This window comes from Alosa sapidissima, chromosome 11, assembly GCF_018492685.1.
Source record: "Alosa sapidissima isolate fAloSap1 chromosome 11, fAloSap1.pri, whole genome shotgun sequence".
NCBI lineage: Eukaryota > Metazoa > Chordata > Actinopteri > Clupeiformes > Clupeidae > Alosa > Alosa sapidissima.
Window position 1 is genome coordinate 23,530,626 of NC_055967.1, and position 72,089 is coordinate 23,602,714.

Here is a 72,089-nt window from a genome sequence, read left to right on the forward strand (position 1 = left end):
AGAATAGTGTTATGAAACCACTATAGATGAAATATGTTGTCTCATAAATTGAAAACATATCCAAGTTGCTCTGCTGGTTGAACTAGTTCCGTGGCAGGTTCAGATAAGCCAAAGACGTCACACCTGTCACCTGGGTCTCCTTTATTTACGCTTGCACAAAAAACACCGAAAAATTACTGGAAAGACTCATTCCTGACCTTCAAAGTCTCGGTGAAAGAATAATTTAAGTTGGCAAAAAAGGCGGACACTCACCTGAAACTCAGCGTCGATATGTACAGTCTCGACAGAGTATCAATCTAGGGAAACATGAGGGAACTCTTAACAGCGTTGGAATCGATTAAATGTAGACTAAAGCCAATTTATTCATATGTAATCTTCTGCAACAACATTCCATGCTAATTCTTTTTTAAAAATGGCAATTTGCCATTTGATTTAGCACACTAAGGACAATGTAAACAAAAGGCCTCTCTCTCCATGTGCCGGCTGAAATTAATATTCGCTGCCATACCTGCCACTTTTGTAGTCGGCTGAAGTTAATATTTGCTGCCATACCTGCCACTTTTGTAGTCCTGCTGTAGCGTTCATTGTCATAGCTTAACCAAACCGCTGCAAATCACCACGGTAGTGCTCTGCTCTCCGGTGCTACGGTGACTGAGACACCCTGTGCATCGTCTGCGCGCTTCAGCGACGCTGGTGTTTTATTAACGCACAGCCCGCCCGCCTCACTAGCACCGTCTGGAAGTTGGACCTAGATTGGATCACGTGTTGACTTGAGTCGCTGGTAGGCAGCAGACATGTCCTCTGCACCTGTCCCCTCCCTAAGTGTGTGTGTGTGTGTGTGTGTGTGTGTGTGTGTGTGTGAATTTGGGCTCCGGGCATATTTCCCCCATTGCGTCACACGGACCGAATCGACGATGGGCAGACATGGACAATGCATGTCCTGTAATGCTGTGAATTTGGCATTATTCAGCTTACCGTCAAATGTTTTTTTTTTTATTATTAGAAATCACAAACATGAGTTTTACAGTTTTTTTTCTGAATGCTTAAACACAACTGTGATTCTTATAGCACAATTTCTAAAACTATTAATACTTAGGCCTATAGCAAAACCACTCACTGAGTTAGCTATAAAAGCACAAACACTGCTTTGCACTCAGTTTGCAATTTTGGAACACACACTTTGCACAACTGTAGGCACAATTCACTGCTTTTTTTTGCGGAACTGTAAACACAACTCATGCTTTACACTCAATTTCCAAATGATCAACACACTCCTACCAAATCTATACACATGTATGGCTATTATTTTCTCTATTTTGCCAACTCTCTGGCACACTTTCTCATGTGAAAAATGTTTTAGATAATTAGTTCACTTTGCAATCAGCCTAAGCACTATAAATAAGCCACAGGTAATGGGTACAATAGAGGGAGCAGGAAGAGTGAGAAAAGTAAGAATGAGAGGAGGCTGAAGAACATGGAGGTGAAGAAGTAGGAGGAAGAAGAGGAGGAAGAGGATGCAGAGGTGAATAAGTGAGAAGGAGAGAATCACAAGGACAAGGAGGTGAAGTTAGAGGAAGAGGACAAGGAGGAGCAAGAGGAGGATGGGGAGGGGGAAGAGGAAGGGTAAGAAGAGAAAAAAAATAGCCTTTTACAGGCAAAAAAATCAGTCTACATGTGGGGATATTGTCATGTCAGGCCTGGATACGGCATTCCAGAATATATTTTCCCCGGTGCCTTGTAGACGGAATTTTGAGAGAGACGACCTGATGTAGACTGATTTGTTTTGTCTCAGTGAAATGCTATTTTGTGTTTTGACTTGGAAAAACACACTTGTGTTTGTTTTGATGTGTGTAAATAAACACTAATACTTGAAGTTTGGATCCCTGTATGTTTACAGAACTATGACAAAAGTATGACCTCAAACTGACATAGTCTACCTTGTGCACAGAGAAAGCAAAAGCCAGATGTGTTTTACCATCAGTGTGTAGTTGGCACATTGTGTGCTTACTATTGTGATGGCTTGTGTTTACTGTTTGATACAAAAACACCATTTTTACGAAAGTGTGAAGAGTTAAGCAAGGTGTGTTAGCTTTTTTTTTTGTTAGCCTGTTGTGTTCACTTGTTTACATTGAATCTGAAGATGAAGCACTCTTGATAGAAAGAGCAACTCCCCTCAACCCCCACATACACACACACACACACACACACTCTCTTTCTCTCTCTCTCTCTCTCTCTCTCTCTCTCACACACACACACACACACACACACACACACACACACACACACACACACACACACACACAGAACTGAGAATGGCTGTAGCCCAATGCATTTACTCGTGTGTAGCATGGCATGTGGCAACAGCAGATTAATCCTAAATGGGGAGGTGATAAGGTGCATGATTTCTCGCATCCTGGGTAGATGCATCTTAGTCAGTGGTTCTGAAACTTTTTTCTGTCATTTCCCCCTTTAAAAGTGGGGAATTTTCAAGCCCCAGCTGACCCCAACAACCCAGCAAAATGGTAATGTTAAAATACTTTTTTCACATATTGGTTTCAATTTTAATTCATATGTTGGTCTGTTTATGACTGTTTGTGTGTGGTTATTTTGTTTTGATTCTATGATCTTCCTTGTCAAAAAGGAAAGGCATTATTAAAGAACACCTTTCCTCCTGTTCCTCGCGCCCCACCTGTCACGCCCCACCGTGCAATGATGGTTTAAAACTCATCATTGCACACTTTACCAGAATGTGGGTTGGTCTTCCTTGTCAGATAGGAGGGATAGACATTGCCTTCTTTTTATTTATAAGGCATTAGCAGGGAAACTACCCGCTTACCTGAGCTCCCTGTTGAAATTTAAGTCTATGTGTCACAATACCATGGGCACAGAGTCTCATCTCCCTTGAAACCCCACTAGTGAAATCTGACTTTGGGAAATCTGCTTTTAACTTTTTTGCAGAATATACGTGGAACAAACTGCAAGAAAGTCTGAAACTAAGCTTATTTGTATCAGTTGATAATTTTAACTGTTTTCTTCATGATATGGCTACGGTAAAGTGCTCCTGTTTTTAACAAACTCGTTTTTATTTGTTTTATGTTTTTTATTTATTTATTTCATTTTTTCTATTCATTACTATTACATTTTTTCTATTCTATTTCCCCTGGGGATCAATAAAGTATCTATCTATCTATCTATCTATCTATTTATCTATTTGTTCTTAGGCCTACATTTGTATTGTATTCTTCTTCGATTCAATTTGATATTTTTGTACTCTGTTTTCTTAGGAACTGTTTGTCATCAGGGCTTTGCTGTAAAAAAGCTCTCTGGGCTCATTGAAATTTCCCTGAATAAATAAATTACATATAAAATGACATATATGTCTCTATTCCCCACTAGTGGGGCCCGCCCCACACTTTGAGAACCACTGGGTTAGGAGCCTACTGGTAAAATGGGATTCTTGTAAATCTGCCAGATTCCCGCCACCTGCTGGTGAAAATACAAACTTTGTCATTTCCAAAGGGCGCTCTATAAATTATTTTAGTCATAGTGCAGGGCGATATGTAGCAAAAAAAAGGTGTTTGGAACATTTCATATAGATTTTTGCTAATTATGTTTTTTCACTTCTTCAGACCCTATAGTTAGCAAAACTACCTGTTTCCAATTTTTCCCGGACTGCACAGGTCCAAAATCCAAGATGGCGGATATATCACCAAAAATTGCAAATAATCGCCTTTTTAAACATTTTAAATGGATATATGTTAGGTATTATCATTATAGATAGATACATAGATAGATAGATAGATAGATACTTTATTGATCCCCAAGGGGAAATTCAAGAAATATATATTTATATACATACATTTTCTAATAAAATTGAATGACTTAGGTAATAAATATGACCATGGGTGACATGAGATGTCATGATTATCAATCAGTGATGGATGTAACCACCATTATGCTATATATTGGCATACCCGGAAAAACACATTGACTGATTTAAAAGTTTCCTTCACATAACCTAATAATCATTTGAATTAAAGTAATGTTCTGCACTCACCCCAATAGATTAGATTAGAGTAGATTAGATTCAACTTGTCATTGCAGAGTACAAGTATGAAGACAACGAAATGTGGTTTGCGTCTGACCAGAAGTGCAAAAAAGGAGAAAAGTGCAATGTGATATACAAAGTATAGACAGGTGGTGCATAGACAGGTCAAGAAATATAGTGCAGTGTAGACAGTAGTATACAGTTGATTTATATAAAGTAGAGAGGTTTAGAGTAATATAAATATGTGCAGTGTATTAGCAGTTACCTTATAAGAGCAGAATAAATAAAATGTGAACAATGTATGAACAACATACATTCGGAGGGGGGGGGGCGGGGGTTGTCCCTGTCAAGGTTGCCATGGTCGTGGACACCTCAACAGGCACAGGCAAGGAGGCATTGGACGTGGGTGGGGGGGGGCTTAGTTGGTTGGTTGTCACTGGGATGGAGAGCTAGACTTCAGCTGCAGGAAAGAAGCTTCCTCTGAACCTGCTGTGCGCTTTATGCAAGCATCGCTTGCCCTGGATGGCCTCAATGGAGGGGAGTGAGGAATGCGTTGGGGAGTTTTCACCACCCTCTGCAGTGCTTTTCGGTTGTGGGCAGAGCAGTTGCCATACCAAACTGTGACACAGTTGGTAAGGATACGCTTGATGGTGCAGGGGTAGAAGTTCACCAGGATCTGAGGAGGCCGGTGGACCTTCTTTAGCCTCCTCAGATAGAAGAGATGCTGGTAAGCCTTCTTGATCAGGGTAGAGGTGTTGAGGGTCCAAGAGAGGTCCAAGAGATGTGGACACCCAGAAATCTGAAGCTGGTGATACACTCCACTTCAGTCCCATTGATGAGAATGGGTGTGTGTGCTAGCCAGAGGTGGGACCAAGTCACTGTTTGGCAAGTCACAAGTAAGTCCCAAGTCTTAGCAGTCAAGTCCAAGTCAAGTCCCAAGTAAATACAGAGAAGGGCAAGTCGAGTCCAAGTCCAAGTCACATCAAAGCCAAGTCGAGTCCAAGTCCAAGTCCCAATCTTTTTCAAGTCCTGAACAAGTCATCAGGTACTCTTCACTTAATAATGCCATTATTAGACTATGGATCATAATTTTAGCACTTCCATCTAATCCACAGTATTTTTTGTTTATAAATACAGATTAAAATATGTTCAATGTTTCTGTCTTGTAATCTTTTACGACATATGCATGCGCATACCTGTGTAATCTGTAAACGGATAGCTACATAACACTCAGCACAGCTGCAAATATATATATTGTTTTTCCAAATTGCGGAGCCCACTGTAAGGATGAGTAATACTTTGACTGATGGCAGTTCACTGCGCTAGGCCACAGATTTGCCTGCAAACAATTTATTAGGCTGTCTGGCAGTGGCGACTCATAAGGGAAGCCAAGGTCAACACTTGTATATTATTTAAAAGATAATAATGACAGTAATTTTGTTTTAAAGTATTCATTTCTTAAGAAATACTACACATTTGATGCTGTTTATCTCATTTGTAAATGGTGCACTGTCACTTTAAGCCCATTGTGTCACACGTTCTCATAATGATCCTTTTTTTACCAGCTCCGTTCAAATATAGCCTATGGCTAGTCCACAAACTCAAACATTGTTTGTGCCACATGTATAGCACAATATTAACAACGATAAGCATGATATTAAGTTGGCACAAACAGCTTTCATTCCCTTGGAAAGAGAAGCATGTATGACATGATGCTTTACATTTTCTGTTTGCAATTAAAAGTGAATTATGAGCCTGGTAGCCAGTAGCCACCTAGCTACAGTAGCTGAGTGAAATGTATTTCAATCGGCATATCATGTGCTTCATGTAAATAAATTATTGAATACTTCAAGACTATTAAGACCAGTTCCATTACACAAGGCAAAGACAACTCTTCATAATATTCTTGTCCACTTTCCAAATCACAGTGAGTGCAGCTATGTCATAGTGACCTGGATCTCATAGTTTATAACAGTACAGTAGGCTAGTGAGAACCGGATAATTCACAATCTCCTCTAATCTCGTATTTGTTGCCTTCACGATTTCCTTTTATATGTTTCTTATATTTAAAAGAAGATATCAATCATCATCAACAATGACAAGCCAGCTGGAACCTACTCATTTTCTCTCCCTCTCGTGCGTGCTTGGATGCGTTCTCAATTAAATGCAGTAGGCTAGCATAAGTTCAAGTTGGATCTTAATGGAGAGGACTCGAAAAGTATCAACTTTATGTAACATGCTGTTGGTGCTTTTTGACATTAAACGTTCTCTAACAAGAGTGCAAATCAGTTTGCAGTAAAGCTACTAGTGATTGGCTAAATGTTGGTCCTTCCTCTGTCTCTTTGTGCCCTACACACAGTGCGTAACGCGTGTGGGGGTAGCGGCAGTACTGTACTGTGCTCTGGCCGCTTGTCTCCGCTATTTTTTTTTTTTTTTTTTAGTCGCGGGAAAGCGTCTGTGGGGTAACTGGTCCACGATCAGGAAATTTAGTTTTTGATTCAAGACATGTCAAGTCATCACAAGTCAAAGAGGCAAAGTCCGAGTCAAGTCTCAAGTGAATAGTATTCAAGTCCAAGTCGAGTCGCAAGTCATGCCGAATTTTATCAAGTCAAGTCTGAAGTCATTAAAATCATGACTCGAGTCTGACTCGAGTCCAAGTCATGTGACTCGAGTCCACATGTCTGGTGCTAGCTTTAGACTTCCTGAAGTCCACAATGAGCTCTTTGGTCTTCAATAATTCTGTTAAAAGGACTTGCAGGAAATTGTGGGAACATATGAATTTGATGATTATATGCAAGCCAGCTAATGCTGCCCACTACAGCTAAGTCTGCCTTCATCCATGAATTGTGACTGGTTTCAGAAACAGCATCCTCTGAACAATCTACAGAGAGTAGCTCAGTGCAATTAACACACACATTGGATAGCATCTTAATAGATCAAAGTCAAAGTCAAAGTCAAAGTCAGCTTTATTGTCAATTTCTTCACGTCAAGACATACAAAGAGATCGAAATTGCGTTTCCTACTATCCCACGGTGGAGACAAGACATATTTTATCAATTAGGTCCACAGACAAACATAACATTCAAGTAAACAATATAAAAAGTAAAAATAAGAAGGCACATACAATGAAGAAATAAGAGCAGCAAAATTTGGTAGAAATTGTGCAATTGTGCATACAGTAGACAGTCAATATAATAGTGCAAAAGTCAGGCCAATAAATGGCTGAGGTAGTTTTGTTTGACCTAAGTATGCAAGTGGCATAGTGGTGCAAGTTATGTAAGAGCAGCAGAAGTGTGTTCAGAAGTGTTCAGGACAACAGGACAACAACAACAAGTTGCAAGTGTGCAAGTGTACAAGTGGAGTAGTGCAAGTGGAGTAGTGCAAGGCAGCCATTTTGGGTCTAAAAGTCCAGGATGTTATGTAGCTGAGGGTGGAGGGGGGAGAGGGGGGAGAGATAGATGGCATGGCTGTTGTGCAGGAGATGGTTGTCAGGAAAAGTGACATAAACTGTTGCCAAGATCTGGCAGAATGCTTCTTTGAAAATGTTGAAAGTAAGGCACGAGGCTACAATGACATATACTTATTATTTAACAACTATACCATCACAAACTCCATGAAAGACAGGACGAGACAGGTCCATACAATGGGAAAAGCACATGATAAGGAATACAAAATACAAGACTCTACACCAATCAAAGACTTTAAAGCTTTCCTGGGATCGAAGGAAACCAAAGCCATCCTCATCCTCTACCTTGGTCATAAAGCTGTTGAACTATGTAAACTACCAGTCACAGTTCACACACACAAAGGTGGCAGTAGCAGTAAGTCATTTTGACAAAACCCCATATATCTACATGTCACACAGATGTCTTGGTGCTTGCCCTTCACAGGGTACCAGACATCAACAAAGACAGCCTCATTATCATGGGCACTGGAGAACGTTGACAAAAGATACAGCCTAGAAATCTTGACGCACCCTAGCGGCAGCAAATGTAATTTGCAGTCAGGGTAGTCTAGCAACTCTCTGTTGGCTTGTGAGGTGGAAAAACCAAACTTCGCTCAGGGCAATCACATTGTGTATAGAGTCGGTGGACCTATCGGGTATCCTATTGTATCCTATCCTATCAGGAAATTGAAAGTCAACCGTTTGTCCCGCCATTTACCGTTTATCCCGTGGGAAAGGAGGTTTCTGTTTTAAGTCAATCAAGTCATGATGGTGTCATTAACACACAGGCTTGTAGTAGGTCCTCATCCATCTCCAGACGTGTTAGCTGGATGTGAGAAATTTGTGTGTCAGCTCCTCAAAACATGGTTTTCAAACAGCTAAAGCCCTTTGGTGGAACATGTTTAAAACTCTAAAACCCAACCAGGGAGTGGAAAAACTCGGGAACTAGGGAAATCCCATCCCTATGATTGCCCTACCATCGCCTATTGCTGTCCCCATGCTCGGATTTCTGCCCGCGCAGCCTAGCGACCCACTATTTGCCCGATGACAACTTCTAATTCCTATGGACAATTCATCCCCTACACTGGACTATTTGAACTTAACACTAAATAGGATTCATGCATTATCATACTGGTTATGTAACCAACCACTTTGTAACATATACCTCAGGTGGCTCTAAATACCATGTTCTATTCTCTGTATAGACCTTACTGTCCTGTAACTGACCCCAGGCAGATGGGTCAGGCCCTTGAGTCGTGGATCTGCTTGAGGTTTCATCAAAGATCCTTGATTACTAGCACCATTTTTTCTCCAAATGTTTTGGCAAATGATGCAAAACATGTTTTGAAAATAGTCTGTATCTCACTTGTCTACCTTATTAGGTGTATATTTATCAAAAAGTTGAGCACTTTAAGCCTTTATATTATTTTTCCGCATATATTGTCCGCCATCTTGAATTTTGGCACTGAAAATTGGAAACAGGTTGTTTTGTATTCAATGGGGTCCTAGCAAGTAAAAAAACACCAGTTGCAAAAATCTATATGAATCGTCCCTAAAATAACACAATACCCCGTACTATCAGTCCATTTGAAATTAAATTGTTCTTATATTATTCAACCCAGTCTTGCATTTCCTAATATTAAGCATGTCTAAGACAGTGTTGCTTTGTTGTGGATAACATTTCAAGAGGACTGAATATTTTGATAATAACTAATTTCCCCATAAATATTTGCGTTAAGTGGACCCAAAAACTGCTTACTAGACAGATGCCAATTTTATTATGGAATACAAGCGCCCGCGCTTGCCAACATATCCGTAGGGGTAGGTACCCGGTACTTTAGTAGGAAATGACGCCATATCTTCCGCGGTGGCCGACAGGACGTGGCAGCACGCAAGCGCATATCAAAGGACTCTGGAAGACTACGAGTGTTTAAGTGAAAGAAACTCAGATTCTGGCTAAACTTTTGACACCAACAAGTCAAAAAAAGTCTTTCTAAAATGGGGCTTACAATTTCTTCACTTTTTTCAAGACTCTTCGGCAAGAAACAGATGAGGATACTCATGGGTGAGTCTCGACTAATCAGCTGGATGCTCCTGCTAACAGGCTAATCTGCGCTAACCGTGTTAGCTAGCCACTCCTAGAAGAAGGAAATGCCGGGTGGTCAAGTTAAAGTTACTACACGAGAAACTAGTCGAAATAGTTTGCGTAATTTTGTGTCTGTAACTTTGCAAAAGTAAGATATGGTTTATCGAACTGAGTGACCAGTTAGGATAAAATTCTTCAGTGTGTTCATGCTGTTTGATGAGCTGTTCTTTTGCTAAGTTAGCGATAGCTATCATAAGTAGCAGTGCCTTATCTAGCCATAGCTAACATTAGCCATACGCTGAAATAGCTGGAAAATGGGAGGGATGTGAACCAAAACCTAAGGGTATTTACCTTAACCATATGCCTTAAATACTGTCTCACCCACTCATTCTCCATCTAAAGGCCTCATACACACATTCAGGGCGATCGTTTGGCTCAAACTCGGTGGTCTATCTATTTAGCGATGGCTAACAAGTTAGCTCGTTTGCCACCAAGACGATAGTCCAACTTGTATGGGTTTAACAGTCGAATCAGTTGTAGCAGCTATGATCATTTGATTGATTTGGTGATCACTTCTCTTTCGCAGTGGGTTTGGACGCCGCCGGTAAAACTACCATTTTGTATAAGTTGAAACTCGGGGAGATTGTCACCACTATTCCTACAATTGGTAAGTTTTACAACTCTTACTCGATGTGACGAAGTGCATCACAACAGTTCACCCTATATTGGATAACATATATTTAGCGCTCACGAGTCGTTCTGAGTTGTCACCTGCGATTGTTATCAGAGTTGCCCCTCGCCATGAGCGGGCACTTACTTGGCCTTTGCATGTCTTGTGACTCCAGAAGTATGACTGTTTGGAATGTCTCTCTACGAACAGGCTTTAACGTAGAGACGGTCGAATACAAAAACATCTGCTTCACCTTGTGGGACGTCGGCGGCCAGGACAAGATCAGGCCTCTGTGGAGACACTACTTCCAAAACACACAGGTACCATGATCTTTTAGGCCAGCAATTTTCAAACATTTTGCAGAGAGAATAAAGATTTAGTTGCTGATTTTAATTTGTAGTATTACCAAATGTTCTTTAATTCAAACATGTATGTATCAAACATCATGCTACTGATTACGTAAATGTAGAATGTAACACATATGAATTACACACATGAATACGGTATATATATTTTAAATGTCCTGTATTTATTTCAACCTGTAAATTGTGAACACCTATGCTTGGGAAGCAAGGGCCATATCCAAGTGTTCTTATACTATAACTATACTTGATAAGGTATGCTCAAATGATGCCTCAAATCAAACTATCAAATGCTCTGTGCTGTGACGATGTGTCATAGGAGACTCGCCCTTTCAAAGGTTGTATGTAATGGCTGATTGTATGTGTTATTGTGTTGCTGTTGTGAGTGTAGATGTGTCTGAATCTGTGTCTGACTGAGGTCTGATCTCATGTCCAGGGTCTCATCTTCGTGGTGGACAGCAACGACCGAGAGAGAGTAGCAGAGTCTGCAGAGGAGCTTGCCAAAATGGTAAGGACCGAACAGAGGGAAGAGGGAAGAGGGAGGGTCTGGCTGGCACCGAAATGACACCATATTCTTGCTTGTCACAAGGTTTTTTTTTTTTTTTTTTCGTACACATTTTTGTTAGCCACAGTATTGGCCGATATCGGCCTTATGGACTCAACATTTATGGTATCTACTGATGGCAATGGTTGTTGTTTGTCTCATGTTGCATGAATTCAGCACAAGGTAAATGTTGTTCACATTCAGAGATTGTGCTTTGAAGGCCTGAACGACTTTTTATTAAGACTTTTATTATTTTAATTACTTATTAATGGTGTAGTTTCCTCTTATAATCGGTGCATCCAGATTTTCTAAAACAAAAGATCATGTGAAGATTTTCCTCTTTTGCTCGCTCTGCTGTTCCTTCTTGTACAGATCTGTGCCTGTGATGAGATGTGCATCAGTCTTTTAGACACTCCATTCTGGGGCGCGTTTCCCAAAACCATAGTTGGTATGTTGGTTGCAATGCAATTTCCCATTGCCAACCAACTAAGTTGCTAACAGGTTAGCAACTATGGTTTTGGGAAATGCACCCCTGATCACTAATAACACTAACACACCACAGAGGCTTTCAACACACTCTCAGTCCGTATGCGTCTAGAACAATGAGCTGAGGGTGTGCGTGCGTGTGTGTGAGTGAATATGCTACGGGTTGTTGTGCTGAGGTGTGTGTGTGTGTGATGGTAATCATCTGGTAAGATGTGCTGATAATGATGTGTGTGTGTTTGCAGCTGCAAGAGGATGAGTTGAGGGACGCTGTTCTCCTGGTGTTTGCAAATAAGCAGGACCTTCCCAATGCCATGGCCGTCAGCGAACTCACAGACAAGCTGGGACTGCAGAGCCTACGCAGCAGAACGGTACGCATGCATTATATACGCACATGCACACATATAGAACGTATGCATGCATTACATACATATAGATTGGTATGCATGCATTACATACGCACATGCACACATATAGAATGGTACGCATGCATTACATACGCACATGCACACATAGAATGGTACGAATGTATTACATACATATAGATTGGTATGCATGCATAACATATGTACATGCACACATATAGAATGGTATGCATGTATTACATACATATAGATTGGTATGCATGCATTACATACGTACATGCACACATATAGAATGGTACGCATGTATTACATACATATAGATTGGTATGCATGCATTACATACGCACATGCACACAGAATGTTACGCATGCATTACATACGCACATGCACACATAGAATGGTATGCATGCATTACATACGCGCATGCATTACATACGCACATGCACACATATAGAATGGTATGCATGCATTACATACGCACATGCACACATATGGTACGCATGCTTTAGGTATGAGCTACACCAGGTGCGTAACAAGCGTTCCGTTCGCGGCATGGAAAATCCATTTTAAAAGACTGGTTTATTTTTTTTGAACGTACGTGCTGCTATCACGTCTGGTGTAGCTACTTCCAATGATTATAGTGGCAGCTAATTGTTGCAGCAGACGCTACGTGAACGGAACGCTTCAGTTACACGCCTGGTGTAGCCCATACCTTAAATGTATGTACTGGCACACACCTAGAATGGTACCCATGCATTACATATGCACTGGCACACAAAATACGGCAATAATACCAAAAATCGTGATCATTTTGGTCACTATAACCGTGAGGTTAAATTTTCATACCGTTACATCTCTACACACATGCACATCTACACATATAGAATGGTACGCATGCATTACATACATACAGGCACACCTAGAGAACCGTGCACATGCTTGTATGCACAGCCATGCCAGCAACTTTGCTCACAAAGCTGCCTGATGTATCATAACCTACATATGGATCAGTATACCGACAAGCACAATGATGGCACACATAACATAGACAGGCAGACACACACAATCTGCGGTGCGTTTCCCAAAACCATAGTTGGCTATGTTAGCAACTTAGTTGTTTGGCAATGGGAAATTGCATTGCAACTAACAAAGTTGCTAACTTAACCATAGTTAGCAACTATGGTTTTGGGAAACGCGCCCCTGATAGACACACACACACACACAATTCAGCAGTGCACCACACACGGGTTGTTTGAGGTGTGTAACCTGGTCTCTCTGTTTCTGTCCCTGCAGTGGTACGTCCAGGCCACCTGTGCCACCCAGGGCACCGGACTCTACGAGGGCCTCGACTGGCTCTCCAACGAGCTCTCCAAACACTAGAGCCCGCACAGGGACGAGGAGAGGAAGAATGGAGAAGAAGGAGGAGGGAGAGAGAGAGAGAGGGGGAGAGAGACTTCCAATCAAGGGACTTGTTGTGGCCTCTCTCTCCCTGCATCTGAAGGAGTGTGATCGGACGAAGGCGTCATCATGAACGAAATCTGCACCTGTTTGTTTCTTTTTTTCTTTATTCTTTTTTTTTTCTACTTCCTTTGTCCCCTGTTAACTGTCCTCCTTTCTTTTAAAAACACCTCATTTTCTATGACTGTAAAAATAGCGCTTTAAAAATCATACGGGGCTTTTATGTCATTGCTTTGAGGTTGTCAGAGTGGAGCATTGTGGGTAATGAAGTCTTTCCCTGATGGCCCAGTATTCTCATCCAGTGAGTTTGGTCTGTCATGAAGTCTGTTTAAAAACTTTGGGATGTTGGCTCTACATAGCATGAACCCCCCCCCCCCCCCCCCCCCCCCCAACATGGTGGGCTCTAGCCACACCCATGCCCCATCCACTACCCCTCCCCCCGGCCCCCCTCTGCTGCTATCTCAGAGGAAGGAGGGCAGCATCTGAGCTGCACCTTTCCAGTCTTGTGTGTCTGTTAGTGTGTGTGTCTGTCTGCCAGTATTTCCTGCTGCTGTGTGCTTGAGTGTGTTTTGACTGAACTCCTCAAAGACGTGGAGACCCCTCTTCCTCTTCACTCTGAGGTTCTAGAACTGAGCAGCTGCCTGAGACGCTCTGATTTCCCCCCCCCCCCCCCCCAGGACCAGCAGGGCAGCGCCGCTGCCAGTGTAAGAGATGCTGAGGTGTCTCAGGGCCAAGGCAATGCAATAACCCAGCCCCAGACCCGGTGTCTCTGTGCGTTTGGTTTCCTAAGCAGGTGATAAACAGCTCAAGTGCCTGGCTTATCTTGGTATCATTTTTAATTGTGGTTTTATTTGTTTTCTGCCCTGTCACTTATACATTTCTCAGTAAAAATGTGTAGCCACTGCTTGACATGTCTGCTGTTATTTTGACTGGGATGGGAGCTCCGTTCTGGGGAGGGAAGTGGTGGAAGGGCTGGAACTCAAACTTAGATTCTGCTGCGGAACTTAGAAACGGGACTTGGAACTCCATGGGGGAGAGCAGGAGCAGAGTGGGACACGATACTGCTGGGAGATCTCAAGCTCCAGCGGTCCCGTCCCCTCCCTGGCCCGATGTCTATATTTTAGGGGGAGCATCTGGGAAATGTGGTGACCACTCATCTGAAAAGTTTAGTAGTCTGCAGTGCACCCATCTCATACCTGCGTGTTAGGTCATCATGGTCATCACCATGTTATTACCAGGGCTGTGGAGAGAGGCAGCAGGGAGTGTTGGTGAGGGTCTGCCATTGCACAGTCACAGAATTTGTACAATCAGTGATATCATCATGCCCTTTTTAAACTCACCGTAATCTAGGGGGAGTGTGTCTGATAACCGGACAACGAAAGAGCCAGGGAGTAGGGAGATGAAATGATGCATGGATGTGGAATCTACAGTTTGAGCTGTGCTTCTGTGGAAATGCGCCTTTGGGCTTTGCTGTCAGCCTGTGGGGGGAGCATGTGGGCAGGGTGTCCTCTCTGGGTCGACCTCACCAAGTGTGTGTTCAATGGGAAAGCCCCTCTTTGCCGAGAGGCAATACGGGGGAAAAAAATATATAATAATTCCACATTCCAATAATGTATTTTAAGTACAGTTTCCACTTGTTAGTTTATGACATTTTCAAAAAGCAAATGATATTGGATTGAGAGGAATCAGAATATGCCTGAAGAGAAAGCCCTCTAGATAAAGGACAAATAGTGTTTGCAGTGTAATGTCAAGAGGCAGATTAAAATACACATTATGTCCTGTTTCTGTTTGGGGCAAAACAAGACAGGAATGGCAAACAACATTGTGTATGCTTCTTACAATATGAATAAATAAACAAAATTGTGTACGCCTCTTACAATATGGATAAATAAACCTTTTCTGCTATTAAAGACCGAACAGGAAATTCACCTGTGTTGTAAGTTGAGAGTTTCAAAACACTAGCGGCAATAAGTTTGTTGTGCCCCTGCCAGAAAGAGCACGGACACAAAGTTATTTATTCACCAGTAATGTTTATCAAAGCGCTTTACAGGTGTTAATGATTACAGTGTAATAGAAACATTGAGCTCTTATGACACTGCAGGTGTAGCCTACATATGTTATTGTGTAGGCAGATATATATGACCGATGTGTGAGGTCACAGATGTTTGACTGGCGGTTCCAGCTATGCTGTGCCTGACAGAGAGCCAGTACAAGTTCCCAACATCTCTCTGTAAACCAACATGGGCTCCCAACATTTCTGCTCTCTAATCCAACACGGGCTCCCAAAATCTCTCCTCTGTAAGCCAACATGGGCTCCCAATGTCTCCTCTGTAAGCCAACATGGGCTCCCAATGTTTCTGTAAGCCAACACGGGCTCATCTCTGTAAGCCAACAGAGGCTCCCAACATCTCTGTAAACCAACGTGGGCTCCCATCATCTCTGTAAACCAACATGGGCTTCCTCCATCTCTCCTCTGTAAGTACGCAATGTCATCTCTGTTTGCACATCTCTGTTTACACTCTGTTTAACACTGTGTGTACAATATGTTAGGCTATATGATATCTATTTTCTTTAATACGCCATGTAAATATGCCATGTGTCATCTCATCCGTGTGCAAATATGTCATAAAAAGCTGTTTGCGGTGAGCTTATTATAGACTGCTTGCTGTACTGCTGCAGGTGTGTAATGTGCGCCATCTCATGCAGAGCTTTTTGAACAGGTGAACTGTAGCCTGCGTGGATGCCATAATCACATTGATAAAACAGGCAGAATGTTGCCTGTAGCATATCCATATTCAGACACTCTGCTCCGTTTCTTTGAGGGACTATTATAAACCGAATCAATATGTTTACTTAGCAGACGTACTACATTAATATAGGAACCCTGTAGGAGACTCAGTGACTTCTTGTGTCTGTATAGTGAGTGGTCTGTGTCTGAGTGGTCTGTGTCTGAGTGGTGTGTGTGTGTGTGTGTGTGAGGCACTGAACACAATGAACATTTTTCGAAGCTTGGTAAATAATGAACATTGACTGAGTATTACCACAAGGGGGAACACTTTCACCAATGATGATGGGCACGTTTGCTGGTCGGCATTCTGAAAAGTGCTTGTTCCAACTCCAAATCATCTTATCACTTGTGCACATAAAAGTAATATCTCCCAATCAAACAACAAATGCTTTAGTACATCCATGCAACCTTGATTGTGTGCGAATTGCTGTCTGTTTTACTTTGTTTTTTTTACATTTTCAATTGATGTCATGTTGGTCAAAATGCATACTGGTCCCATGCAGAATAGACCATATTCTGACCATATTTCATCCCTTGAGTCATACAGTTTGTGTTGACTAGTTGTAATAAGGAGTGTGTTCTTATGTTTTAGGCTAGGCTACTCTGTAAAATTGTCATTTTTCCTTTGCAGAAGCTTTAAGGCCTTGCCGTATGAACTGTAACCTAAGCCTAGTAGGCCTATGGTAAAAACTTTGAAGCATATTCAGTCTCTTGCGATCAATCCCCCCACACAGTAATGTGTCATTTTGTTGTTTAGAAATAGCTAGGCTACCTTACATAGCCCTCTCTAACCACGCCTTCCTCCCTCGCTTAGGCTACGCATCGCTTCTGAGGAAATGAAACTAATGTTTGCGGAGGTGGAGTCTTCCGCTGGTATAAAAACAACTCTTCATTATTGTCAGGTCCTTTCTATCCTGCAGATTCGTCTGCCCGAAGGATCTTGGGTGAGTAGGCTAGCTTTTGTTTTTTAACTTTAGTTTCTTTACAATTAGGCTAAATGTAAAAACAACTTCAACATGCAACCTCCAACGCCTGAACTGCGTTATTTCCTATGTAATGAGTTGCATTATGCAGAAGCCTGATTTTTCGATTGGAAAATTTCTGAACTTCCGTGTATTTCTCAAACAGGGCGCGGTGGAGATGTTCTTCGCGTTGAAGACGCCACAAAGCCTCAAGCTGTCTGCTTGCTCTCTTTATGTGAGTGTACCAACGTCTCTTATATCCTCCTGCTAATATAACCTAGGTTTCCAGTTTGTGCGCAGCATAGCATAACAGCTTATGTATTCTATAATAACAACCTAAATTTGCTGATTCGTATATTTAAGCATAACTGGTGATCAGTTCATCAGCTCATAATGCTGCCAATTTGTTTCTACTAGGGGCTCCATACCCTTTTATGGAAGTGTCCACTGCTACCAACATTTGTGGATGTATTAGCCTACAGACTATGTTGTTGCCTGTTCTTAAAGTGGGAGCGTGCCTACTGCCTATGTTCCCACAGCCCTATGGTCCCACACATGTTCCCAGACCCTAACCCTAACCTAGAAATGTGGGAACATAGGGCTGTGGGAACATAGGACTGACCCCCTCAAAGTTATTGTGTTAGCTGGACTATGCCACACACACACACATACACACACACTGCTGTCAGTTGGCTGACGGTCGCTTCTGTTTCTCAGGATGTCGAGTAGTGGAGTAGTGGCGTAAAACCCCTACTGCCAAGGGTAGGGCACTGGGACCCTGTGCCCTCAGCCCCGGTGATGTCGGCGCGGGATCCTGATTCGTCGAGGTTCCGTGCGGGCCCCTGGTCTGGAGGTTCGGGTCTCTAGTGAGCAGCGCCAGGCCGTCGATTCTTCGACCGCCAACGATGCATCAGACACAAGAAGCAACCAAAAACAAACAAAAGCCACCAAACAAAAACCTCTCTTTTCCCCCATTTCCCTGGTGGCTTCTGGTTGTCTGTTGCTTGGTTGGTGGGTCGAGGGATGGACCTACTGGTAAAACGTTCAACCCGGATTTTATTTCAAGTGCTGTACGCTTGTTTTCCTTATCAGAAAATCAATAAAAATGGCAAAAGCTGGAACTGAAACCTTTCTGTGTGAGGTCTGTAAACTCTTTTCAAATCAAAGCGTCAGCTACTCTGGCAGAATAACTAGTAAATTTATTTGCCTTTAGGCCTATTTACATTTATTTACATTATCATACACAATGGCCATTTAGTATGCTTTGTATTTTATACTTATGCCACTAGATCAACCAATGACGACAATAGGAAATATATAAACAGCACTACAACGCCAACATTATATTAATTAAAAAACAAAAACAATCCAAAATATATAGAGTATGTACAATAAAAATGAAATAGACTTGAACCCACTAGTTCTGTATCTCTGACAAAGTACTGCCTGAGTTCAAAAATGGAAGTCAAGTAAACTGATTCTGATGGTAAGTAGTTTGCAAGCAAATGTCTGCTCTGTCCAGAATCTTTTGTCTTGTGTGTCAGTGTCTTGGAGGGCTTTGGGTTGCACTCTGTGCATATACAAATAATACATAGACACAGATGACCTGAATGAATGTGTCATCACTACTCAATGAAATAGCAAAACAGTGTACAAAAGAGCTAGGCTATGAGATTAAACAAGATTCCAAATAAAAGCATTTTTCTCCTTGACTTTACACAATACAGAGTGATGAAAAGGTCAGCACAGAACAATCTGTGTGTTCCGTGAGGCTTCTAGAACAGTCTGAGAGTTCCGTGAGGCTTATAGAACAGCCTTTGAATTTCTAGACCATTCTGGCTGTTTCCTGGATTCTCTTACTGAGAAATGAAACTAAGGTAGGTAGGGCTGGACACACAGCACCACACAACACAGACTCACACAGACTGTACGAGATAGCCTACAACACAATACAGACTCACACAGACCACACAAGATATAGGCTAACCACTCACTCAGACCAAAGAGATGGGCAGTGTGGAAGCATTAGGTGGAATTGCTTCTGCTTGGATATGAAAATAAAATTCAATAGTTTAGTATAAACATAACAATAAACACCTGCCCCAGTGGCCCTTCCTCTAGGATACAAATTTGCAGTGTGTGTGTGTGTGTGTGTGTGTATGTGCTCCTGTGGCTTTGAGTGTAGTGTGTGTGTGGGGCTCTTCAGCACCAGTCTGCCACTTATGCACCATGTGACTGGGTCTCAGGCTTTACTGAGCAGGACAGATTGAACAGGACACTCCCCAGAGCCACCAGAACGTTCTAGAACAGGGCCCAACATTCCACCTGTGGAGCTTCCTGCCCAGGAGGGTGGGGTTTACCGAGACACACACACACACAGACACAGACTGTTCAGACCACTCCAACAGACGACATATGTTTTGCCCTTTGATTTGTTTCACCTGTGAGATGTTAAGACAACATGATACACTTATCTTTGTGAATAATTTACACACATTTACACACACACACACACACACACACACACACACACACAGTAGCTTTGCTGTGGTCTTCTACTGTTGGTGCCAGTAAGCTGAGTCTCTGCTGCAGCTGCAGGGTTTATAAGGGCGAGATGCTGCTGATCGCTCCTCTTTTCTTGAACGCCTCCACTGAATGCACAAGTAGGTGGGCTGCATTTGAACTCAGGAATCTCCCCTCTCATCAATTCACTCTGGGAAGATTGATATTGTTATTATGACCGCCGCGCAGCGAAGCGGGATATCGGTTTAGTCAGATTTTTTTCTTTTTTTTTTTTCTTTTTCTTTTTCGCATGTCCAAATTTCCGTCAAGGATTCCTGGGACACTGTGAAAGTGTAGGATCATTATGACACCCTCTGAATGCATGCCAAGTTTTGTGAACTTTCGTTCATGGGGGGCCTTACAATAAAATAATTTATGTGTACATTTAGTGACCGTACACCAACAAGGATTCCCGGGACACTGAAAGACCGGGGTACACAAAACTTGGTGGGCATGTAACCCCACATGGATAGCATGGAACCATTGTTTTTCGTTTTGATCTGTAGCCCCCCCCGCTGTACTGTGAATATCTTGAGAACCGTAGGGCCTAGGATGACCATTTTTTTCCGTATGTTTGCCTCCAGGGGTCATGTTAACCCATTCCATATGCACACATGTGCATAAACAGATACACACGCACACACATACATTCACAGTAATCATATGTATGACACATACTCACACAGTAGACATATGTACGCATGCATGCACATGCACACACACAGGCACATACACAGGCAAACACACAAGCACATGCACGAACACACACACCCACCCACCCACCCACACACACATAAACATAAACATGTACACGCACACATGCACACAATTCAAGAATTTCTTCAGAATTATGAACAGGCAAGATGGGGGTGGGGTTGTATAAAATGAATTTTACATGTGAAATCTATGAACTAATCATGTTTTGGTACTTGTTGTCTAGCAGATACCAGTGAGAATTGCACCTTGATGTTAGATTTGAGAATGGGACATTATCACTTATGCACCATGTGACTGGGTCTCAGGCATCGGAACCGCGGGCTTTACTGAGGAGGACAGAACAGGAAACTCCCCAGAGCCACCAGAACGTTCTAGAACAGGGCCCAACATTCCACCTGTGGAGCTAACTGCCCAGGAGGGTGGGGTTTACTGAGAAAAGAAACCTTAAACAGGTCGAGTCTGGAAACACCAGGCCGCAGGCCAAAACAACAAAACCACAATCCAGACATGGACTTCCTTATTGTTGACGTTGGAATGTTCCAAGTGGCATGAAATACACCACTATAGAGATATCACATTGTGCGATATCACTGTATGCCGAGGCCCCATCTGATATGATGACACCTTGTTATGGGTGAGTGTAAAGACTTGGTGCCATGGTAATGTGGAGATTGTTTATGACAAGCTTGGTGCCATGGTAACGTGGAGATTGTTTATGGTAAGCGGTCACCTGGCATCACATTGTGCTTCCTCGTGCCTGTGGAAGATAATAACTTTCATCATTCCAGTGGCATCATCCCACATAACAGATTTTCCAGTTGAAGAAGTGTTTGTTTCCCACAATCACAAATTCTGTTAATGGCTCCACACACACACACACACAGACACACATATACATATACAAACAAACACTCAAAGTCTTTATTTGAATCCACCAATTAGATGTCTTATAAAAAGTTAAAGGTTTCAAATATTTTAAGGGATGATACAGCTTTGACAATCATGGGTACAGAAAACACTGCCTATGCCTATTTACACACACACACACACACACACACACACACACACACACACAGAGTAGCTTTATAGTGCTCTTTTTCTAACTGTTGGTGCCAGTAAGCTGACTTCATGCCACACCTTATCAGCAGAGAGGACAGACAGGAGGAGGAGTTTCTGCTGCAGATTCAGGGTTTATAAAGGCGGAGATGCTGCTGATCGCTCCTCTCTGCGGACGACTCCACTGAAAGAGATAGGTGGGCTGCATGCGTCTCCTCTCCTCTCCTCACCTCTCCTCTCTCCTGAGGAGGACTCCAGGTTGGTGGGCTACATGGGTCTCCTCTCTGATCTCTCTCTCTCCTCATCTATCACTCATATTAGTGTGAGGGTTAAGGTTGGGGTTAGAGTTCACTCATATTAATGTGAGGGTTAGGGTTGGGGTTAGGGTCCACTCATATTAATGTGAGGGTTAGGGGAGGGTTAGGGTTGGGGTTAGGGTCCACTCATATTAATGTGAGGGTTAGGGTTGGGGTTAGAGTTCACTCATATTAATGTGAGGGGAGAAATATATTGATGCCTCGCCACACGCCACTGTATTGATTATTTCCATGATCCACTTTGTTGAGACGTTATCATGAATGTCATTCCAATAATCTAATAGGTATGGCAAACACCAGGTATTCAACCTAAATCAACACTATCTTTCAAAATATTGTATTTGTAAAACAACTGAACTGTTGTGTGGTAGTTTAAAGTTCTGACCTAAATTCCAGACAAAGTTGATATAAGAACTCAACAATCTTGATTTCCCTACTGTGCAATGTGTTGTTAGCTGGCATAGTGTATGGCTCTGTTTGAGCCCCTTTGGTCATTTCCTATTTGTGGAGCAAGGACTTTGTACTGACACCGGACAGTAATATAAATGTTGCTGTATATATAGTATAGGTTAGAGTCTTTATAACGATATTCTTTTTCACACACATCATTACATTCCAAACAAAGACAGCAGCATCTGATGTTAATGTACATGCGGGATATACACAGCCTCGTACATATAGCATATCACATATAACATATAACATAACATGCACCATACACCCCCCCACTAGTTTCCCTCCCTCCTCAACACAATGCAAGCAAAAGGTGGACAGTGCAGACAACATAAAACACAAAATAATAGGGGGTATGGATGATTGTCACAGGAGTTTGTTTAGTGCAGTGATAGCTGAGGGTACAAAAATGTTTTTAAAGTGCACTTTTTTCCAGCTCAGGGCTCAGTATCTGCGGCCAGATGGAAGTAGGGTGAAGAACCGGTTCAGGGGATGGTCAGGGCTGCTTACTATGGTGCGGGCAAGGCGTGTAGTGGCAGTGTCACTTGCATCAGTGAGGCTTGGGGTGGGAAGCTGTATTATCTTGGATGCTAAGTATGAGATTTTAATAAGTTTGTTCTTACTGGTGGCATTTAGTATGGTGAAGAAACAGGGGGAGCAATAGAGTAGAAGGGGTTGGATGATGCTTTTGTAGAGTAGCAGAAGGAGATGGGGGGCAACATACAGGTACAGTGATCTTAGTTTGCGTATGGCATACAGTCTCTGTTGTGCACGTTTCTGTGTGATGGTGACATGTTCATTGTCAAGTTAAGCTTATTGTCAATGGTGAGACCAAGATATTTGAAAATGCTGACCTGTTCAACTGGTTGGCCATGGATGGTGATGTGAGTGAGTCCAGGGGGTGATTTTGATGCATTAATGACCAGCTCTTTTGTCTTGTCAATGTTGAGTTGGAGGTAGTTATCAGAGCACCACAGTGCAAAATCTGTGATGGACTGGTGGTAAGCTGTGATGGAACTGTTGTCTGTAAGTAGTCCTACTATGGCTGTGTCATCTGCATATTTGTAGTAAGTGGTGTTGGGTAGTGAACTCTGGCAGTCATTTGTGTAAAGTATGCACAGGAAGAGACTGAGTACGCAACCTTGGGGGGTTCCAGTGTTGGTGATGATGGTTGATGATGTTGTCCCTATTTCCACTGTCTGTGGCCTGCAAAAGTTGTTTATCCAGTGGATGTGCGACTGGACGGAAGTGGTTGGGCTCTGAGGGGCGTGGTTTCTTGGGTACAGGTGTGATGGTTGATGTTTTCCAGAGGGTGCATTGTATAATAAATACAAAACCTACAATAGATAGATAGATAGATAGATAGATAGATACTTTATTGGTCCCCAGGGGAAAATCAAGGTCTCAGCAGCATACAGACAACACAAACACATTCTTTAACAGCAGAAAGAGTAATTAAAGTATATAATATAAAAACACAACTAAGCAATAAGGACAGTAGAAGATAAAGTATATGCTAAATATACTAAAATACAAATTATACTAACTAAAACTTAATCTAAATCAATTCTAAAAACAGTATCCACATAGTGATGATTAATCAATCAGAGGCACTTGCAATGACTGAGGCAGGGACTGAGCCTGTGATTCTCTGTAAGGTAGGTAGTAAGGTATGGTAAGGTGCTCTAAGGTGCTCTGTGTGAATGAGTGTCATGGTGGTAGTGCAATGGTGATAGTGGTCATGGTGATAGTGCAAATGAGTAAGTCCAACAGTGCAACAATGCAGAAATAAAGTAAAGTAAAGTCTATATATCTATATATTTAACTATTTAAAGAAAATGTATAAGTGTGGCCACAGTTCGGATGTGGCATGGAGGGGGGGGTTATGCATATGTGCTAATGTGCTAATATAGCACGCAAACAGTGAGGCATAAAGACAGTGGTAAAAGTGGCTAGTGGACAGACAGTATCCGAACATGGAGGGGGTGAAGAGGCAGACAGACTATGCAGAGAAGTCTAGCTCTCCACTTCCCTTAAGTGAGGCATTGAACAGTTCAATGGCCCTGGGGACAAATGACTTTCTCAGTCTGTCAGTTGTGCAAGGCAGTGAGCGAAGTCTCCAGCTGATCAGGCTCTTCTGCTTAACAATAGTGCTGTGGAGTGGGTGACATTCATTGTCCAAGATGTTGATCAGTTTGTTCAGGGTCCTTTTGTCAGATAGTGAAGTGATGCACTCCAGTTCAGCTCCCACTACAGAGCCAGCTTTCCTTACCAGCCTGTAATTTGCGGGCGTCAGGATATCAATATGTGGGAGACTCCCAAAACTTCGTGAGACTTGGGATGTCTAGCTAGACAGCACTTTGTCGCCAGCACAGAATGTACAACGTACCTTAATGTTGTCATGTTTAGCTGACACAAACTCAAAATAATGACTGTATAGAATATACGTCATATAGAATATAGAATATAGACTGTATAGAATATATATATATATATATATATAGATAAAACGTGCATCTCTCTCCTCCCTCCATTGTTGCTTACGTTTGTGTCGCTGCGTGGTTTTACACGTGAGTTGTCCTCATGCTGAAAAGGTTGATCCCCGAGACAAGAAGAAAGCAAAGAATATATCTTTTTACCAAGGAAAATGACAAAAATAGTAACGCACAGCGATTTAGATAAGTAACTTTAATCTGATTACTGGTTTGTAAATAGTAGCGTGTTAGATTACTCGTTACCGAAAAAAGTGGTCAAAATAGACTAACGTGTTACTAAGTAACGCGTTACTGGTATCACTGCACACACCAAACACACACACACACACACACACACACACACACACAGAGAAACACAAACTACACTCCAGCAGGATTAAACTGAGTTGCACTGTTTTGTGTTTTTGTTCTTTTCTCCAGGGAAGTGCTGATGGAGGAGGCACCCTACTGCCAAGGCCCTTGAGCCTGGCCCACCCCCCCCCCACCCCAGTGCGCGAGCTTCGTGTGTGAGGACGAGGCTGGTCATCAGGAGTACGTTCGCAAGGTGATGCCTAAAAAGACAGATGCCTGCAGACAGAAATGCAGAGATGCAGTAAATGCAACACAATGGAGAAATACTAGCCTGATGAGCCAGACCCACATAGGGTCTGGGGACTCACCATTCGCAGTGCTCAGTCCAAGGGGCGGGATAACCGGTTGTCTTTCAAATTCCCTCTGCACACAATAGGATAGCGCTACAACTCATGAGTCCCATGCGTTTTCCCACTAGCAGAGCTAGTTGGCTAGTTCAAACTTTTGTTCAAACTTGTGTCACGCTGTTCGCCAACAGCAACATCCATCTTTTTTGTTTTCAAGTAGGGAATTCACGCAGAACCGTTTCAACTCTGCCATCAATCATTATGTTAAGCCCGCCTAACGAGTCTATACATGATGTGATTGGCTCTATTGAAATTAAATTTTTCCAGCTTGCAAGCCAAAGGAAAGTTGCTAGACTACCCTGCTAGGGTGCGTCTAGAGAATGCAGTACATGCAACACATAAATGGAGAATGCAATAAAGCATGATTTACATGATGAACTCATGCATTTGTTTGGAAACAACACCCATGTTAAATCTTCCTGTAAAAATTAAAAACTCCTTAAAACCTAATAAAAATAGAAAAATGTGCAACAATCTCCTTTTCTGTTGTATTCTTTCTTTAATAGATCTAAGAAACTAAATTTGCAACAACTATTCAAAATGTATAACTGTGCCACCATTGATTACTGACTTGCAGTGTGTGTATATGTGTATGTGTGTGTGAGAGAAAGAGAGTGAGAGAGTGTATGTGCCCCAAAAATATAGCATATGTACAATAAAAATGAAATAGACTTGAACCCACTAGTTCTGTATCTCTGACAAAATACTGCCTGAGTTAAAAAATGGAAGTCAAGTCAACTGTGGTGGTTTGTAAGCAAATGTCTGCTCCATAGTCCATGGTCTGCTCTGTGTGGCATCTTTTGTCTTGTTTGTCAGTGTCTTGGAGCTTTGGGTTGCACTCTGTGCATATACAAATAATACATAGACAGTTGCTACTGGCTGTTTCCTGGATTCTGTTGTGGTTTACTGAGAAATGAAACTAAGGGAGGTAGGGCTGGACACACAGCACCATACAACACAGACTCACACAGACTGTACGAGATAGCCTACAACACAATACAAACTCACAATACAGACACACACAGACCGCACAAGATATAGGCTAACCCAACACAGACTCAGACAGACCAAACTAACACTATACCCCTAGAAAAAAGTACAGCTGTACTGAGAACGGTAAACTAGTGAAGATACTAGTTATATACTTCTAGACCACTTTTTAGTTCATGATAGTATAAAGTATACCCTCAGTAAACTATAAGTTTAAGTTTTTATACTGCAAGTATACTTGTAAGTTTCCTTTACATGGACTACAACACAATACAGACTCACAGAGACTACATGAGACAGATTACAACACAACAGACTCACTCAGATCAAAGAGGGTCTAAGTGTGGAAGCATATTAGATGGAACTGCTTTTGCTTGGATATGAAAATAAAAGTCAATAGTTTAGTATAAACATAACAGTAACGCCTGCCCCAGTGGCCCTTCCTCTAGGATACAAATTTGCAGCATGGAAATTGTGCTTTTTATGTATGTGATCCTGTGGCTTTGTGTGTGTGTGTGTAGCTTTGAACCTAAACAGGTCGAGTCTGGAAACACCAGGCCACAGACCAAAACAACACACACACACACACACACACACACACACACACACACACACCAGGCCGCAGACCAAAACAACACAACACCAATCCAGACATGGACTTCCATCTTTTTTTTAAATCTTTATTTTAATCTACCAATTACTGTAAATGTCTTATAGAAAGGTTTTAAATATTTTAAGAGATGGTACAGCTTTGAAACGGCCTATCACAGCTGATGTAGCAGAACACACACACACACACACACACACAAACACACACACACACACACACACACACAGGTCTGTTCATGACTCCAACAGACCACATATGGTTTGCCCTTTGATGTTAAGACAACATGATACACTTATCCTTGTGACGAATTTACACACACACACACACGTGGTGATGGCTCTTCAGCAGCCTGCACCAGCCTGTCCTTGATGTTAGATTTGAGAATGGGACATTTGCACCTCTGTGATGACATCACTTATGCACCATGTGACTGGGTCTCAGGCCCAGGAACGGGGTTCCTGCCCAGGAGGGTGGGGTTTATTGAGAAAAGAAACCTACACAGGTCGAGTCTGGAAACACCAGGCTACAGACCAAAACAACACACACACAGTCACACACACACACACACACATACACACACACACACACACACACACACACACACACACACACACACACACACACACACACACACACACACACACACACACAAGTCTGTTCACTCTTTACCAGAGTTTAACAGACCACATGTGCTTTGCCCATTGATTTGTTTCACATGGGATGTTAAGAGAATGTGATCCACTTATCCTTGTGAATAATTTATACACACACACACACACAGAGTATAGCTTTGGTGTGGTCTTTTTCTAACTGTTGGTGCCAGTACGCTGACTTCATGCCACACCTTATCAGCAGAGGACAGACAGGAGGAGGAGTCTCTGCTGCCGCTGCAGGGTTTATAAGGGTGGAGATGCTGCTGATCATTCTCTTCTCTTGGACGCCTCCACTGAAGAATGCACAGGTAGGTGGGCTGCATGTCAACTCAGGAATCCCCTCTCTCATCTATTCACTCATGGGTGGGAAGATTCATTTTGTTATTATTAGCCTATTGAGTTCTGAGCTGGCTCGTGGCGCAAGTTGATAGACGTCTGATTACCAAGCAAACAGGTCAATTTACTGGGGCAGCCGTGGCCCACTGGTTAGCGCTCTGGACTTGTAACCGGAGGGTTGCCGGTTCGAGCCCCGACCAGTGGGCCGCGGCTGAAGTGCCCTTGAGCAAGGCACCTAATCCCTCACTGCTCCCCGAGCGCCCGCCGATGAAGCAGGGCCGGGATTAGTGTGTGCTCCACCTCACTGTGTGTGCTGTTTGTGTTTCACTAATTCACCGATTGGGTTAAATGCAGAGACCAAATTTCCCTCATGGGATCAAAAAAGTATACTTATACTTATTGCAAATAGAGACAAGTATGATCGTGTGTTGTCTTTATCTGCCCAGAGATCATGCTTTGTTGAGACTATCGTACGCCATAGCAGTCTTCTGATATGTATATGTAGTAGTATGTAGTCCAAACTCATCTATTTATAAATTAGCTTGCTACCTTGTTGGAGCTGTGAGACAACTGAACTGTTGTGTGGGTGAATTGGATATGTGACAGGTTAAAGACACAGTTCTAGAGTCTAGAAAGGTGGATCATTACGCACCATTACAATCGTTTACTCGTCCTACTTTGGTTAAAAATGCGTCAGCCAAATGTAATGTAATGTAATTCTATCAGAGCCTGTTCACTTCCTATTACTGTAACTCCCATCGTATCGAAACTGCTTGCAGTTCACATAGTTCCCCTAGGTTGCTTGCTTATTGCCACAAAAAATATTTTATCTTAGTTTTCTTAGCTACAATATGGGTTTTTCATCAACAGTGAGACAAACAAATATCCATGTCCTGATGTCCTTTCAGTATTTTTTGTACAGGGTGTGCAGGTGTTGCCCTTCACATACTAGCATTCTGCTAATGAATGCTGATTGGTCAGTGAAGCTCCGTAGGCTTCCATTCATTCTGAGCTCGCTCACGATTGTCCTCTAGGTGAACTGCAGCTAGTTTCGGTTCTGGAAACCAGAAGTGTTCTGAGGAAGTTAGTTCTCCTATTAGAAATTATCTGGTTGTATTTGATATAGCGCCTCTTGAGGTGCAAAGTGGTATTACAAGACAGTACAGCCCAAAGCTAACTTGTTAGCATGCTAACTTAACTTGGTATCTGCTAGCTAATGGATATGGACTAAGTTGGACTATTTTGGGTTTTGTTCTTTTATTCAGGTGGTTGATGGAGGAGGCATAAATCCTGCTGCCAAGGGTAGGTCCTCGAAACCTGGCAACCCTTGGAGTCTGGCTGAGGAGGATGCTTCGCCTAGCAACCCCCTGAGTCTGGCTGAGGAGGATGCTGGTGCTCGAGGAACGCAGGCAGCGCTTTACCATCCTGCGCTGACCTTGACGACGAACCAACGAGAACAACGACGCAACAGACGAAGCAACACGACAACTAAAGACACTGGAGAGCATACAACATGTTTTTAAGCACTGAACACACCAAGCTAATCATAACTTCAATGTAACTTACACTTAACTACTTATCACTGAGACTACTGAGATGTGAGGTGAACTAAGTCGCTTATTGTGTGTTAATATGTGGTCCCCATTTTCCCATTTTTGGGATGGTGGGCTCCAGTTGTCTGCGTTGCTTGGTTCGGCAGGATCGGGGCCTGCTGGTAAAACGCCAAGCCCCAAGATGATAAAAATAAATATCCAATAAAAATCGAAAAATCTTCAACAATCCCTTTGAGTCATGTGCATTCTTTTAAAGACTTGATTAAATAAAGATCAAATAAAGTTACTTCTACCATAACACAGTCCTATCATAAAATAATTGCAAAATGACCATTCATGACTGTGTTGGCATTGACGCTGGTTTGCAGTGTGTGTGACAGATAATAAATAGCCTTTGGCACAGTTCCAGTGCCATCATCCATGACAGGAGGAGGAGGAGTGTTTGTTTTCCCCCACCATCTGTCTGTTCAGGACTCTACACACACACACATAGACACACACACATGTTCATGACTCTACACCAGGGGTGCCCAATTTGTATGGTAGAATATTAGACTCAAAATTTTTGTACGTGTATCACGTTTTGAAACTGTAGAAATTATTTGTATTAACAGAGACGCTTCTTATCCCTAAGGTGGTGCAAAAGTCTGTGCACCTGCAGAAAAGATTTGTAACTGTAGGACAACTTTTTGTACATAGAATATTGATTTGTAATTGTAGAATATATTTGTAATGGTAAAATATTTTTAACTGTAGGATGATTTGTAGCTGTAAAACTGATCCGTACCCGTTGTTGCGAAGGACTGCTGTTTCAGCCACAACGCTGTTCACGTAAGCAGCCAGTTGTCGCCGCTGGGTCATGCCATAGACGGGTCATGCTCACAGCGCGTGCACCCCTTCTGATAGTGGTGTACGATACTGTAAAATTTGGTTTCGATCCGATACCAATTAAATATAGGGCCAGTATTGCCGATACCAATACTGATATTTGTAACTAAAAGCCGTTTATATACTTTTATGTAGGGGCCGAACAGTGTGTTATGATTTATGACGTGAATAAAACATCAACATGCTAAATTTGAATACATTTCATGACCACTAATGATTTTATGATTTCCACTGTTAATAATTTACAAATATTTCAGCAACGAAACATTGCAAAGCAGGCATGCAATATGTGAAAGGAATGGTGTTTGCATGACTGTAGGCTAGCCCTTGGTGAAACATGAACAATGCATTTTGAACAAATTGAGAGATATTAGAAGTGAACAGAAATTACAGTATCGATCCCATCATGCTGGTATCGATCCGATACCAATACCAATGTTGGTATCAATACTATCGATATTTGGATCGATATGCCCACCCATACCTTCTGACTCCACTTGTTCAACCTATCAGAGTGTGAGTCGGGGGATGCTTGCGCTGAGGGTGTTCAGTGGCGGGAATAGAGGAGACGGTTATAGCCTTTACAGAGTGGATTATTGCGTTGGACTGGACCTGGACACTGTATTTGTATTGTTACATTGTGTGCGTTCGAAGACCTGTAAGTATTGCTACATAGTTACATAGTTGTTATTGTAATTGTTTTATTGTATTGTTATGTATATTGTAATATTTGTGCTGAGATTGCCAGTGTTATTCCATGTAGTAAAATGCATTAGTAGAACGCAAGTATGGGCCGCGGTATTAACGTGAGTGCGTGTCATTTAATTATTGTTATAGGTTCGCGGTTACTGTATACATTGCTAGTTTGCTAGTATAATGTTCTGTATCATGCCTTTTCCCTCTGAAGGCTCTTGTGCAGCGTGTTTGACTCCTATGTAAAGAATGTGGTGCACTAGGCTGCACATAGGAGAAGATTTGCTGCTAGCCTATATCAAGTTGCTGCTAGGCTCATATGTGTGTCACTATTAGCCTTAAGCATTAATCTGTGGATGTTTATATTGATGTGAATAGTAAGTATCTCTGTATTTGTCTCTTTTCCAGAACAATATACACACTCACATATACACAAACTCAGACAATAATATTCATCACCAACTCCATTCATTCCTGCAATAAATACAACCATTGAGTGTATACTAATTATTACTGACCAGTGACTACCACTCTCCTTATTACTGACCAGTGACTGTCACTCTCCTTAACACCCGTAGAATAGATTTGTACAGTAAGTGTAGGGCATATTTGTGATATTGATAATTACTTGTACAGATCATTTTTACAGTTACAAATAATTTCTACAGTTTCAAAACGTGATACACACGTACAAAACTTTTGAGTCTAATATTCTTCCATAAATTTAGGGCCTGTTCCGTTTTTTTTTGTTGGTGGCCCTCGTTATTCCTAACGTATGTCAGCCATTGGCCATTTCTGTCCCAGCAATTTTGGATTAGCTGTAGTTCATTATCTGACCTGAGTTTTACACAGGGCAATAGGGGGCGCTGTGGAGCTCCTGTCAGCAGAGATTAACAGGCCCATGACAGGAGTGAGTAGCCGGGGTCACCATGGAGTGCTGTCTGAGGCAGTGCTGCTCTGACAAATATCAATCAATACAATTATGTTATAAAAAACCATGGCAACATCTGAAGAGCATCTGATGCCTGAGATAAGTTATCAACAATAATATCAGTCAGTTATATAACTGAGTTATTGCACCAGGATTTCAATAGCAATATAAATAGCAATCCATGCCCATAAGATATTAGCAATAAAAACCAAAACAATTGTGTGTCACAACCCTATCGTACCATAATTTAAAAGTATCATACACAACAATCCTAAAGAAACGCTAGAAGGTGAGATGACTAGAATGTGACCTCTTAGTGTGTAATTTAAGCTGATTTGTGATGTTATGGAAGTTATATAGTATGTATCTATAGTATCGTTATATAGTATGACGAATCAGGGTGTTCTGTCACTCAATGTATGAGGTGTCCAAAATGAAAGAAAACGGAACACTGGCAAAATACAGTCTCCAAGTCCAAATCACATTATCAGTGGTGAGGAGAATGTTGACATTCATTGTTACTGCAAGGTAAGTTACATAAGGTAAGTGCTGCTCTATATTTACATTTAATAATGATACATTTGATATGTCCCAGTATTAAACAATTCATATGAAACACAGATCCAATTGAATCAGGTTAACATTGGAATGGAACACCTTTATTAAAATATTTATATTCACTTGAATTTTGTTTTGGTCAAGTCATTACTGAATAATGGAAAATAATATTGTTAGCTTTTGTCTGTCCAGACCAGCAGTGGACAGTAGAGCCTACACTGCTTACTTCACCCCTAAGTAGCTAAACAGTTAGTTGTAGAAACTACTTTCCCTAGCTAAGAAAGTACTTAGCCCTCTGACCAATGTTTCATGTGTAATTCAACTTGATTTGCATTTCGATGAAAATTCTGAAATGTATATAATTTTTCCTTTTCACTAGTCTTTTGAATTATGGAGAATGTCTTACAGGCATTGGATCCAAAGCTTTGTATCATTTGTGGGAAACATTTTGAAAAGGGCAAGAAAAAAGATCCCTATGTCCAAAACCCCACAGTAGAAGGCCTCCAACGCATACTTACCCTTGCTCAGCAGAGAGAGAGAGATGGTGATGTCCATAAAACTCTGGCTCCATATACAGATGATATTTCCTCCAAAATCAAAGTTGCATATCATGTATCATGTAGAGTGAACTACTGCAGTAAGACAAAAATCAGTGAGCAGCAGCAAGTTGCAAATGTTGAGAGTGAGAGCACATCTGCACCAAGAAGGCTGAGTATCAAATACTGAGAGTTTCAAATACTGAGAGATTGTTTCATTTGTGGGAAGGCCAGCTCTAGATCAGAACCTCTGACAGCCATTTCGACTGGTACAGGGGCAATGTAAATTATAGGTCAAGTATACTTGCGTATACAAGAAATTTGGTCTCTGCATTTATCCCATCCGTGAATTAGTGAACACACAGAGCACACAGTGAACACAATTAGGTGAAGCACACACTAACCCGGAGCAGTGAGCTGCCTTATTACAGTGGCGCTCGGGGAGCAGTGAGTAGAGCTTAGATCGGGCCCGACCCGGCCCGACACATTAACTGTAATCAAGGGCGTAGGTTTGGTCTCAGCTTTGGTGGGGACACATCCCCAACTCCTGCTGTCACGATACCAACATTAGTTGGTTTGGGGGCCCCCACCATCAGTAATATTGAATATTGTGTGATCATTCACATCAGTGGCAATCATAGAATTTAATTGACCCTCCACACCACACACACATAGTGATGGTTGTCATAGGTTTCTATTTCATATTTTGGTATTCATATAAACTTTATATACTGTATATTGTTAAAGGAACCGTATGTAAGAAATGTATTTCAATTAATCATAAAATGGCCCTGATATGTCACTAGACATTAAGAAATCATGTTCATTTCAAATATTTATATCACTGACAACAGTAGTCTGGCCAGGATATTGTCATTTAAAAAGTGAAGTTGCAGCCCTCAACTGATGTTGATGTTGTGTTTTATCATGTCATGTTGTGTTTTAGCCTGATGCGCCGCCCTCTACCTATCTACTAATCACAAAGTCAGTAGTGTTTCAGCATCCAGGTTGGCAACCTCGAGTCAGGGGGGAGAGGGAGGGGATACACCACTCTACAGTAATTTGAAAGTGATTGCAGTACCAGTTTTGGCCACAATCTTACATATAGTTCCTTTAATTATGTATAGCATTTTATGATCTGCATAATCACTAATAGCTAAACATATTTGGTCATTTGAATACATCATAATGATATTTAAATTATTAGTCTACACTTGTCTTCAATATCATCACATTTGTGGTGTGCAAGTTTAATTGTGTGCCTGTCACTTTAAGGAGAACGTGAACGCAATTAGCTTTCAAACTCACGTTTTAGGCTAGTGGAAAATAGTTTCACATAGTGCAAGGATATGTGGATTCAATTCATCATGTTTGCTATGTCATTAGATAAAATAAATGTTCAAAAAACTAACAAGTCAAAGAAAATCTTTCTTGAATGAGATCATTAAAGGAGATTAAGCCTACTTAAGTGTCTCGCAATGTTCATTTTTATGAGTATGGAAATGCACCATAGTTTGTCTTTTATTTCTTTGCATTGTGCAGGCTACATTCACAAATACATTAGCCTACATGAACAGAATATAGGAAAAGGAAAATGTCTCGGATCCATTGTTTACTGCGACTGCAAGATTGGTAGCCCAATTAACAGTCAGTGATGATGACTTCTATGCTGTGCTATATGCCACTGTCTGTGCGGCACACCCCTATTCAACATGACTCCTAACCTTGGTTGAAAGATTACAGAAGCTAGGTTAACTGTAACCATATCCTGGGTAATATATTTTTTACAGTCTATGGTAATATCCTAACAGTTAATGCTATTTTCCTTAGTAAAATCCGCATTTGAAAACCTTGTCACCAGTTGCCACAGTCTGTAGTTACTTTGCCTACTTAGACTCTGCATAATGAAAACGCTTCGAATGTTCCTTTTCTGCTTTGGCGGCATAGCTGATCTACAAAGCGCAAAGAGGCAAAATGTGCATGCTGAAGGGCAAAGGGAATATTACAATGTTTTACACTGGCCTCTTTTGGGTTATGTATTGGTAGACATCCTTGATAATTTAGCATACACACTCACTCGTTCGATAACTTAGCATACACACTCGCTCGCTTTTCTGACAGTGTCACTACAAAGTAGGCCTAGGCTATGCTTTGACTCTGTTGTGTATGTCAGATAAATCCCCTTTCGGTTTCAGCCAATGACATGATAGTGCTTATTTTACTGTCGTCCTTGCCGTTGGAATAGTCCAAATAGCACAAAGGAGTTCGCTAAAATATTGGTGGGGACAATTTTGTCATCTCAAAATTTTGATTGGGACTAGTCACTAGCGTCCCACCCTAAACCTACGCCCATGGTTACAAGCCCGAACCCCTAACCAGTAGGCCACGGCTGTCCCCAGTACCAGAGACAAGGTCCTTCGGGCAGCTTCTGAAAGGCTTGATGAAGATGTACATTCAAATTCTTTCATGCCCAGATCTCTTTGCATATGATGCCAAATACCATAAAATGTGCCTTGCACACTACATCTCTAAACGAAATATAACAGCAGCCATAGAAAAGAATCAAAAAAGCAGACCAATGTCTATAACAAAGCGTTTATTAAGCTCACTGAAGACATTGATAAAACAGTATTGTCCAAAGATATAAAAGTGAGATCTCAGTTCTTTGACTGATAGCTATGACAACATACTAAGAAGAAGGTGTGTCTATAGTTCAACTTCAACACAAGAAATATAGTCAAGTCAAGTTTATTTATATAGCGCATTTCATACACAGAGGTCATTCAATGTGCTTTACATAAACAAAACCAAACAATAATAACAAATAAAAGCATAGAAGGGCAATATAGTCAAAGAATAGTTAAAAGGTAAAGATCATAATAAAAAGAAAACATAAAACACAAGGTAAAATCATTTAAAAATAAAGAATAATTAGTAAGCAAAAACAAAGGCAAAAGTAGTAAAAAAAGTAATAAAAGACAAGGTAGAATAATTATCAAGGCAAATTCAGAATTTGTAACTCGGCACAGTTAGCAGAAAGCATCTGAGAACAGTTTGGTCTTAAGTCTAGATTTAAAACTGGCTACGGGCCTTTTTGATGTCATCCGAAAGTTGGTTCCACAGCTGAGCCGCTTCACCATGTTTAGTTCTAACTGTAGGTTTTACTAGCAGGATTTTCACCTGGGACCTGAGAGGACGAGAAGGTGTGTACTGCTGAAGCATGTCTGACAAGTATTTAGGTCCTGCTCCATTTACTGATTTATAAACAAGCAATAGTGCTTTAAAGTCAATTCTGTGACTTACTGGAAGCCAGTGCAAGGAGTTGAGAATTGGAGTAATTTGGTCAGTTCTTTTAGTTTTTGTTAGAATCCTAGCTGCTGCATTTTATCACCTGAAGCTGTTTAATAGTCTTTTTAGGAAGGCCTGTGAACAGTCCATTGCAGTAATCAACCCTGCTGGAGATAAATGCATGAATGAGTTTTTCTAAGTCATGCTTTGACATCAGCCCTCTGAGTTTGGCAATATTTTTGAGGTGGTAAAAAGCTGATTTAGTTATCACTTTCATGTGGCTGTTGAAATTTAGATCACTGTCAATTAATACACCAAGATTTTTAACAGTATCCTTTGCCTTCAACCCTTTTGTGTCAAGGAGAGTGGCAACCCTAAGTCTTTCCTCCTTTTTACCAAATATAATATAATATAAACAGCTGAAGAACAAATATACACTGACAAATACATCAGCTTTTCCTTTAGTTTCCAGGATATAGATCCTGGAAACTAAAGGAAAAGCTGATACAGCATTACAAAGACAGACTTGCATCTGATCTGCACAGATAGTATGACCATATTGTGCACTGAGGGAAGCTGCTAAACTCACAGAAATAACAGTAGCCTAGACTGAGACTACGCTTCCACAGACAAGTCAGAAACTTTCCGAAATCCAAATATTACACAGGGCTGCAGACATATTGAGGAAAAGCATGGATTAGGTAGAGCATGACAGTGAGTAATATGTTAGCAGTGACTGTCTATTATGTTTCCAATGCAGCAAGTATGTACCCAACATCCTGTATGACTTTGTGAACTGGTGTGTTGATTAACATGCCCACAGAAATTACCAAATATGTGGTGATGACCCAGCTTCAAAGGTGTGTTAATCTGTGTCTGTGTGTTAATTTGTCATGATCTCATTGAACAGAGCTGTCACATCCATACACTAATCACACTGGGACTTCCCATTTTGATACATCATGAGTTTGGTAGTAAGACAGTCATCAATGAGCTCAGTGCAATGGGACACTGTGTTTCCTATACAGAAGTTAGGCACTTCTCACATCTGTTGCAGCCGACCAGATATCAAGGACAGAGAGTGGTGTCTACATCCCAACTGGCCCCACTGGAGTTGCTGAACATGGAATTTGTGATGCAGCCATCAGCAACTTTGACCAAAATGAAGACACCCTGGATGTGAAGCGTAAAAGAATGGACAAAATGTACCTGTAAAGTTTATCTCGGCCCCAGCCGTGGCGCAACTGGCTGGGGCACCTGCACTGTTTATCTCCATCCATTCATATCAATCGTGTTTAAGGTGGTGAGGGACCTCTGAACCTGAGGGAACCTGTGCTAGGCATTTATCTGCTGTGGAGACTTGGCCTCTTCGGAACACAACAGATGTCATAGCATGAGTTGTACACTTCCCATCCAGGGTGTCTTCATTTTGGTAAAAGTTGTCGATGGCTGCATCAACAATTCCATGTTCAGCAACTCAAGTGAGAACAGTTGGGATGTAGACACCACTGTCCTTGATCTATATTTCTTGTGTTGACACACCTTCTTGCTCAGCAATGGTCTTTAGTATGTTCTCATAGCTATCAGTCAAGGAGTTGAGTCCTCACTTTCATACCTTTGGACAATACTGTTTTATCAATGTCTTCAGTGAGCTTAATAAAGGCTTTGTTATAGACATTGGTCTGCTTTTTTCATTCTTTTCTATGGCTTCTGCTATATTTCATTTAGAGATGTAGTGTGCAAGGCATTTTATGGTATTTTGTATCATGCAAAAAGATCTGGGCATGAAAGAATTTGAAGATGTACATCTACAAGCCTTTCAGAAGCTGCCCGAAGGACCTTGTCTCTTGCGACTGTTCCAGTTGAAATTGCTGTCAGAGGTTCTGGTTTAGAGCTGGCCTTCCCACAAATGAAACAATCTCTCCGCATTTGAAATTATGTTGTATCAGCCCTACTCAGCCTTCTTGGTGCAGATGTGCTCTCACTCTCAACATTTGCAACTTGCTGCTGCTCACTGATTTTTGTCTTACTGCAGTAGTTCACTCTACATGATACATGATATGCAACTTTGATTTTGGAGAAAATATCATCTGTATATGGAGCCAGAGTTTTATGGACATCACCATCTCTCTCTCTGCTGAGCAAGGGTAAGTATGCGTTTGAGGCCTTCTACTGTGGGGTTTTGGACATAGGGATCTTTTTTCTTGCCCTTTTCAAAATGTTTCCCACAAGCTTTGGATCCAATGTCTGTAAGACATTCTCCATAATTCAAAGAGACTCGATAATTCAAGAGAGTAGTGAAAAGGAAAAATGTCAGAATTTTCATTGAAATGCAAATCAAGTTGAATTACACATGCAACATTAGTCAGAGGGCTAAGTACTTTCTTAGCTAGGGAAAGTAGTTTCTACAACTAACTGTTTAGCTCTGCTGGTCTGGACAGACAAAAGCTAACAAAAGCTAACAATATTATTTTCCATTATTCATGACTTGACCAAAACAAAATTCAAGTGAATGTAAATATTTTAATAAAGGTGTTCCATTTCAGTGTTAACCTGATTCAATTGGATCTGTGTTTCATATGAAATGTATCATTATTAAATGTACCGGTAAATATAGATCAGCACTTGCCTTGCAGTAACAATGAATTTATCAACATTCTTCTCACCACTGATAATGTGATTTGGACTTGAGACTGTATTTTGCTAGTGTTCTGTTTTCTTTCATTTTGGACACCTCATACATTGAGTGACAGAACACCCTAACTTGTCATATTATATTTACATATTTGGTATTGTTGGATTCAGTACAACAATACCAAACATATGTGTTTCTATGATAATCCCTGGTAAAGCACCTACAAAGTGAATTGAAAAGTAAATGAAAACATTCTGCATAGATATTCATTTTTTGCTCATGTCCGCTTATTTTAGTTGTATGTTTACATGTCTCTATTCATTCCATACATCAAGAAATTCAAATCCAGTCTTTTCTAGTAGGTAAAGCAACTTCCTGACTATAAACAAGCCAAGTTTCAAAGCTCTCAGAGCTTGTGTGATTGATCTGCACTAGTTTATATGCCTTAACTCCCATACGGACATGCTATATTTTAGTCCTTTTTTGGTTTTGGGGTGTATAACAATATCTGTTAATTTAACAATCTTAGCAGTAAAATATTTTTAGCTAAGAATCCATTTCATATATGGGAGACCTTAGAGATAAGGAAAAACATTGTTGCGTTTAGTTCTACCTCCGGAAGGGGTATCTCAAAAATCATCCATCACAGCTGTTTTTTTTAGCTGGCATAGTGTATGGCTCTGTTTGAGCCCCTTTGGTCATGTCCTATTTGTGGAGCGAGGACTTTGTACTGACACTGGACAGTAATACAAATGTTGCTGTATATATACAGCATAATATAATGTATAACTAGATGTACCGCAGAGCGGTACACAATATGACTGCCGCCCAGTCCAGCACATTTTTTCCACAAAAACAGATAGATAGATAGATAGATAGATAGATAGATACTTTATTGATCCCCAGGGGAAATTCAAGTATATATAAAAAAAATAAGTCACGCTTGTCAAATTGTGTTCATTTCCTACTTTGTTCCTTTTTTGTGTGTTTGTAATTGGGTGTGTGCAGAGTGTGTGGTTGTTTTTGTGTACATGTGTTTTGTCTGTGTGTTTTTTTTGTGTGTGTGTCTGCTTGTGTTTGTGTATGTAGGTGTGTTTGTATGGGTGCATGTGTGTGTGTATGTGTGTTTATGTGTTTGTGTGCGTGTTTGTGCGTGTCGTGTGTGCATGTATGTGTGTGCATGTGTAGTGTGTGTGTGTCTCCAAACAGGTCTCTGACTTCCTTTCACAGAACAACCTTCTGGATCCAAATCAGTCTGGGTTCAAAAGCGGCCACTCTACCGAAACGGCTCTGCTGTCTGTAACAGAAGCCTTAAAAGAAGCCAGGGCGACCGCTCGGTCATCAGTACTCATTCTGCTTGACTTATCGGCTGCCTTTGACACGGTTAATCACCGTATCCTTCTCTCTATACTCGCTGACATGGGAATCTCCGGTTCTGCTCTCTCCTGGTTTGAATCCTACCTCACAGGACGCTCGTTTAACGTATCATGGCTTGGTCAGCTATCCGCACCTCACCATCTCACCACAGGGGTCCCCCAGGGCTCAGTGCTGGGCCCCCTCCTCTTTGCTATCTACACCACCTCCTTGGGACAGATTATCCGTTCGCACGGCTTCTCATACCACTGCTATGCAGACGACACACAGCTCTATCTGTCCTTTCCACCTGACGACCCCCTGGTTTCAGCACGGATCTCGGATTGCCTTTCAGACATAGCTACATGGATGAAGGCACACCACCTCCAGCTGAACCTCTCAAAGACTGAACTGCTGGTCATCCCAGCTAAACCTACCATACACCACGACATCAACATCAAATTTGACTCCCTGTCTGTTTCACCGACCAGGACTGCAAGAAATCTAGGACTTGTTCTTGACAACCAACTAAACTTCTCAGATCATGTTGCCTCAGTCGCCCGGTCATGCCGTTTTGCACTCTACAACATACGGAAAATCAGGACTTACTTGACTCAAGATGCTACCCAACTTCTGGTTCAGGCAATAGTCATCTCACGACTCGACTACTGCAATGCCCTCCTGTCAGGTCTCCCAGCCTGCGCAGTGAAACCACTTCAGATGATCCAGAACGCGGCGGCGCGCCTGGTCTACAACCAACCCAAAAGGGCACATGTTACCCCGCTGCTCATCCAGCTACACTGGCTACCTATGGCAGCCCGCATCAAATTCAAGTCTCTAACGCTTGCCTACAAAGTAGTCTCCGGTTCTGCTCCCACCTACTTGAATGCCCTCATACAGACTTACACTACCTCCAGACCGCTGCGCTCCTCTGACGAACGACGTCTAGCTCTACCACCGGTACGCTCAAGCCAATCCAAACTTTTCTCATCTGTTGTTCCTCGTTGGTGGAACACACTGCCAGTTCCTACAAGGGCAGGGACATCCTTTTCCACTTTCAAAAAACTCCTGAAGACCCAGCTCTTTAGAGAACATCTACTCTCATAGCAACACTTACAACAAGTCTTACTGATCCTAGCACTCACCAGCCGTTTTAAACTGACAAGTAACTGTTAAAAACAGCACTCACCGACGCACTTATTCTTACTGTACTCTAATGTTTTTTTTAAACTGTCCTAAAATTGTGAGAATTGTTCTAAAACTTACTGTTTACCATGTTGTTAGTCGCTTTGGTTAAAAAGCGTCAGCCAAATATGATGTAATGTAATGTAATGTAATGTATTGTAATGTGTGTTTACGTGTCTTTGTGTGTGTGTGTTTTTTATGTGTGTGTGCATGTGTGTGTGTCTTTATGTATGTGTACATAAATAAGGCAAATCAGGGAACCACTTACTCTTTGCAATAAGTGTCACGGGATCTTTAACAACCATGGTGAGTCAGGACCTCAATTTAACTTTCATGCAAAGGAAGACATCTCCTGCACTACAGTGTCCCTGTCACTGCAATAGGACATTGGGATTGATATTTGTTTGGTAGCTTTTGGCCACAAGGAATGTGCCACCTACTGGCCAGCCACCACACCACTTCCAGCAGGAACCTACTCTTCCAAGGAGGTTTCTTATCCAAGTACTAACTAAGCCTGCTTAGCTTCAGTAATTCAGCAAAGTCAGGGTATCTTCTGGTCTGGCTGCTGGCTAAAAACAAAAGGTGAAAGGCATATGATTCTAACTGTCTCACTGAATTGCATTATGCACACTCAATTCTCACTGGTATCTGCTAGACAACAAGTATGAAAACATGATTAGTTCATAGATTTCACATGTAAATACATTTTATACAACCCCACCCCCATCTTGCCTGTTCATAATTCTGAGAAATTCTTGAATTGTGTGCATGTATGCGTGTTTATGTGTGTGTGTGTGTGTGTGTGTGTGTGTGTGTGTGTGTGTGCATGTGCTTGTGGGTGTGCCTGTGTGTCTGCATGTGCATGCATACGTACATATGTCTACTGTGTGTGTATGTGTCATACATATGATTACTGTGAATGTATGTGTGTGTGTGAATATCTGTGCATATGGGATGGGTTAACATGACCCCTGGAGGCAAACATACGCAAAAAATTGGTAATCCTAGGCTCTACGGTTCTCAAGATATTCACAGATAACTCTGTTGGTGTACGGTCAAACTTGGTCAGTCGAAACTTGGCATGCATTCAGAGGGTGTCATAATGATCCTACATTTTCAATTTCGTGCAGTTTTGACCATGTCAGCCAGAGATATTGTGATTACAACTCCTAATTCTTTGCTTTTTAATTTTTAACTAGGTGGCGCTATCCATGAATTGAGTGCTAATGGGATGGGTTGACATGGCCCCTTAAGATCAACATACAAAAAAAGGTGGTCCTCCGAAACCCTACGGTTCTCGAGATGTTCACAGAAAACTGTGTCCGCCCTACCCTCCTTTCGGGGGGTCAAGTCCAGCGGGGGGGGGCTACAGATCAAAACAAAAACAATGGTTCCATGCTATCCTTGTGGGGCTACATGCCCACCAAGGTCCGTGCATCCCGGTCTTTCAGTGTCCTGGGAACCCTTGACGGAAAATTGGCCATATGAAAAAGTAAAAAAAATAAATAGAAAAAAATCTGACTAAACCTATATGACCGCTGCTTCGCAGTACAATACAATAAGTGCAATACATGTACTAAATACAAAACAAACAGTATGACAGAATTATGAAATGTATGTTGTGATAGTTGATGGCGTCCTCTCATTCTCTTGTCAGGGTGGCTGCAGCCGACTCCCTGTTATAGTGGATGGTCTATGGCAGGGGTCCGCAACCTTTTTTGCCTGGAGAGCCACTTTTACCAAATGTATTATTTTTTTAATCTCAGAAGAGCCACATAAAGACGGTTACAAGAAAAAGTTTGGATATTTAACGTACAGTTACTTTTATTCTTTCATTCAACAGAGGATTTTTAAATACATTTTCTACTAGTTTTAAAAGTAATGTGCAAGTAACTTGAAATGTAAAGTGGAATGACAAGAATAGGCCTTAGGCTTCCCATGTAGGCTAAACACCACCCCCTATTTTTCCAGTGTCCTTTGGTATGCAAAGTAACATCATATATTCGTTGACATGTCATTGGCGAAATTGAACATTAGGCATACCAGAGATTAGATTTGGTGATGGCCTTGGAGTCTGGATGGCTCATATTCAGTGAGGTGAAGTTTCATGCAAGAATTGAGGCTGTCACCATTTAAGAGCAACTCCACGCAAAAAACTCATATCCATAACGCCAACGAAATACCATGGCATTGTGTTGGCGTTATGGATGTGACAGTTTTGCGCGGAATTGCCCTTAATAAACGTGAGCGCAGGTTTCTCTTTATATTTTTCATATGTGAGAAATATTTCTCACATGCAAGTGGAACCGAACAGGGTTAACACAGCAATACTAACTCGTTGCAGTGTGCGATATATAACGGGCAGTTCATCTCGCGTTTTCAGAATCAATCTTTCGGATGGAAACTTTCCCATTTCAGCCCGCTTGTGTTCGCGCTCGCAAGCTGTGGTCGCTGACGTTTCCTTTTTGACATTTTCCTTATCTAGCCTACAGCAAGCGCACACATCAACAATAACAATTAAAGTGTTCTCGTTGACTGAAATGGAGGGAAATCGGTGATTTTGTTTGATATTGACATGGCAACGAACCGTGAATGTAACAATATTGTGCAGGTTATACGGTTATACTAAAATAAAATACATTTTAATTAAATACTCATGAATTATTTTCAAAAGCTGAGCCGCATCAGAGGGATCAAAGAGCCGCATGCGGCTCCGGAGCCGCGGGTTGCCTGCCTGTTGAAATCTTCTAAATGTGTTACAGCAGAGTGAGTAGTACAACAGGATTAATCAAATACATAATATAGACACAGAAGCACGGTCTACACTCCACACACACACACACACACACACACACACACACACACAGAAGCACAAACTATCACTAACTTAAACTAAGTTGCACTGTTTTGTGTTTTTGTTCTTTTTTTCCAGGAAGTTGTTAATGGAAGGGGCACCCTACTGCCAAGGGTAGGGGCCTTTGAACATGCCACCCCGCGAGCAAGCATGTGTGAGGACGAGGCTGGTCATCAGGGGTACGCTCTTAAGGCGATGCCTAAAATGACAGATGCCTGCAGACAGAAATGCAGAGATGCAGTAAATGCAACACAATGGAGAAATGCAGTATATGCACAGAAGATAGATAGATACTTTACTGATCCCCAAGGGGAAATTCAAGAAAGCACTTCTGTGAGAAAACTGGGGAAATGCAGAAATGCATGATATATATGACAATATCATGACACGTGATATTGTTTGAATAGTGAACTCTTGCGTTTCTTGGTTAGGCATAACATGGGGGCATGCCTGGAAACAACACCCATGTTAAATCTTCCTGTAAGAATAAAAACTTATAAAAACCAAATAAAAATAGAAAAATGTGCAACAGTCCCCTTTTCTGTTGTATTCTTTCTTAAATAGATCTAAGAAACTAAATTTGCAACAACTATTCAAAATGTATAACTGTGCCAACATTGATTACTGACTTGCAGTGTGTGCATATGTGTGTGTGTGTGTGAGAGAGAGAGAGTGTGTATTAGTGTCTGCAATCGTAGGGTACAGTATCTTGTAGTGTCCATGTTGTCATGTCTGAGTTAAAGTCTGCACAGTAGAACGGCAGTAATAGGCTGTAATTATGTAACAGGGACACTAGGATGTGTTAGAGCACCTGTTTAATAACCTCTAGGATGTGTTGGGACACCTGACACGGCACATCAACGGTTAGACCAAGAATTCTTGTCGCAAAATCAAAATTCCACTGGAGCTCCAAGTGGATTTGTACACGCAGCCTTACAACATTGTTTATGGCTCTTCGAGTCATGTAAAATGTCATTTTTTGGACATAGCTAATTTAGATACACTTATGGTGTGAGTGCTTGCGTTTCTTTAGGAATCCGCCGTCTTAGTTTGTATAGAAATGAATATTACTGTAAGTGACACATACAGGGGCGATAATAGGTGCCCGGCACAGGATGAACAAAGAACAAAGACATTTGAAATCTCCAGGTCATGAGCCTTCCAGGATAGTGACTTAAAACACAGCTAAAAAGCACCCAGGAAGGGCTAGGCATAAAAAAAAAAAAGGTTTGGTTCCTGTTGGTTGTCAGTTGAGGCCATGGGTCGGTAGGGACATTTTTTTTTTTCTTTCCCCCCCAGTGGCAGTAAGGGATAGGTAGAAAATCAGTCCCTCCAGGATTTCACGAGGTTTTTTGAGACTGTTTCGACCTAAAATGCCTGGATGGAAGTTGCGGTGTTTTTAGCAGTTTCTTGTGGAGAAATTGCGGGAGGAAGTGAAAAATTGCAAAAATAGTTGCGATTTTTTTTTTTAAATTTAGGGCAATTAAGGTTAGTAAGACCAAAATCACACTGATAATCTTGATGCTTATTAAAAAAGGATAATCAAAGGTAAACAGTAAGGATTACAGAAAATCAAAGTAGGCCTACTTTATTTGTGAAAATGCTTTGACTGAGGTAATTCACAAAGCAGTATAACCTTTCGTAGAACTGTCCAAAAAAGACAGTCACCTAAAGAGATGGCATCATGTCATATGTTTCAATACATGCATATATTTTGTAATTCATATTAAGTTCATATATTTTTAATAATTCATAGTCTGTGGCCTGCATAATTACTAATAGCCAAGTAAGTATCTAGTAATTTCATATTGATGTAAACTATTTGACTACACTTCTGTTTAATGTCATTACATTGGTGGTGTACGTCTAATTGACTGCCTGCCCCTTTAAGGACGTGAGAGTAGCCTAATTACATTTCTGAGTGGATTGGAAGGCTTGCATCTCACTGTGTTCGGCAACGAGTGTAAATCACTTTTTGCATAGTGCATTACGATATGTGGATGCAATTGGAATGTCTTCTATGTCATTAGTTAAAATAAATGTTAAAAAACAACTCGAATGAAATCATTCTTGGATCATAGAAGAGGTACTGTAAATGTCTTGCAATTTTATTAATTTCTATGATTTTGGTAGCACTACTCAAACTAAGCCCACAAGCTAGCAAACATGACATAAGCTAAAAGGACATATCCAGGTAAACGTTTGCCAATGGGTTGCATAGCCTACTAGCCTGGCGGGCCATCCTATATCATTGAAATGTATAGTCTGGAATCGAACCATTCACCTCGCTTAATCCAAGGGGCGGGCAGAGAATTGTCTTTCAAACTGCCTAGGCATGCAATAGGCCAGCGCTACGACCATATCCGTATCCAGTCGGCAAAACGGCAAATACATCCTTCTTCGAAAGTAATGACTTAAGTGCATTGTGTTGCTCAACTTTCAAAGAAAAGCACAAGTCTAACTCCTCCAAAGTTGACGCCAACGCCGATTCAAACAACCGCTCTTCGTTCGCCATAGCCACCTTCCTTGTTGTTCACAGTCGCAGGACTGTCGTTATCCTGTTAAGCCCGCCTTAAGACTCTCTAACAAAATAGAGCGCTGTGATTGGATGAAGTCCACGGCGTCAGCCAATAGAAATCCCTATGGTTTGATACTAGACGTACAGGCTGAGCAAATTAATTTGCCGCCGCTAGGGTGCGTCTAGATTGAGCCTACTCAAATGTCAGTAAACCAAGTAGGCCTTAATTAACTTACTTTCATAGCCTAGGTAGGTTAGCAACACCAGGTTGAGAGATGCAAGTAAGCTAACGTTAGCCTTCTATTTATTGTCATCAAAACTGCAGAGGAACGAACACGTTAGGGCAGTCTTTGGTGTCATATGCAGAAGGTGCAGAAGGAAGTGTGCCATCTGGCTCAATATTCTGCGCGAGGGACTGTTGTGGTAGGTAAAATTTCACGGTGAAACTACGATGATTGGTCAAATTTGCGAAAAAGTTGCGGTGTTTGGACAAAATTGCGAGTGCCTTGGTAAGTGACGAAAACAATCGTCTTTGTGAACAGCTGTGCATAGGCTACTTTGTAAAAGAGAGAATACGCTCATCCCTACATAACGCAAGGGGTAATTAATGTAATAGTTCACCTTTTATTTGTGGATTTAATTAATGTAGCCTAGACTATTTAGTGTTATTTCTTCCCCAAGCTCATAAAATAAATTTGGGTCGCACATAAATTGACAGGGTCGGTCGGAAACCGGAACCCAAGAATTTTTTTTTTTTATGCCCTAAGGAAAGATTAGCGGAGTGTTCTGAAGTGGCCTTCTATGAGCCCTGATCTGAATGTCTACATTTCAACAACTGAGTTAAACCGCCATAGGTGTCTCTGCATGTACTGAGTTACCGGTAAACAGGCATAGGGTATCTCTCCGTAAGGATTCTTACCATCATCATGACAGCTGCCTACCTTAATGTTGCACCGATTTTTTGTCCCCCCCATTTTCACCGGAACAGGTAATTTAACCATCCAAATGATCCAACGGGTTTATTACGTTGAAATAGTTGCCAAGTTCCCCCTTAAACATAGCCTGGAAAATCCAGACCCTGGTAATCTAGAAAGATTTAGGGTCTGGCCATGAACAATGTAATGGCCCAATTTGAGGGGCGGCAAGCATGCATTTGAAAATCTCATTGCACGCAATTGGGTAACACTACGACCAACGTTTACTGACCTCCAACGTTGCAGCGCTGCCGTCATCAGTTTAGCTCACCCGCTTATATCAGATACGCCGATTTGATTGGTTCCATGGGATGCAAGGGGTAAAAGTAATGTGCATCATTGCTCATTGCACGAGTGTCTTGCTGAGACAGTTCCATTGTGCTTTCGCGAGAACTGTGGATTTCCAGGGTACTTTAAACACAACCTACTGTAAAACTTCCATTGAACACACCGACTCACGGGGGCCACCGTCACCGGCAAAGAGGAGGGGAACTTCTGTGTTGGTCACTCTTCTCCAAAAACTCCACACTTGCAGATGTTTGCATGTGCACTTCTAGAGGAAGTGTGTAGTGATTAAATGTGTCTGTGTGTGTCATGGCCAGTGGGGGAGAAGCGTGGGTTGTGATGAAATATAAGTATCAGTCTGTCCCTGCTGGTTTTTAAGTCAGTACATACATCTTGCTAACAAACTCTGGCCTGAGGTTCAGACAGCTAGCCATGGTAAGAAAAACTTTCAATTTTATTTTTCCTAATAGGAGAATTCCATAGCTTCAATATTCCAGTTCCATAGCCCACAGAGTTATGATGTCATTATGTCCCTCCTTCTATCGGTTTATTCCTTAACTGCAGTTTATGGGTGTGTGACACAAACAATGTGTACCTGTGGATGATAATGTTTTATGGTTGTGTGTGTGTGTGTGTGTGTGTGTGTGTGTGTGTGTGGTGTGTTTCCAGGTGAGAGCACATACGAATGTCCTTGGATGGTGAAAAGTCTGCTCCCAGGGGTGGACCACTACTCCTCATGGCAACTGCCGTGAATTGTGGTGAACGAAGACTGGACCAATGAATCTCCCTGACCTCTCCTATGGCCTATCAGAAAGCAGAGCAGTGGCCAGCATCTGAGACAAGCATCTGAGCGTTATAGCAACATCCTTGGCTTTTCTGGACATTTCACGCTATTGGATTCTACCAGCACACTTTGCTCAAGTTGCAACTTGCATCCTGATTATTTAGTTACTCACCACAAACGGAACAATCATGAGGCTCTTTGCATGTCTGAGTTTTAGAGCATGTGTGACTTCAAGATGAAATTAAAATGAGATTCCATTTAAGATCCCAAAATTGACAGCGTAACAATATGGCAACCATTCTGGATCCGTACTCAGTACAGGCAGTTTGTGTTTGTACAGACCATACCCATGAGGATGGTATTTCCTTGAATTTCCCCTGGGGATCAATAAAGTATCTATCTATCTATCTATCTATCTATTGCACGTTATGGAACGCTGTAGAGCCGCCGTTTCAGTGCCAGTTTGATGTTTGGTCATCTGCATCTCTCCACAGGGCTTAGTGTGGTATGTCAGGACGTTGACCAGTTTACTTGGTTATGTGGTCACGGAGTCACAAACTTCCAGCAGGCCAACGACTCTGCCCCCTCTTGAACCATCACGTGTGTGTGTGTGTGTGTGTGTGTGTGTGTGTGTGTGTGTGTGTATGTGTGTCAGGAGTCCTGTCTCAAGCCACTGTTCAGGTGTGTGTGTGTCTGTGGGGGGAAGTAGATGTTTGGAGTCCAGTTGGTGTTCTGTGAGGCCACAGGGAAACACTCCAATGATTATTCAATAAAACACTTTCCATCCATGAAGCCGTGTGTGGGGTGTGGATTTGTGCAGTCAGTCAGACACTGTGTGTGTGTGTGTGTGTGTGTGTGTGTGTGTGTGTGTGTATGTGTGTCAGGAGTCCTGTCTCAAGCCACTGTTCAGGTGTGTGTGTGTCTGTGGGGGGAAGTAGATGTTTGGAGTCCAGTTGGTGTTCTGTGAGGCCACAGGGAAACGCTCCAATGATTATTCAATAAAACACTGTCCATCCATGAAGCCGTGTGTGGGGTGTGGATTTGTGCAGTCAGTCAGACACTGTGTGTGTGTGTGTGTGTGTGTGTGTGTGTGTGTGTGTGTGTGTGTGGATTTGTGCTGTCAGTCAGACACTGTGTGTGTGTGTGTGTGTGTGTGGATTTGTGCTGTCAGTCAGACACTGCGTGTGTGTGTGGTACCCACCCAATATTTATGTCATCAGTGGAAGCCACACAAAAGCACAAACTGAAACACAAAAAACAAAAGATGTCACATCCTGCCCCCTATCGATGGATAAAGTCTCTTACACCAACCCACTCTCTCCACCACATGATTATTTGAATTTCTTGAATTTCCCCTTGGGGATCAATAAAGTATCTATCTATCTATCTATCTATCTACTCACAAAAACACCCACAATACACTCCCTCTCTCATACCAACCCATTCACTTGACCACATGGTTACTTGCTCACCCACACAGTTTTCCTGTTTTTTACAACTTTGTAACAACTGACTGTGATGTATGTGTCCTCCAAAGCTGATGACACACAAGGCATCTGTCTGAGCAATGTTGCTGGGCAATGTTGCTGGGCAATGTATTGTAGTTCTGGCACGTTCCCTTTGAGACTTTTTTTTTTTTGTTTTTTTTTTCAGAACACCAATCAGAACACAAGGAACCAGTTATGTGGTGGCCCTGCTCTAAAGGTTGCCCCATGTATCACCAAAAGCAATATCAAGCATTCTGGGCATGCACTGACATTGTCAGAGACTTCGTTCTCCGTATTATTTGTCCGTGTGAATTTGAAGTCGTTATTTTAAGGTAATACAGTTTTTCTCAGTCGCTTTGGTGCTTTTCTCAGATCAGAATGAAAATTCTCATAACTATTAGTTCAACCTCCACAACATTTAGTTATTTGTGCACATTATAGTAGCAATTTCTCCTTCCGCTGAACAAATTGCAAATGCTTTTGGACATGTTTCAGTTGCTTTGTCATGTCAGTCAAAATGAACTATACTTATGGATGCTGAATAGTCATTCCCAATAAAACTGATAGTCTTCATTTCATTGCTTGAGTCATTACATACAAAATTGGTGAACTATCAAATTCTGTCACAATGCTGTAGAATTGCAAAGAACACAGTAAAAATGTGAAATGTACGTATTCAGTGTCTTGTACTCACTCTCCTAACTACAGCAATTTCTAACTTTACTGTAGTTTTCAAATGGCTGTACAAGTAGTGTATAGTGCTGTCTTGAGCATGTTCAGGTAGTGTCACCGAGTTCTGACCTTTTTTCTGACCTCAATGGGAAAACACTGAGAGCATAAACTGCCATAATGAAAACATGACAAAGCCATTTGACTATGGCTGTTCATAAACGATGGTGTCAAGACTTTTCATTTTGATGACACTGGCAGTTTCATTGACATAAATACTTGCTTTTGAGGAATGGACTATCCATTTTGAGCAAGTGATGTGCTTTTGCAGGTTATCCACTAGGTTTTGCAGTTTGCACTAATTGTTTTGAGATATGCACTAACTGCTGTGCAAATGTTAATAGTGATGTGAGAAAAGCACCAAAGCGACTGAGAAAAACTGTAATTGGGTTGCTTTAAGCCCAAATTCTCAATAGGTTTGGTGGTGTTACGTCCCTTCTACCTATGGGTGGCGTAGTTTCAATCATGTCACAAGTTCAGTGACTTTTTGAGTACATCGCTGATACAGCATTTAGGCTATCAGCATAGTGTTGCTCTCAAACACTGTCCACTTAATCAACAGAGTCCGTATAGATGAAGAAATAGAATAAATATGATAAGATATGGAAGGTTTGCAAAGTGATTTCATGCTCCTTTTAAAGAGTTTTAAAGAGCAAACTCAAACACAAACACACACACACACATGGTGCAAGCACACACACACCGTGCACACACACACACATACACACTCACACATACAGACACACACTTACTACTGTAGCATCACTTTCACCATGAACAGATCTGGGAGAGAATGAAGTGTGGTTAGTACTGTAGATGTCTATGCAAAAGGCAGCAGTGGTTTAGGGTTGATGAGGTCAGCACAACGCACACGCACACACACACACACACACGTTCCAACTTATTTATCACTTACTGTCATTGAACTGCAGCCATGCAGATAATATCCTACTGGTAGAAATGTTTCTCTGTGAAAGAATTTTGTGGATCACTTCTGAGGGAATTTCCCTGTGAAAAAATATTGTGGATCATTTTTATTACTTTTATTACTGCTGTTGCTTTCACGTTCCCACTGCCACGTAACCATTTCTTTAACCACTCTCTCTTGAGTTTCACTTTACTTTCTGCCAAAGTGTGTGGGGGTGTTGTAAATAACCAGATATGGAAGATGTGCAAAGTGATTTCATGCTCCTTTTAAAGAGTTTTAAAGAGGAAACTCACACACACACACATGGTACACACACACACACACACACACACATGCACACTCACACATACAGACACACACTTACTAGCATCACCTGAAGAGATCTGGGAGAGAATGAAGTGTGGTTAGTGTAGAGATCCATGCAAAAGGCAGCAGGGGTTTAGGGTTGAGGAGGTCAGCACAACCACACACACACACACACACACACACACACACACACACACACACACACACACACACACACACAGCTTCCACTCACACTCATATTTATTACTGAGCGTCATTAAACTGCAGCCATGCAGATAATATTTGCGGAATTTCCCTGTTCACTTTTATTACTGCTGTTGCTTTCACGTTCCCACTGCCACATAGCCGTTTCTTCACCACTCTATCTTGAGTTTCACATTACTTTCTGCCATAGTGTGTGTGTGTGTGTGTGTGTGTTTGTGTGTGTGTGTGTATGTGTGTGTATAAGTAGGAGGAGTTAAGGGGTGTGTGTGTGTGTGTGTATGTCAAGTAAGCCTCTCCGTTCTCTCTGCTTCAGTCCTCCCTTGCTGTTCTGCCAGTCAGTCATCATGGTAAGAAGTGCATTCATTCACTACTGAACCTGTTGTATTGAGTTTAGTTTAGCGCTAGAATACTCATGTTCAATAGCATAGTAGTGTTGGCAGAAGGTCTCACTTTGAGACTTATGCATAGAAGTTTGCATACGGCAATCTGACTGTCTGGGGTTCTTTTCATGGGTCATAATCTTTTTTTGTCTGATGTGCCATATTTGCATATTTTTATGCAATACCGAACGCTCAGAATAAGCTGAAGATGTGACCAATTCTGAAGTAGCAGTCTATATTCTTAATGAGTCTTTCTGAAGTACTGTAGTCTGTATTCTCAATGAGTGTTGTGTGGTCTGTCTCCTGTATGTTTTTTTTCTGTTTTCTGTTTTATTGTGAGTTTAGACTTCAATGTGTTGAATGCAATATGTAGTATTATATTTAAAATAACAAAGACCTGTACACAGTCTTTCTTAAGTCCCAGGTGCTGGTAATGTGCGACTAGAGTCAAAAAGTCAAGCCATCAAAAAATGTAAAAAATCACCGCTCACTGGTGTATCTTGTTGGCGTGAACAAAGCGTTATGCTGTTGCTTAATCAGTTTCACTCTTCCTGACGAAGCAACAGCGGAATGCGTTGTTTACGCCAATAAAATCAAAAAAAATTTTTTATTTTTTTTTACGTAATATTACATGTGTTATTGTGAGTGTTTTTGGACGTTATAGTGTTAAATGTAATATGTAATCTTATCTGTAGCCTTGCTGAGTACTTTTATGTAGTCCTGTCATGTATCATTTTTAGTTCACTCCTAGTCTGACCAGTGTAGCCTACAACTGGTCTTTAATAGAGCTCTATCTGATCTTTAACAGAGCTCTATATATGACTCTGGTCTTTAATAGAGCTCTATCTAGGGCATGTTTCCCAAAACCATAGTTGCTAACCTGATAACCTGTAACCTGTTAACCTGTTAGCAACTTGGTTGGCAATGGGAAATTGCATTGTAACCAACAAAGTTGTTAACTTAGTTAGTAACTATAGTTTTGGGAAACACGCCCCTGGTCTTTAAAGGATATGGCACCACCTAGTGGCATAATGTGTGTAATCCATCCCTTATTAAAAAAAAGAATTGCAGTTATGGGTGATTAAGTACAGTTAAGCTCAGTGCTTCTGTTGACGTAGCTGTAAAAGTAATGGTGGCATTTTAATGCCAAATCCCCTGTGTGCAGGCAACTGAGGAGGGGGAGGACAAGGACGAAGATGATGACGATGACACCAACAAGTGGTGTCTTTGATGACAGTTAGGTGGTGAATCGCTCCTAAGGGCGGACCTGGGCCCTGTTCCCTTCCTACTTCCTACATCCTCTTCCTACTTCCTCTTTCCTTTTCCTACTTCCTCCAACTTCACTTCCTCTTCCCTTCCTCATCCGCTTCCTGTTTCCTACACCCAAACTTTCTCTTTCCCTTTCCACTTTCCACTCCCTTTCTTTGGGAGCAGAGTCCAGTGGGCAGAAGAGATAGATAGACCAATAGATACCAACGACAGACAGATCTCCTTGGAGACCAGTGACAGCTCCAAGGAAATAAAGAAATAGAGGAGACAGAGGTCAGCTCCTCAACCAGAAGAAGAAGAGCTTACTCTATCTACCTGGCCTGCCTGAAAAGCTCAGTGCCTGACCCCAAAGAAGGAGGTCTCAGGCACTTTCAATGATGACTCAGTGCCCGACTCAGAAAAGGACGTCTTGGGCACTTTCAAGGATGTCTCAAGCACTCTGAAAGACGTCTCAGACACTCTGAAAGACGTCTCAGGCACTCTCAAAGACGGCTCAATGCCTGAACCAAAGAAGGAAGTCTCAGTTCCTGACCCAGAAAAGTATGTCTTAGAGCCTGACCCAGAAAAAGACGTCTCAGGCACTCTCAAGGAAGTCTCAGGCACTTTTCAAGGACATCTCAGGCACTCTCAAGGACGTCTCAGTGCCTGACCCAAAGAAGTAAGTCTCAGTGCCTGACCCAGAAAAGGTTGTCTTAGAGCCTGACCCAGAAAAAGACGTCTCAGGCATTTTCAAGGACGTCTCAGGCACTTTCAAGGACGTCTCGGGCACTCTCAAGGACGTTTCAGTGCCTGACCCAAAGAAGGAAGTCTCAGTGCCTGACCCAGAAAAGGTTGTCTTAGAGTCTGACCCAGAAAAAGACGTCTCAGGCATTTTCAAGGACGTCTCAGGCACTTTCAAGGACGTCTCGGGCACTCTCAAGGACGTTTCAGTGCCTGACCCAAAGAAGGAAGTCCTAGAAAAAGACGTCTCAGGCACTTTCAAGGACGTCTCAGGCACTCTCAAGGACTGACCCAGAAAAGGACGCCTCAGTGCCTGACCCAGAAAAGGACGTCACAGTGCCTGACCCAGAAAAGGACGTCTCAGTGCCTGACCCAGAAAATGACGTCTTAGTGCCAGACCCAGAAAAGGACGTCTCAGGCACTCTCAAGGACGTCTTAGTGCCCGACCTAGAAAAGGATGTCTCAGTGCCCGACCCAGAAAAGGACGGCACACTCAAAGACTTTTCTTCTGAGAAGTTCCAGGCGCTTCTCTCCCCCTGTGGGCCCACAGGATGACCCATGGAGAGGATTAACATGGCGGCACCCTAACGGAGCCAAAGACAGAGATGTGTACAAACACAAACATGCATGGTTTCGTAATGTTTGCAGATGTGCGTATGCAGACTAGCAGACTTGAGTAGACTGGGTCCGACGAAAAGCACAGCCTTTGTGTATTACTGAAATGTATGATGTAATAGTCACAGAATCACTGTTATGGTTTTGCGAGTTGACCACACCACAGTGAGGGACTGGAGGCGTGTCATGATCCGACCTGTCACACCCACCCACTAGCTACACTTTGTTGCGGGGGGCACCTGGACCGACTTACACACACATATATTGTATATAACACACACTCTAAACTCCATTAGCGTGAATACGGATATAGCATTTCTAAAGCTACATGACTGCCACGCATGTTTGTAAACTCGAATATAGCAGATTTGATGTATGTAAACTTGAATATACTGAAGCACACAAAGCAATACGTATCTGTAGTGCAATGTGCTCTTGCATCTATTGGACAACCTCTTTTACTTAGTTGTGTGGAGGGGAACCTGTCACGGCATTGCCAGTCAGCGAGCATTATAGCAGCTTTATATCTTCGTGCGTATTGCTGTGAGGACAGGCGGGGTGCTCCCTGTTCTGTTCATGTCTGTCCAGCTGTATGGCAGTGTTTCGATGGGCCACACAAAAATGTTCCCCATAATTATAATTAAAAAAAAATTCTGATCCCTTGTCTTTTCTCTGTGTGTGTGTGTGTGTGTGTGTGTGTGTGTGTGTGTGCGAGCGCTTACTGGAGATTTTACAAGCTGCACAGCTGATCAGAGATGACAATGTGGCTGACTGTTCAGAGACCAGAAAACCTGTTTAAGATCTGTTCTATTCACAGACCAGAAAACCTGTTTAACATCTATTCTATTCACAGACCAGAAAACCTGTTTAAGATCTGTTCTATTCACAGACCAGAAAACCTGTTTAAGATCTGTTCTATTCACAGACCAGAAAACCTGTTTAAGATCTGTTCTATTCACAGACCAGAAAACCTGTTTAACATCTATTCTATTCACAGACCAGAAAACCTGTTTAAGATCTGTTCTATTCACAGACCAGAAAACCTGTTTAAGATCTGTTCTATTCACAGACCAGAAAACCTGTTTAAGATTTGTTCTATTCACAGACCAGAAAACCTGTTTAAGATCTGTTCTGGCTCTTTTACAGATACACATCATAGCAGCTAAACAGCTCAGAAACTAAGCTGAGCTACTAAATGTCACATTTTTAGTAACGGGAGTATTTTGCCCTCCCTCGATTATACTCTGCATTGTATTTTTAGTTTTAGTTAGCTGTCCACCTAGTTTTTAGGTGGACAGGGGCAGCCCAAGTTAAAGTGTAAAAGCAAAAGAAACCTGTTGAGCAGGGATGGACAGTATTTATGATACGTGGATGTATTTAGAATACGTATTTCAAATACAAAATAATATTTTGTATTTTATTGGGTTGAAAAAAATGGCTGCGTATTTTGTATCAAAATACTAGGTGCGTTTTTTTTTTGTAGTTAAATGCTGCCAAATATTTTTGATAAAATAAAAAAATTGATAAATACTTTTAGTGATGTGATGACATAAAGGTGCAAAACAATGAACATAGCCTCTAACTGGTGCTGATTTGGTAATTTGCCCAGACTGAATATTAAGATTCAGGAAGATGATCCAGTGCAAGATTAGTAACATGTAGGTTGCTCACACAAACACACACACACAATACACTCCCTCAACCCACTCATTCAACAACATGGTTACTTGCTCAACCACACTTATAAGTTTGCCTGTTTTTGGTAGAACCTTGGAACAACTTCAACTGTGATGTATGTGTCCTCCAAAGCTGATGATACTCAAGGCACCTCTCTGAGCAATGTTCCTGAGTATTGTTGTTCTGGTACGTTCCTTTGATATTAAACAACTTAATAAAAAAACAAAACAATTTGAGAACTTTAATCATCAGTAGTCAAATTAATGTGATCATCCAATCAGAACACATGGAACCGGTTGCCCCATGTATCAACTAAAGTGATATCATGCATTCTGGGCATGCATTGATAATGCCAGACTTCATTCTCCATATTATTTTTCAGTGTGAGTTTGAAGTCGTTATTTTAAGTTAATAAAACGGCATTGGGTTGCTTTAAGCCCACATTCTCAATAGGTTCGGTGGTTAGTTGTACCACTTGACAAGTTCAGTGACTTTTTGAGTACATCGCTGATACAGCATTTAGGCTATCAGCATAGCTGATCTGTTGACTGTTTGCAGATTTATGGCCTGCCTTATAGGCAGAGAAAAGCTGGTGCTCTCAAACACCGTCCACTTAATCAACAGAGTCAGTGTACTGATGAAGGAATAGATTAAATAGCCAGATATGGAAGGTTTGCGAAGTGATATGATACCATGCTCATTTTAAATACTTTTTTGAAAATACAAAAACAGTATTTTATTTTGATACATAGTGTAGCTGCTATATTTTGGTTATTTGATCGTTTATTTATTTTAAAATACATTTTGATGTGTTTTTGCCCATCCCTGCCGTCGAGGACGAAGCACTCAAATTTAGTCAGAGCAACAGCCTCAGCTTTTCTGGACATTACACACTATTGGATGTCTCATGTCTGAGTTTTAGAGCACGTGTGACTTCAAGATGAAATTAAAATGAGATTCCGTTTAAGATCCCAAAAATGACAGCGTAACAATATGGCAGCCATTCTGGATCCGTACTCAGTATGGGCAGTTTGTGTTTGTATAGACTATACCCATGAGGATGGTATCGCACGTTATGGAATGCTGTAGAGCCGCCTGAAACACACAAAAGATGTCAAAACATGAAATTAATGGATAAATGTAACGGTAACAGATTACCGGCGGTTCTCCCCTCGAAACACACAACAATACAACGACGTAGTATAAAAATATATAGTTTATTAACAATCAAGTTTTAAAACACAGTTCAATAAATAGCCTATGTGAAGTTCACGACCCAATTGCAGTATAAGACCAGTATGAAAGAAATGAAGGGCCACAGAATAAATCAATAGCCCATGTAAGTTCACAGCCTGTTTACAGTATAGGACCAGTATGAAAGAACTGAAACTACAAAACAAATCAATAGCCTAGTATATGTAAATACCATATTCTGGCACCCTCTAGAGGAGGGAGATCTCAGGCTATAATGGGGTTAGGCTCCGTACAGAGGGAACCAACCGAAAAGGGGTGTGTGCGTTTTAGCCAGGGGCTCTCCCTGAGTATATGGGCGCTACTAGGGGTTGCCTAAAGCCTAAAGTATGGTCCCGCGTCTGCGTCCCGCGCACGCGGCACTGGTGAGCGCGTGACGAGATTTGCGTCATTTTTACAGCATGCGTTGCGTCTTTGAGTCGACCGAAATTTAAGACCGCGCGTCAAAGTGACGCGTAGACTGCGCATGTGTGAAACGGAACTGCTGTAAACACTCCCCTCCAGTAGGTGGACCACATAGAAGAACAACACTTAAACGTAGAAACAAACCTAGACAGAAGAAGACTTGTTTGGTTACCATAACGACGATGGAACAGAGCGCCTGTCCTCAGCTTGCCTGGCTTTGAGTTACGTGAGACACCACGACATGGAGTCAACTTCGACCGATGTAAAGCCACAATCCACAGATACATTCTTTAACATTATATTTAACGGTCACTTTACCATCTATGGTGTAGAACCCAAAGTATTTCAAGACACCACATTTTAGATGAGTTGGGGACGTAATTATCTGTCTGCTGGCCGTTCTGTGCGTTACCTTTGATTGTCGAAACAGGGTGGCTGCATGGGCTCATTGTGGCTACTGGCTATTATATTGGCTTGATTTGGTCATGAGCCCTGGATCATATAGCACTGAATGAGATGGTAAACAATAAAATAAAACTAATCATAGACAGTGACAGCCTTTACTCCATGCATGGAGAGCTGACATGACTTCGGATTAAATGCATCTTTTAAAAATGAGCGTATGCTGAAATCAAATCGCAAAACCCAGAGCCAATTAAAGGTATCTATCTACAACGCTCAGGCGAAACCCATGTAACACTTGCTGATCGAGATGCATTCTCGCCTGTTCCTTATATAATGCGTTATCAATAGTGATTATAATAATAAAGGGAATGTAGCCTACCTCTCCCAGGTGCAATCATTATTACCTAGCCTACTCCTGAACAATGCTGAACTCAATCTCGAAACTCGCCTGTCAACACCGGATAATGTTATCATAATAATAATTGAAGGAATAACCTAGGCTACCGCTCGCTCTAAATACACCCATTATCACAGTGAGACATACATTATGAACACAAATAGTTACTTCAAAACTTTTGACACGTCATATTTACAGGTTTTTGGTTCATACTTTTTGGTATGAGGCAGGTGTGAAGACTCAATACAAATTTAATTGAGGACATCTGTACGCACAACTCTCTTACCATGACACTGCTGCATGTGTTCAGAAAAATGTCTTTACTTTGTATCGCACCAATATTGCTGCCCTAGCAGCACCGAGTCACTTAGCTACATGAGTAGCCTAATAAGCAAGTAGGCTAAGCTAGTCTCTCAGCTATACCAACAGGTGTGCTGTGTGTGTTCTGGTGGATGATAAATGGAGCGATGCGATGGGCCAGCTTATCAAACTTCCCAGCAGACAGGCGAACGTACTCGTGGTGCTTTTTCCTTCATCTGCTCTTCTTTCGTTTAGTGCTCGCACATCCCAAGTTCTTCTTTTCTTCAGGCGTTTCAGGCTTCTTTGGTGGTTGTGTCCTACTTTCAGGCTCGACGTACCGCCCCCGGTTGGTGGGGCAGAGTATCACAGTTAATCCGTAGTGCGCAGGCGCTAACCTTAACAATTTAACGCGCATTCAGGACAGCAGAAATTGGAGTATACTTCACGTCCACGGCAAAAATGACGCACGTCTTGGACACGCGCAAATGTGACGCAGGAGCATGCCAGAGCCTTAAGGCAACCAACAAGGAAGGCTAAAGAGGTAAGTTACAATACACAAGAACCACTCACAAAATGGTAATAAGACACAGCAACCTTTTGTAACAAAAAAAGACACGCAAGCATATACGTGGTGACCTAGAGGAAATGTTAACACAAGCTGCTACGCTACGGAAAAACACTAAGAGTAGCCAACCTGCAGAGTGTATATATATATATATATATATATCTCGCTAGAGCCTCGCTACTGACACACGTCAAGGGTTGGCTCCCTCTGCTGGCGACTAGTGGCAATTGTACGTAAACACCTTGGGGTAAGCAGGTTGTGGGTGGAGCCACTGATACTATTTCCCCCAAACTGAGCCTACACTACAAGTGGCAATATTAAGCACTACACACCAAGCACAGCACACAAATTATGTAGATACCCCACACACTCGCACACACGTGATAAAGGAACATTTGTCAGTAGGTAACACAGTCAAGCTAATATTGTACCAGCGGCAGCCCTTCACTACTTGACCAAACCCTGCAATGAATCACATACAATACACTAATAAAGGGGAGTTGAACTGGGTGAAGGGAAAACAATATATTACTGTCCAGTGCCACTTGTGGCCCAACCCCCAGGATTGAAGAGCTGTCTTTGAAAACAGTCTGGAGTGATACGTCCACCAATGCGCTGTCTCTTTAAATGCATGGCCAGACACCTCCGTCGGGGATTCCTCTAGTGGTGTTTCTGCCCCCTCAACTTAACGATGCAAAATCGGGTGCGTTGAGAAGTTTCAGGTTGGCCGTCGTCACGGGAGGAAGGTCGAGCTCGTTCCGGACTGGGAAATAAAGGGGAGACGCGCTTAACGCCAGTAGAGTCAACACAAACACACACGCATACACAGGCAAAGGCAGGGCTACTTTCCTGTAACGTGTGGGATTGAGAGCGTTGTTTGGGGTCTTTCCAATTCCTTCTGCCGACGGATGTTAAGGGGGTCGCGACCTCGCCGGCAGGCGTTCAAATCAGTGTGATCGGTGCGTCCTTCGTCCCATGCAGATCCACGGTGCTTCTTTTTATGCAGTCGCTGCACCAATCCTCGTTGTTCGTTGATCACTTAATTATTTTGGCCAGCTGTAAAGAATGGCTCACAGCCAACCATGGTAATCACCCCAATTCAGTCCTGTCCCACCCCCCGCATAGTTCAATGTTACACACACACACACACACAAAACCATCAACCCATCTAGAGTCCAATTTATATGAAGTTCATGTAGGCTTATGGTCATACAGTCTTAGCAATGCATCCACCCTCTACATAAACACACATGATTCACATGCACACACACATGCAAACTCACAAACAAATGCACACACACACATATACTGTACACACTCACACATACACACACTTACTAGCATCACCTTCACCATGACGAGATCTGGGAAAGAATGAAGTGTGGTTATTGTAGAGATCCATGCAAAAGGCAGAAGGGGTTTAGGGTTTAGGGTTAATGAGGTCAGCACAACCATACACACACACACACACACAAACACACACACACACAGAGAGCTGCCACTCACATTCCAACTTATTTATTACTGACCGTCATGTGGATCACTTCATCATTTGTATAGCGCATTTCGTGCAACTCAATTCAGTGTGCTTTACAATGGACACAGAAAAACAAATCAGTCATACAAAACTGAATAAAAAGTGTAAAGGAATTGTGTGGATCACTTCTGAGGGAATTTCCCTGTGAAATAATAGTGTGGATCACTTTTATTACTGTTTTTGCTTTCACTTTCCCACTGCCACGTAACCGCTTCTTCTCCACTCTCTCTTGAGTTTCACTTTACTTTTAGTGTGTGTGGGTGAAGGGATGGGTGTGTTAGTGTGGAGGAAGAGTGTGGATGCATAGAGTGTGTCTGTGTGTGTGTGTATGTGCATGTAAGTAGGAGGAGTTAAGGGGTGTGTGTGTGTGTGTGTATGTCAAGTAAGCCTCTCCGTTCTCTCTGCTTCAGTCCTCCCTTGCTGTTCTGCCAGTCAGTCATCATGGTAAGAAGTGCATTCATTACTGAACCTGTTGTATTGAGTTTAGTTTAGCACTAGAATACTCATGTTCAATAGCATAGTAGTGCTGGAAAATATGGCCTCACTGGAGACCTTTGCATAGAAGTTTGCATATGGCAATCTGACTGTTTAGGGCTTCTTTTCATGGGTCATAATCTTTATCTGACGCCTGACGTGGTCTATTTGCATGCAATACTGAATGCTATAAGGCCAACATCTGAAGATTTGTGTGACCAATTCTGAAGTAGTACCAATTCTGCAGTCTGTATTCTTAATGAGTGTTGTGTTTTCTGTCTCCTGTATGCTTTTTGTGCCTTCTGTGTTATTGTTAGTGTTTGTTAGATATTATATATTTGGGGCAGCCTTGGCCTTGGCCTCCGGGATTAGTGTGTGCTTCACCTCACTGTGTGCTGAGTGTGTTTCACTAATTCACGGATTGGGATAAATGCAGAGACCAAGTTTCCCTCACGGGATCAAAACAGTATACTTATACTTATAGTGTTGAATGTAATATGTAGTATTATTCAATCTTGTCTGTAGCCTTACTGAGTACTTTTTATGTAGTCCTGTCATGTATTATGTTTAGTTCACTCCTAGTATGACCAGTCTACAACTGGTCTTCAATACAGCTGTATCTACAGTATAACTGTTCTTTAACAGAGCTCTATCGACGACTCTAGTCTTTAAAGGATATGGCACCACCTAGTGGCACAATGTGTGCAATCCATACCTTATAAAAACAATAACTAGTAATTATTGGACAAAATAAATAGTAATTATTGGACAAAAAGAGTTTTTCTGAAGTACAATGAAGTAACAATATTGTCATGTCCAACATTTCTGCAAAATGTCTGCAGTAAAGTGCAGTACTATGTAGTGCAATGCAGTGCTTTCAAGTCATGTTTAATTTCCTGCATATGAAATGCAAATGATTGCTCCAAAATTATAGTTTTGATACTCAGAAAACCTCAGTTTTGACATTTGAAGCAGAGCAGTAATTTTTTGTATGTAATGGCTTATGTGATTTTAAGAAATCTAGGATTAGTACTTTGTTGTCTGGTTTTGCTGAACTTGTATTCTAAGCTCAGTGCTTCTGTTGACGTAGCTGTAAAAGTAATGGTGGCATTTTAATGCCAAATCCCCTGTGTGCAGGCAACTGAGGAGGACGAGGACGAAGATGATGATGATGATGACAACAATGAATGGTGTCTTTGACGACAGTTTGGTGGTGAATCTCCACTCCTAAGGGTGGAGTACTGGGCCCTGTTCCCTTCCTACTTCCTACATCCTCCAACTTCACTTCCTCTTCCTACTTCTGACTTCCTATTCCCTCTTCCTGTTTCTTACACCCAAACTCCCTCCTTCTCATTCCGCTCCCCTTCCTTTGGGAACAGAGTCCAGTGGGCAGAAGAGATAAACCAATAGATACCAACGACAGACACATCTCCTTGGAAACCAGTGGCAACTCCAAGAAATAAAGAAATGAAGAGGACAAAGGTCAGCTCCCCAGCCAGAAGAGGAGGAGTTATCTCCATCCGTCTGACCTAGGGAAGCATGTCTCTCCGACGCCTGACCCAGACAAGGATATCTCTCTGCCTGGCCCAGCGAAGGATGCCTCTCCATCTGACCCAGGGAAGGAAATCTCTCAGCCTGACCCAGGGAAGGATGTCTCCCTTGAGAAGCTACAGGACGTTTCTTCTGAGAAGCTCCAGATGGCTCCTGAGAAGCTCAAGGACATCTCTCCTGAGAAGCTCCAGAATGTCTCCTGAGAAGCTCCAGGACGTCTCTCCTGAGAAGCTCCAGAATGTCCCCTGAGAAGCTCTCACTCTGTGGGCCCACAGGATGGCCCGCGCAGAAGACGAACAAGACGGCACCTTTACGGAGACAAACAGAGTGATGGGCATGCATGCTTTTGGACAGTTTGCAGATGTGCTTATGCAGACGAGTAGTCTTGAGTAGATAGATAGATAGCCTTTATGTCGCCTGTGCAATGGAGTTGAAGTAGACTAATTGCAGTAATATTTGTAATTAGTAGTCTCCTCCTGCGTCCAAAAGAAAGCACATCCCTTGTGTATTAGTGAAATGTATAATGTGAAAGTCACAGGATCACTGTAATGGTTTTGCAAGTGGACCACAGTGAGGGACAGGAGGCGGGTCATGATCCGACCTGCCACACCCACCCACTAGCTACACTTTGTTGCAGGGGCTGCCTGGATCGACTTGTACAATACACACAACACACACTCTCATCTCCATTAGTGTGGATACAGATGTAGCATATCTAAAGCTACATCCTAGTCTAATGGAAAGAAATGTATATGATTATGATTATGACATTTATATGATTATGATTATTAAATATACATTTGTAATGTGCATTTATATCAATGCACATAAACCAATACATGACGGCCAGACATATATGCTACTTTATTCAAAGCTACATTCTGGTCTAATGGAAAGAAATGTATATGATTATGACATTTATATGATTATTACATATACTTTGCAATGTGCATTTATATTAATGTACATGAACCAATACATGACTGCCACACATGTATGTAAACTCGAATATAGCGCATAGAACACAGTGTCTGTAGTGCTATGTGCTCTTGCATCTATTGGACAACCTCTTTTACTTGGTTGTGTGGAGGGGAACCTGTCACGGCATTGTCAGTCAGCGAGCATTATAGCAGCTTTATATGTTTGTGCGTATTGCTGTGAGGACAGACGGGGTGCTCCCTGTTCTGTCCGTGTCTGTCCAGCTGTATGACATGTCTGATAGGGCCACACGGAAACTCCCCATAATAATAATAATACTAAATAAAAAAACATCTGACCCCTTATCTTCTTTCTGCCATTCTCTGACGGTGATGTGTGTGTGTGTGTGTGTGTGAGTGAGTGAGCACTCACTGGAGCTTTTAACAGCTGTCAGAGATGACAGTGTGGCCTCAGTTGTCCTTCTCTGACTGTTCATGGACCGAAAAACCTGCTATAGATCTATTCTGGTTCTCTTACATACAGATAAACTTCATAGCAGCTAAACAGCCAAGCAACAAAGCTGAGCAACTAATTGTCACCTTTTGACGTTACGTACTGTAGGCAACATGAGGCTGAGATAAAAGCATGAAATGCGTCAGCGTCTGAAAGAGACAATTGCGGCCAGGCCAGGCCAGGCTGAGGGTGTTGTGACAGGGTCCTGGCCAGGCCAGGCCAGGCTGAGGGTGTTGTGACAGGGTCCTGGGGAGGAGGGGGGTGGGGGATCAGCACCATTGTGCTTGCATGGGCTTATATAATGCAGCTTACTGTGATGTGTGAATGTGTTTATTGCACAGCGCTTATGACAGCTAATAAGGCTTAAGCACCCACAGATGGGTCAGAGCCACAGTGTGCACACTCTGCAACACACACTCAGACGCAGACGACACACACACACACACACACACACACACACACACACACTCAGAGCGGGATGCCACGAGGCCTGAATCTCCAAGCTGAACACAGAAACATGCAGGATACACACATGAACAGGTGAGTGGCTAGAAGAACGCATGCACACACACACACACACACACACACACACACACACACAGAGGTGAATTTGGGTACACAGTGCAGAGAATTTTCGCCTTTGGCTAGCCTGTCCACGTGGCAGTGAAACGTGACTGTTGCTGAATAGGTTTACAACAGCACTACTACCGCAACAACAGCAATAACAACAACAACACACACACACACACACACAACAGCACTACAACAACAACAACACACACACACACACACACACACAACAGCACTGCTACTACAACAACACATTGTGTTGCTCAGTTGGTCAAGGAGTAGACAATGAATTTAAATGATGCAGAAAGCTCTGTTGGCCAAGGAGTAAAGCGTCCATTTTAGTGAGGACTTTACACAGTGAGGATTTCAGTAATGATCTGAACCATCATGGCAAGTAGTACTGGACTGTAGTCTCTGTACAGTAGTGCTGACCCAGTATGGTAGTCAGGTTGAAGTAGGATTTGATGTCAAAATAGGTATCTTCAATTTGACAGCAACTTTTACACATATATTCAGTTTTAATTGTTGGATTCCTTGTACCATGCGATTGAGTTTTCTATATATAAATATAACCTGATTAGCAGGCTATGCCTCTGATTCAGTATGGGCTACCTGATTAGCAGGTTATGCCTCTGATTCAGTAATATGGGCTACCTGCTTAGTAGCATAGTAACACCTGCTGTCATTTGGGCCAGTGACTGACTGGTCAACTGAACTTTTCAGACATACAGACAAACATGTGCATTACATATGTTCATAAATGACTGTACATATAGTCATTGGTCATTCTGAAATAGGACTGCTAGAAGGATAGAATCACAGCAGATCTGCCCTGGTTGTCATGGTATAGATGTGTACATTGGATCTGCCCTGGTTGTCATGGTATAGACGTGTATGTTTGGTCTGCCCTGGTTGTCATGGTATAGATGTGTGTTTGGTCTGCTCTGGTTGTCATGGTATATATGTGTATGTTTGGTCTGCCCTGGTTGTCATGGTATATATGTGTATGTTAGATCTGCCCTGGTTGTCATAGATGTGTATGTTTGGTCTTCCCTGGTTGTCATGGTATAGATGTGAATGTTTGGTCTTCCCTGGTTGTGATGGTATAGATGTGTATGTTTGGTTTCCTCTGGTCGTCATGTTTTAGATCATATGTTTCACTCGCTACTTTTGTTTCTGCTCATTTCCCCTCATCCGCACAGGTCTCTCTGCTTCACACCAGAGATGAGTTTCTGCTAGATCTTCAGAATCTCCTCTTCTCTAGAACCCTCTCCTCTCCTCACCTCTCTCCCTCGCTCTTCTCCTCTTTCCCTCGCTCCTCTCCTCTCTCCCTTGCTCCTCTCCTCTCTCCCTCGCTCCTCTCCCCTCCTCTCCTCTCCTCTCCTCTCTCCCTCGCTCCTCTCCTCTTTCCCTCGCTCCTCTCCCCTCCTCTCCTCACATCTCTCCCTCACTCCTGCACTCCTCACCTCCTCGTCTCCCTGGCGGTGTGTGTGTGTGTGTGTGTGAGTGAGTATGACCCCCAGCGTGCCCGTGCCGCGCCCTTCCTATTCCCAGACGAGGGAGCGTCTGGTGAGGGCCATCCCCCCGAAGATCATCTGCCTGCTGGCCTGTGGGGGCCGAGACTGCCGCTACGAGGGGCCCGCCTGCTGGAAGCAGAGCCAGCAGGTCATCAAGGGCCTCTTCTCCTCATGGTAGGAGCCACACACACACACACACACATACACATCAAGGTCCTCTTCTCCTCATGGTAGGAGCTACACATACACATACACATCAAGGGCCTCTTCTCCTCATAGTAGGAGCTACACACACACACACACATCAAGGTCCTCTTCTCCTCATGGTAGGAGCTACACACACACACACACATCAAGGGCCTCTTCTCCTCATGGTAGGAGCCACTGTGTGTGTTTTTACCCAGTATGTGTATGTGTGGTGAACTACAACTTCATAGAAGTCAATCCGTACTTCACATCTGGGGTTACAGTGATATGGCTTCAAGTAGCAGGGTGTCTAGTGTTGGGATGAGGATGTGTTTTATGTAAGGAATAGGCTAATGGACAATATGGCGTTCGGTTAAGTAAGGGATAACATATTGTCTGCCGGTCATTATCGGAAAATAAGTCCTGATAGGGCGAACAGGATCCACAACACGAAGCGGACGACCTCTGAACGTTGGGAAAGCCCATTCATGCAAACTTCCTGCAGCACTCTGAAGAACCCCATAATAAGCACGGTAGAATGTGTAATAGATGAGTTCTCCACACACACACACATACACACACGTACACAGCATGCACGTACACACACACACACGCGCACCTCTGTGGTTGTTAATCCAGAACTCTCTCTGTTTTCCAAAAGGGTGACAGAGGACATTGTTGCCATGGCGAGGCCATCTTCTCACCTCATTAAGAAGTACAACATCATAGAGCAGTTTCAGGAGTGAGTATCCTCTTCCACACACACACACACACACACACAAACTCTCTTTGCGACTTACTCTGCTTGAATATGTGCCCTAGTGATGTTGACATGACATTCATCACCACTGTGATAATTTTCACAAAACATATTGACAAAACTACAGACATATCTTACTCACATGCTCATCTAAATACTATTGATTCTGGAAGATTAATATCTTTAATATTAATATCTTTAAGATTAATATTTCAGTTTAGTTATCTGGTTGACCAAATTGACCACCATAAACATAGCTGATTAACCATCATGTTCTGCAGTGGAATGGAACTGGTTCCTAACCCATACAGCGCTGTGAGGACCTCCCAGATACTAGATTAGACCCTGTGTGTTTATGATCTCTGTGCAGTTGTGTGTTCTGTGTGTTGTCACGGTGATGCTGTTGTGTTTGTGTTGTCATGGTGATGCTGGTGTGTTCCGCAGACTGAACATCAGGTCCCTCATTAACATGCAGTTGCCAGGGGAACACGCTCATTGTGGGCCGGGCCTAGAACACAGCGGCTTCACCTACTCACCCCAGACCTTCATGGACAACCAGAGTAAGGCATACACACATACACACACACACACCAAAATACACCAGCACACACATACACACCAGTGTATCCCAAACACAGACACACTCTCTTGGACTTTCTTCAGACACACTCTCTAAGGACTTTCTTCAGACACACACTCTAATGACTTCAGACACACATTCTAAGGACTTTCTTCAGACACACTCTCTAAGGACTTTCTTCAGACACACACTCTAAGGACTTTCTTCAAACACACTCTCTAAGGAATTCTTCAGACACACACTCTAATGACTTCAGACACACATTCTAAGGACTTTCTTCAGACACACACTCTAATGACTTCAGACACACATTCTAAGGACTTTCTTCAGACACACTCTCTAAGGACTTCAGACACACTCTCTAAGGACTTCCTCAGAGACACTCACTGGCTAACTGTGTTTCTGTCGTAGTCTACTTCAATTCCACTCCCAGAGACACCCACTAGCTCAGTAGTCAGGGGGAAAACTTGAAAAATTAGGTTGGACCCCTTAAAAAATAAGTTATTGCGTTTTTTTGCATTTTTAGTATCCTTACAGACATCTAGTGAACATTTCTAGATGATAACATTACATTTAGGCAGTGGCAATTTTTATTGGCATATTTCCAAAATGGCCGCCAAAAGAGTCGGATGGAAAATAAGAATAGCATATCTCCGCACCTAATGGGTCAATTTTGATGGTTTTGCTATCAAATCATAGGTTTTCTGGGATGCTGAGTCCATTGATGGGGTGAATGAAGAGGTTGGGGGTCAAATTCATATTTGGTCAAGGTGATGGGAATTTCGAGCCCAAAAATGCAAAAAAAAAAATATATTATCTCAAACAATGGTCAGAGTTTGTTATTCACTTGCTATCTACATTTTGTCTTCTAGCATTAAAGTAACCACCTACACTATATACCCTTTAAATGCCTACACTCTCTGTATGCACATTAACAATATTTGACAAAATCCCTTCCTTCATACCATGCACAAAGTTCTCAACATAGGTAAGGCAAGTATGATACATTTTGGCCTTGACCATTAAAAGAAAGCAAATTCTTGGTAGTAGTCCCTTCTGGCCCATGGCCTATTTTAGGGATTAACTGTCTGATTAAAAGTTTGATGAAGATCCTTCAAACTGCTTCGGAGATATGCAAATGCTGTATTTCCATTTCTGCGCATGACCCCATGCAACCTTGACCTTTGACCCCACAACCTTGAGTAACTAATCAGTTCATCAGACCCTTATAGTGAGTAAGTACAACAAGTTTGAATGAAGATCCTTCAAACAGCTCTGGAGATATCATGTTCTAACACATTATTTGGACCAATATTGAGTGGTTCATTGAGCTATCTGTATTTTTTTCTTTTACGGACTTTGTAGGCACATGAAACTCTCAATCTACATTATGGGCCCTATCTTAACCCAGCCCATTGTGGTGCCAAGCGTGAAGCAAGTCTTGTTTCTTTTTTAAACCATAATTTTACTGCCAAGGGTTCAAGTAAGTTCACAAGTCCCACAGGCATGTCACTGAAAAAATAGGTTTGTTCAGGCACATCAACAAAAATCATTATTTTAAGGTCACTCAAAATGATAACGTCACTGACCAAAAAAAACCTTGTCTAAAGTGAAAGGCTCATACAATACAGCTATCATTAAGGGCACACTGTCACGAAATGTAACAATTGCCGAGACTGCAATGAGTCCCAGGCAACACGACTGGTCTGCGTGGATGTCCTTAGGATTTTTATTCAGTCATTCGAATATTTTATTGTGGTAAGTGTTGCTTTTTTCAGACTATGTTTTCGATTGTAACTAGGGCTGTCAATCGATAAAAAAAAAAAATCTAATTAATTACATACTCCTGTGATTAATTAATCTAAATTAATCGCATATATAATTTTTGCTGTGAAAGTATTTTAAATATTTAAATTCAAATAAATCATTGAATAATCAGCATTAGTGACATTAAAGTTCAAAAACTCTTTTATTATTATTTTCACTGTTCAAATAATTGCCATAATAATCTATGATATGACCTAATATGCTGAGGAAATAAATTCAAAAGTGCTTCGGGAAGAATTTTTTTTTTCACATACAAGGCATTTCATTGTAGAGGACTTTATTTTCAACACTTTATTTTTTATCAACACCATCAGGCCGTTTTTTAAAAGTAAATGTTCCAATCAATGATCCAGGCAGCACGTTTTCTTCTCTCTCCTTCATTTTACAGTCTAATTTTTACTGACTAGAATGGCTCGGGGTCAAAGGTCATACGGAATCGATTAATCTGCACTAATTTTTTTAATCAGTTATTTTTTCTCAAATTAATTAATCGAAATTAATCAGTTATTTTGACAGCCCTAATTGTAACACCTAGTCAATCAATAGTGAAAGTAAATAATAAGTCTAAAATGTTTTGTCTGTTTTGTCGTTGCCTATGAGTTCAGGAACAGACGAGTGCATGTAGACTATACAATATATAATGTTGTCACACACACATTTTAATAAAGCAAGCTTTGGCTAGGCTGCACAACCAGGATGTGGCTAGGCTGGTATCCAGGATGTTGCTAGGGGACGATATCCAGGATGTGGCTAGGCTGGTATCCAGGATGTTGTTAGGGGACGGTATCCAGGATGTGGCTAGGCTGGTATTCAGGATGTTGTTAGGGGACGGTATCCAGGATGTGGCTAGGATGGTATCAGAATCTAAAATTGGTGACATTTCAC

General features: G+C 41.9%; 3 protein-coding genes and 5 long non-coding RNA genes across 9 annotated transcripts in view; 6 read left to right on the forward strand and 2 right to left on the reverse strand.

Moving 5' to 3' along the window:
• si:dkey-30c15.2 (uncharacterized protein LOC558938 homolog) overlaps positions 1-804 on the reverse strand; it is a 14,891-nt gene extending 14,087 nt beyond the window's left edge. Inside the window, exons 1-2 of the mRNA XM_042109594.1 lie at positions 553-804; positions 253-296 (exon numbers count right to left, since the gene is read on the reverse strand). Coding sequence (XP_041965528.1) covers positions 253-296; positions 553-591 — 83 coding nt within the window. The 5' untranslated portion in view covers positions 592-804. The remainder of the gene's footprint in view (positions 1-252; positions 297-552) is intronic.
• Positions 805-5,941: 5,137 nt separating this feature from the next.
• On the reverse strand, positions 5,942-17,369 carry LOC121723683. Its single transcript, XR_006035013.1, has 3 exons — positions 17,280-17,369; positions 10,806-10,810; positions 5,942-5,953 (listed from the first exon to the last, which is right to left on the reverse strand). It is a non-coding gene; the product is annotated as an uncharacterized LOC121723683 (long non-coding RNA).
• On the forward strand, positions 9,347-14,365 carry LOC121723680 (ADP-ribosylation factor 4). 2 transcript variants are annotated; one of them, XM_042109595.1, is made up of 6 exons: positions 9,347-9,558; positions 10,166-10,246; positions 10,460-10,569; positions 11,048-11,119; positions 11,884-12,009; positions 13,297-14,365. In XM_042109595.1, the coding sequence occupies exons 1-6, from the start codon at positions 9,492-9,494 to the stop codon at positions 13,381-13,383; spliced, it is 543 nt and encodes a 180-aa protein (XP_041965529.1). In that variant the 5' UTR covers positions 9,347-9,491; the 3' UTR covers positions 13,384-14,365. The 2 variants fall into 2 exon arrangements, with proteins under 2 accessions (XP_041965529.1, XP_041965531.1); XM_042109597.1 differs by lacking the exon at positions 9,347-9,558 and adding an exon at positions 9,704-9,727.
• Positions 15,922-18,338, forward strand: LOC121723681. The gene is made up of 4 exons (XR_006035011.1): positions 15,922-15,936; positions 17,064-17,193; positions 17,378-17,446; positions 17,929-18,338. It is a non-coding gene; the product is annotated as an uncharacterized LOC121723681 (long non-coding RNA).
• Positions 18,339-28,030: 9,692 nt separating this feature from the next.
• On the forward strand, positions 28,031-29,879 carry LOC121723682. Its single transcript, XR_006035012.1, has 2 exons — positions 28,031-28,070; positions 29,364-29,879. It is a non-coding gene; the product is annotated as an uncharacterized LOC121723682 (long non-coding RNA).
• Positions 29,880-48,717: 18,838 nt separating this feature from the next.
• LOC121723684 lies at positions 48,718-50,154 on the forward strand. Its single transcript, XR_006035014.1, has 2 exons — positions 48,718-48,784; positions 49,019-50,154. It is a non-coding gene; the product is annotated as an uncharacterized LOC121723684 (long non-coding RNA).
• A 12,418-nt stretch (positions 50,155-62,572) lies between these two features.
• On the forward strand, positions 62,573-65,616 carry LOC121723771. Its single transcript, XR_006035030.1, has 2 exons — positions 62,573-62,752; positions 63,920-65,616. It is a non-coding gene; the product is annotated as an uncharacterized LOC121723771 (long non-coding RNA).
• A 2,214-nt stretch (positions 65,617-67,830) lies between these two features.
• Positions 67,831-72,089, forward strand: part of zgc:77752 (uncharacterized protein LOC393862 homolog) — a 12,992-nt gene continuing 8,733 nt past the window's right edge. Inside the window, exons 1-3 of the mRNA XM_042109859.1 lie at positions 67,831-68,025; positions 68,699-68,779; positions 69,242-69,357. Of these exons, the coding sequence (XP_041965793.1) occupies positions 67,847-68,025; positions 68,699-68,779; positions 69,242-69,357 (376 nt within the window). The 5' untranslated portion in view covers positions 67,831-67,846. The remainder of the gene's footprint in view (positions 68,026-68,698; positions 68,780-69,241; positions 69,358-72,089) is intronic.

What these genes read in the sequence shown, in the direction of transcription:
- LOC121723680 (XM_042109595.1), top strand. Translation starts at nt 9,492, where the DNA reads ATGGGGCTTACAATTTCTTCACTTTTTTCAAGACTCTTCGGCAAGAAA. An exon ending in CACCACTATTCCTACAATTG is followed by an intron (nt 10,247 to 10,459) that starts GTAAGTTTTACA and finishes CTCTACGAACAG; the next exon opens with GCTTTAACGTAGAGACGGTC. An exon ending in AGAGCCTACGCAGCAGAACG is followed by an intron (nt 12,010 to 13,296) that starts GTACGCATGCAT and finishes CTGTCCCTGCAG; the next exon opens with TGGTACGTCCAGGCCACCTG.